General features: G+C 40.3%; 4 protein-coding genes across 6 annotated transcripts in view; 1 reads left to right on the top strand and 3 right to left on the bottom strand.

Moving 5' to 3' along the window:
• Nucleotides 1-31,879, bottom strand: part of Tie (Tie-like receptor tyrosine kinase) — a 242,164-nt gene extending 210,285 nt beyond the window's left edge. The window contains exons 1-2 of one of the 2 annotated variants that reach the window (XM_065226511.1): nt 31,858-31,879; nt 3,771-4,923 (exon numbers count right to left, since the gene is read on the bottom strand). The gene's annotated coding sequence lies outside the window, so the exon portion shown is untranslated. Of the gene's footprint in view, nt 1-3,770; nt 4,924-20,889; nt 21,225-31,857 lie in introns of those variants that run through there. The other variant, XM_065226509.1, reaches the window with a different exon arrangement.
• LOC135704977 (uncharacterized) lies at nt 10,128-16,544 on the bottom strand. Its single transcript, XM_065226518.1, has one exon. It carries the CDS (start codon nt 16,542-16,544, stop codon nt 10,128-10,130), a length of 6,417 nt encoding a protein of 2,138 aa, XP_065082590.1.
• Nucleotides 21,451-23,633, top strand: LOC135704963 (protein Cep78 homolog). The gene is made up of 4 exons (XM_065226500.1): nt 21,451-21,833; nt 21,895-22,076; nt 22,137-22,882; nt 22,947-23,633. Exons 1-4 carry the CDS (start codon nt 21,512-21,514, stop codon nt 23,623-23,625), a joined length of 1,929 nt encoding a protein of 642 aa, XP_065082572.1. The 5' UTR covers nt 21,451-21,511; the 3' UTR covers nt 23,626-23,633.
• Nucleotides 31,880-52,293: 20,414 nt separating the features above from the next.
• On the bottom strand, nt 52,294-69,106 carry Dp1 (satellite-binding protein 1 Dp1). Of its 2 annotated transcripts, none has more exons than XM_065226507.1 (5): nt 69,082-69,106; nt 66,049-66,131; nt 57,016-57,096; nt 54,713-56,935; nt 52,294-54,308 (listed from the first exon to the last, which is right to left on the bottom strand). In XM_065226507.1, the coding sequence occupies exons 3-5, from the start codon at nt 57,029-57,031 to the stop codon at nt 52,807-52,809; spliced, it is 3,741 nt and encodes a 1,246-aa protein (XP_065082579.1). In that variant the 5' UTR covers nt 57,032-57,096; nt 66,049-66,131; nt 69,082-69,106; the 3' UTR covers nt 52,294-52,806. The 2 variants fall into 2 exon arrangements, with proteins under 2 accessions (XP_065082579.1, XP_065082580.1); XM_065226508.1 differs by having other exon boundaries at nt 54,713-56,932.
• Nucleotides 69,107-72,089: the final 2,983 nt, after the last annotated feature.

The following is a 72,089-nucleotide window of genomic DNA, read 5'->3' as shown; positions in this document are numbered from 1 at the left end:
TTCATTAAACCTACAAATTTGACTTTGATGCTTTCGAAAGATACTTGTTCACCACAGACTGTAAGAACTATACCATTACACTGAAAATAAAATTTCGTTTATACAACGAAATCGCTCGTTTGTTTTACGAATTTATTCGTTGTTTTCTGCAACGAAATGGATTTGTACATTGTATGAAGCTAGTTTCGTTAGTACTGCCACATTCGCTATCGCTACACCCAACCGGCGGGCCACAAGTGTTGGTTTTGAAGACCGAAAAATGTGGAGTGTGTTAGTGAGGATGCGTAAAAATAACTTCATTATTGTAAGGGATAAACATGACAAAAATATAAAAATAGCCTTCAGACCGGACTCGAATCATGAACCTTGCGAAAGCCACATCTGTGACTTATCCATCACCCTATCTGTGCTACGATATAAGGAAAGGCTAAAGGCAAATAACAAGTACTCATGGAGCGGTAATTCCTTTTCGTTTGCTTTTTCTGCTGCTTGCATGTATTTAGTTTTCCTCTGACATAAAACCACCGTGACCAGTATTTTGATTTATAATGGTAGCTTGCATGTATTGGTCAAACCGACAATATTAAAAAAAAGTATCCCATCTCCAACACACAATCAGAACTTAAGGAGTCAATAAGCGCAGTTGTTGGTTTGATTGTACGAAGATGAATTTGTGTATTATACGAATAAGGCGTAATATTGATATTGCGCCAGATGACAGGGAAAACGAATGTTTCGTACCATTTATGAAAGATGTGTTGTATGTACGATATTCATTTTTACGAAACGGTTTTCAGAGAAATAACGAAAATACATTTTCAGTGTACTGTTTTCATAAGAAATACATCCGGAGGATGTAAGTCATTTCCACTCAAGTGTACACACCAACTCAGATCGATGGCATCGATTTCAACCAAACTGTGCCCAAATGCTTATTTTAGCATTCTGTGAACTCACCTTTATGGATTTTGCTCCATTTTGCTTGATTCTTTCTGGGCTACAACCCTGAGTTTTAAAGATTCTCTCATCTAGAGATAACTCATAACTATTTTCAAATCATTTCCATTTGGAATACATCCATTAAGTAGGTTTTCCAATATAAGGAGGTAATTCCAGGTCAAAATCTTAGAAAGCATAACAGCCCGAGTGAACTAATCAGATTATATATTAAAAACCCTTCGAAATGATGGAACACGAAGAACTTATTTGGTTACGAAATAATTTCTTTTCGAAAAATATATATTTCAATCTAAGCAAAAACCAGGGTTGTAGCCTATCGAGAACCAAGCACTTCAGGGTAAGATTAAAAGCGTTTTCGCATAATGTCAAAGTGATATATAAAATATTAAAAGCATCCAAGGAGCTTATTCAGGCAATAATTAACTTATTCAGCTCTTAATCAGCACAAACTGTTGTTTTGGGATACCCGAAAAATTAAAAAAAAAATAACTTCTGTGCAGGGCTCTACATTTTCGAAGCTCTAAAATGAACTCGAGTTTTGTTTCTCTCATACAAACGAGTTCAACGCTTCATTTCTATAACGCCTAGCTAGACTATCAGTAAGTAACGTCGATATTCTAGTTAAACGAAACCTCATTATGGCTTTCAATCCCCTTTCACGAACACTCTATCACCGCTCTTTCAATTTGTTTAAAATGCAAATGAAAGATAAATTAAACATATTACGTGTAATCTTCAAGTGTTTTCACGTGAGAAATGCTTTAAATATGTATTTTCATTTTCCTTCATATACGTCATGAAACCTCTGTTGATGTGTTTCATGAAAGAGAAAACTATCAAAGTCGAGCGCTCTTTCGCTCAACCGTTTCATCGAAGCTTGAAAGGAAGACCAATGGAGCGACGGGAGAAAGAGAGACAAGCGATTGAACATTTGTTTGTGCACGCCGACTGAGGTTCTAGAATGCTGCGAAGCTGTTCGACTTTAATAGAAAAAGAAAGCCAGCAGTCTCTTCGTCGCATCGATTTGGTCGATTGAAGCTGATATTGTGACGCCCTGCTTCTGTATACAGTAAATCTCAGCTGCGATGAACCATATGCTATATTTTTTTAGCGTAGAATTCTCTGCATCCCTCTTTATTAAATGTTCAACCAACCTTCCTTCCTATCGCCACGGCAAGAGAAAATCTCGATTATCAGAGATTGTATCACTTCTGTGTAAGAGAATGATTAATCTTAAATTTCTGTCTATGCTGTATAAGACGGACGTCAACATCACTTGTACAATAAGCTAGGAATCAACCCACTTACGAGTTTGTGCAAATTGAGGTAACAACAATATTCAGAGGGTAAAGTAAAACAAATAAAATTACTGTGCACTCTCTATACCTATCAAATTTTTACGAGTAAATATACTCATGAACTGTACCAAATTTTCATCGACTTTGCTAATATTCGAGCCAATGTTTGAGAATTGTCGAGGAAAATTTTACTCGCTCACTGAGCAAGACCACTTTTCGCAATTTGGAGTCTGATTCGACTTAATTTTGAGTTACTCTCATTGGCCGTGTATAAAAGTAATGCACTTTTATTTGTTGACCATGCAAGTGGCGGATATTCAATGGAGTATATCATTCGAGCAGTTTAAAATGACGTTTCCAGACACTCGAACTTTGTGATGCAACAATAGTAAAATATTTTTGCTTGTAGAACTTTGAGAAAATAGAGACTTGTTTATGCTCTCAATAAAATATTAGCAATTTTATGCTTGTATAGAAGGTCATTCCAAAAACAGCTCGATTATATGAATAATCCCCGTTTCTAGTAACGATTTTTTGTGGATAAAAGTAAATGCCAAAATGATTATATCTACCATTCAGAATCATAAGGGCCAAACTGTGTGCTTTGCTTTTGCTAGCCAATGCAACTTTGGTTTGATTTTGTAAAATATCTGAAAATTGGTTCACTTAACATCGATCGACTTTATGATTATGAACGCTAAATATCATTAGAAAACCCTTAACATGCAACTGAAAAAGAACAGAAAGCTGAGAGCACACACTACGATTGATTCATGTAACATTTGGTACACAATTTTTAATTTTGTATTTTTTAACTCATAGTTATTTGAAGTATGATTGATTTATCATTCAATATATAATAGCCAAAAATGTCAAGTTAATGTAAAATAAATTGGAATTGAACTTGGCTCAAAGTTAATGTAAAATTAATGCAACTGTATAAAATTTAAAATACATTTATTCAAAAGTTAATGAAGAGCTCTGAGTGTGTTGGTTTATTTCCTTTAAATTCTGTTGAAAATTGCTTATCTTTTGACAGATACGCGTATTTCGTCTACAACTTGCAGATTTCCTCAGTACCAAGTACTCAACACCACTGTTGTCAAAAGATAGTGCTGCATTAGATTTAGACCGGGAAGTATATCGATATGGTATACATGTAAATCTACAAAGCATTTGTGGAATTTTTCTGAAAGTGGCAAAATTATCCAAATGGCTTTATTAAAGCAATAGCTTCACGTAACTTCTAATGCATCCAAAAATATCTCAGTGTGATTGAACCCTCCAACCACTCAAGCCATTTTTATTTTTTTCTTCTATCTAAAACACCATTAATTAAATCCACTTTCAAGTCATTATCAAATTCCCATTAAGGCACCCTTAATCAATCCAATCAATTCTAGTTGTTTCACACCTACACGAATCATATTTTCAAAGTTGCTTTTGGCAACATAACTATCAATTCATTAGCGAAAAAAAAATTATGAAAAACAAACAAGTAGCAGTAATTACATTGCCATTCCTCCTCCGCAGGTCCTCCGTCTCTGGTCGCTCCAAAACTGGTCACTTATTGTGTGCAAAAAAACGCAAACAGCACCACGATTCACACGAAATCCAAATCGATGCTCTGCAACCGGGCTTTTACATTCCACAGTCGTTGCATTCCCACGCAGACTTCAGGTACGCACTGATGTACATTTGTACGTAAAACGATCGCATGGGCATGGGTTCATCGCTTGTTCGGGCACCCAAATCACTGCACCGTTTGCCTACAATCGTAAATCACCACTTTTTTTTTTATATCGCACTGTCGACTTTTATTTTATTAACCCTTCTAATTCGATTTGATTCGAACCAGCAATACAAGGGCAACTCACGCAACTCCCTGCTTCACAAAACACCTTGTTACTTGTATGAACGAACAATCAAACAAACTATTACTAATAGGCTATAGCAAACGGTGTGCAGATCGGATTTTAATTAAATTCCATTTTTTCGCTTCGATACGTCGGAACAATTTTTCCTTTTCGATTTCACTCGCTCGGCAAAAGCAATTTTTTTTTATTGAACAACAATTCGAGATGCCCTCTTGTTATCGTGTGTTGGGGGGTTTTTTGTCGATCGATCGATCGATCATTCGTGCACTCACTTATTTTTTTCTCGCTCGCTCGGTTTCAACTACACACGGACTCTTTGACAAAGTTTCACTGCTCTTCACACTGAATGGGTGGCTTCAAGGATTCCAAACACGTGTTATCACAACCAATCTGGTACTCTTCTTTTTGTTGTTGTTTGCAACTTTTCCACAACATGCATTGCTATTTCGCTTGGTCAAGATCCTCACATAGGAGATAGATGGATATGGCAAACAATCACATCTTCGTTGTTGCAAAAAAAAAAAACATAAAACTCGCGCAGTTGGAAAAACAGTTGTAAAATCCCCCAACAACAACCGGAGGGTGAAAGAAACCAACCATTCATTAATTTATTTTCACCAGTATGTGTATTTTTTCTGCTGTTTTTTTTTTTGCGCAACAGAGAAGCAGTTGATGAGTGGTGTATGGTTGTTGGCAGTAATCAAATTTCACCCGGGCACTGCGTCGTCTACAGCTTGGATACACTTTTAGTTTGGTGCACCAGAGCTTGCGTTGTCTTGTTGATAGGTCTGAAAGAAAAACGAACAAGAAATAGTAAAATAAGACATTGTTAGGTGAAAATTGTGAAAATAAAAAAAACACAACTGAGCACAAGAAGCGATGCAAAACACCAAACCAGGCGGTGGAGACTGTTTTTATGAGACTTATTAAGCGAACATGAAGCACTGATTGCGACGGGGAGTGTTATTTTTTTTTTGGATGTTGTTTTTTTTTCCTTCCTCGATTTTATTTACACAAGCAAATGCGACTTCGAGTGACTGTCGGATTGATATTGGTTTCACTTTCGAGCTATTAAGGTGGTATTTCATTTTGGTAGCGCCAGGTTTTTGGGAAAATTTTCGGTGAAAAGTTAAGAAACTTTCAAATCTGCACTGCAGGTTGTATGAATATATCTTTTTCCAGTCAAAATCAGGCTTATTCAGTAGTTAAAAAGCATATCGACTAGATGCTTACGTCAGATGACGACTTGAGTGCGAAACAATCGATAGAATTGTTTCCGCACATCGAAGGCGAGGGAGATAACCCTCACCATCCCTCCCAAACGGGGGAGTTTGATAAAGGAGATGATCAACCCAATGCGTACCTTCCTCAAAATTGTCCTTTGCTCGCTTTTTACACTCTATGTACAATTTTCACACTGCCGTACTCTAACGGAACTATCAACTCTATAAAAGGACCACTTTAAGTTTGATATTTAGCGTTAAGCATCTCCAGCTAAAAAAAATATCTTGCGTTGTGATCTTTGGTGGACTTCGTTGTCATGCGATGAGCGGCGTCACTCGTCGATCAGGCGTATTGTGAGTGCCACGAAGTGAGGTTACGATTCCCGCTGCAGCCGGTGGAGCTTTTCGCAACCCGAAAATTTCCCTACTGGTCTACTGGTCCGTAGTCTAGTGTTAAATGTTCAGTTTGTGCAACCTGTGATTGAAATAGTGATTTTGGAACTTTGAAAAATAATATAATTTGTGGGATAACAGAAGAAGAAAGCTTCTCGAATGATTATGATAGATAAAAAAAAATCCCAACCAGCGTCTTCCTATTTAACTTAATTTTAGGATCTATGAAAGTGATTTTAAAAATTAACTGCCAACTGATTATTTTGAAAAAAAAAACAAAATCGGGATCCGAAAGTCTGGAATCTCACAACCTCTTTAAAATTCAAAACTTAATTAAGACGAGTAAATGGCGGATTGAGACATATCTTTACCTATATTCTTAGGGGGTATGTGAATTTATTGAGCACTCATGGTTTGTATGAGAATGCATCATCATTTTGTGCATCGATTGGCCAATTTTGAGCGCTCAAGAACTTTGTTTACTCCACCTGACGATAACAGGTTAAAATATAAACGAAGCCGGCATTTCTCCTCTATGATTTGGATTTGTATTGTCCTTGGAATGTGTTCTAGGCCAAGACTTCAAAACTTGGTTATAAATCTTCAAGAAAATTAAAATTCCCAGTGTATTTACTATTTTCTCAATATTGTACCCAGGCATGGAAAATCATTTACTTTCATTTTCCTCTAACTTTCTTTTGTCAACAGCATTCCGCAAAACGGTGTATAGAGCTTTTGTAGGTTTAGTTATTAGCTACAACTTTTGTAAAGAAAACAAATCCGTATTTCTTATGCATGTCGAAGCAGAGCGAACAGAAGCCACCACTGTTTTTCAGTGAATGTATTTTACATTCACTGAAAATCAGTAACAAGTTCTGCCCACTCTAGTTCGTGATGCATAAGAGATACAGATTTGAGTTATGAGCAAAACTAGTTAGTTAATAGTTAATAACAAAACGTACAAAAGCTCTATACATCATTTTGCGGAATGCTGTTGAAGAAAAAAGTTAGAGGCAAATGAATGTAAATTAATGCACAAAATGAATGCAAATGATTTTCCATGCCTGATTGTACCTTTGTTTTTCAGAATCAATTATATATATATGATCTAATTCCATGGCAAAATAGCGAACAAAATTTATTTTTTGCTAAAATTCGGCCATTTTGTATCATGTAAAATTTTCAAAATGACATCTTAAAACCTCTTTGAAGTTCAAAACTTATAATCAAGAAAAAAAATAAGACTAGTAAATGGGGGATTCTTCGTCTATTCTGTTAGGGGGTAGGTGAAGTCATTTTGAGCCTATATTGGCCTAGAAATTTATCAAAAAAAATATAGCACGGAAACGGCAATTCTGATCAAAATGACGTCTGAGACAAAATGGCAGGGAATAATATTTTAAAACAATTTTAAGTAAAAATTAAAAAAAAACCCAAATATCTCAAAATGTCATATTTAGGATTTTTTGTTGGTGTGATTTTGTATGTGTTCTATACAGAAAATGTTTTAAAATGTCTCAAAAATTGTTTTCTGAGCATGAATAACATGAAAAAATGCGTCAAAAAAAAGTTCCAAAGTTTGATCAAAAGTTCTTGTTCTACAATTTTTGTCAACTATTAAGAGTCCTTTTTTTTTTGAACATTCCAAAAATTTGCATTTTTTTGTAATTCACACATTGGACAAGGACATTTTGAGATATATAGGTCTCAAATTAAAATTTAATTTACTGTCTTTACAATTTTGTCTCAGATTATAGTATCGATCAGAAGTTATTTTTTTTTTTAATTTCAAAAACAACTATAAGCGGAAATTTTACATGATCTAAAAAAGCCGAATTTTAGCAAAATTTTGAATAATTGCCCATAACAAGCAATTATGCTTAGTTTAATACATATTGGAGAAGGTCGTATTTTTCGATTCATCATTTGGTGTGGAACTGTTCTATGATAGTGAAATATTTTCCATGTCACATAATCTTAAATAGGTATTCATTAAAGTTTCAAAACTCTCAGTACTCAAAAGTCCCAGATTTTCTTTAATCTTTGTTTTTAATTTAATGGTAGTCAGCGAAGGCATAATCATTAGAGAAAATTTATGTTTCCAATCTCATACACTCTCAATATCACGTGTGATATTGGAGCAAAATATCGTGCTTGATACTGATTTTACAAGCTCCTTTGATATAGACTATTCAAAACGTGCAAAATTGAAGCTGAGAGTTGAATCAACGCCACAATGATTCCAAAGAACCTCATTTTCTTAAGCTGGGTTTAGACAGGGCAAGTCAATTGATCAAGTCAGTTGAATTCAACTGACTGCCATTCAACTGACTTGATCAACTCACTTGAATTGAAAAAAATGTTGAACCAGGCTCAACATTTCAAGCCAATTGAATTCAACTGAGTTGATCATTTGACTTGCCTAGTCTAAACCCAGCTTTAGAAAGAGACGGTTGCTATCTCGTTTTCCTCTTTACCGATGGCAGACAAGATGCGACTGATGGCAGACACAATGCCGACTGCTGGAAGTTTCAGTTCCGGTCGGGTGTAAAGCTGGGTTTAGACTATTCAAGTCAAATGATCAACTCAGTTGAATTCAATTGGCTTGAAAAGTTGAGTCTGTTTCAACTTTTTTCAATTCAAGTGAGTTGATCAAGTCAGTTGAATGGCATGGTTTAAACGTTCAATTCGCGTTCAAGTCAGTTGAATTCAACTGACTTGATCAATTGACTTGCCCCGTCTAAACCCAGCTTAAAACAAAAATCATGGAATCGCAGATGGTGAGTTTGATTCTTAATATTACGAGCTGCGATATCACAGCTTTCAATATCAACCGCAGTAGTTTGCTTGTTGATTTTTGTCTACGAAAATCAAGCGTGATCCTGTTCGTTGGTGAGATTTGATTTTTTTTTATATTTTCCCAATATTGATGATAGCTCGGAATTTTGGAAACCTCTAGTCATAAAAAAATCATTTCAAATCTAAGACTCAGACATTTTCAGGATTTTGGGCTAGAAAAATAAAATCCAAATTCAGGTACACATACCTAATAGAAAAGAAAACTTATTATCTGAGATTAGGAAAAACTTAAAAAATTTCGCAACATCGAACAAATTTCTAAAATTTTAACTTATTCAAAAAACTATTTTTTTATAGTCGAAGAATACTTCATTTCAAAATCTATTCCATTCGAAATGTTTGTGTTGTTTCTTTAAAAGAGACACCATTTTAAAACATGATCGTTGAAGCAAATCCGCACCTCCGACCTTGAAAGTTAGTTAAACTCTCATCTTAAAAATTCTCTGAATCCCAAAATCTGCCCTTAATTTATGAAGTTATGACCACATCATGGGTAATTTTCAAAGTTCGCAAGGGTGAAACTGTTATATGCCCTAGAATTGGTTATAAACAGGATTAGACACAAAATTTACTTTCAAAAAAATTGAAATCTCAGAGTATTGCCTTAGGCTTAGACCTTCGTTTTTCAAACCCGATATTAAAAGTCTGTTGGAAAATTGCCAACTTTTCGGGAAATTCCGCAATAATAATCCCGGGAATAAAACGACCGGTACTGGGGTTGATTTACTGTCCGGAAGATTATTATTATCCTAAAAAGAATATGCTTCATTTTAACAGTTATCTAGCAGTTAAACCAAGAACTAAATTATTTGCTTCTGTGTGTTATGCTGTTTTTTTGTTTTAAACATATTTTCATGCATAAACTTACGTTTAGTCCCGTACTATGTGTTTCGTTTGCCTGATGGTATGTCTATACCTCTTCTTTGCCGTACTAATTCACCGTACTATAATAAATTTAGTTGTAAATAGTTGTATAAGTTCAGCGGTACAATATAGTTTTAAGAATATTAGTTTTAGGTTGGAAATATACAATTCATTTATCATATGCTCTCCTGTCCAAAAACATATTAGATTAAGTAAATTTCACTTGATTTTATCATTAAGCCAATTACCTGATAATTTTAGAAATAAGCACTAAGGAATTTAGATATTTAGGATAATGTTTCAGTAGTAAATTTAGTAATTACTTTCTGCAATCTGTGTTCTTTCACTTGCCTTCTAATTTTTTGTCTAGATTATTTGTTTACTCATTCTCCTATCAATCCTGTTATCAGTCCAATTCCTCTCCCACTCTCCCATGTTTGTGCTGAATCATCTCTTCTGCCAAATCATTCCTCTATTCTACTCACCAATACCTGAGTACCAAACCTGTCATCGCTGCGAATATCTGTCACGCCTATTGCGCATCGCGACGTCATGCGCAATAGTCGAAACTGAGCTGCTGTCTGATCACAGTAGCGGCGCGCTGGCGTTGACACGCCAACACTCCCCCCAGGTACGTTGACCACCTGGTCAGCTTACTCCGCTTCGCGTCGCACGTCTAGAACAGCTAGTTTGGCAACCGGACGCTCGTAGATCCCGGTCGATGTCCTCACCGTTGCTGATCTGGGTTGGCCGTCTCGTCCAGGTTGAGTGCAGATTATTTTGCCTTTCGGCCAGCAGTTCCGTGGCATCTTCGGGTCCGCTATCACCACAACGTCGTTGACCTCAATCGGCTTCGTTTGTACGAACCACTTGGTACGCCGGGTTATCTCGGGCAAGTAGTCGCTTACCGAACGCTTCCAAAACCGGTTAGTTTGGGCTTGGGACAATCGCCAACTTTGTCGTGTAACTGCTCCGCTGTCATCAATGGTGCTGAGCGGCTTGACTCCATTGGAAGAGCCCAGAAGGAAGTGGTTGGGCGTCAAGGCTGGAGCTGAATCGTCATCGACAGGAACGTGCGTCAGTGGGCGGGAATTCACCGTGTTCTCGATTTCAGTCAGCAGGTTCCGTAAGACCTCGTCCGACAGCTTCCGTGCTGGTAGGATCGCCATTAGGTTCTTTTTGACGGAACCGATCAAGCGCTCCCAGCTACCGCCCATGTGTGGAGAAGAGGGAGGCAGGAACTCCCAGGTTGTTCCAGCATCCACGAACTCCCTCATCAGTTCATTTTGGTTGACTGATTCTTCAGCTTCCGTCATCTCCCGCTTTGCACCAATGAAATTGGTACCTCGATCGCTGTAGATCACCCGTGGTTTTCCTCGGCGGGAAATGAAGTTTCGCATCGCCATGATGCAAGAATCGGTGTTGAGGGAGTGAACGACCTCGATGTGAATTGCGCGAATTGTGAGGCAGGTAGCGAGCATTCCCCAGCGTTTCTCGACTCGTCGGCCTATGACGACCTCGTACGGACCGAAGTAATCAACGCCAACGTGGGTGAATGGGCGTTCGAAAGCTGCAAGTCGTGCAGCAGGCAGGTCAGCCATGATTGGTGGGCGCGGGATCACTCGGTCATTCTTACAGCGTTGGCAGTCACTTCGCACTTTTGTGTAGGTCATGCGTAGCTTCGGTATGCTGTATTTTTGTCGTATCTCATTTATCACGGTCTCGTGATTCTGATGGTGGTATTTTTGGTGGTAGTGTGCAACGATTAACTTGGTGGTGTGGTGGTCACGGGGGAGTATTTTGGGGTGTTTAGCATCTTCGGTTGCGTAGAAACAAGCGGCGATGCGGCCGCGCATCCTCAGGATTCCATTCTGATCCAGCCATGGCGTCTTCTGGTGTAGCGGACTTGATTTGGGGATCGGGGTTGATAGTTGATCCGAGCACTGTAGCGACTTCTGAAGCACTGCTATTTCTTCCGGATAGGCTTCCTGTTGTGCTACGCGAATGAGATAGGATTCGGCAGTGAGTATTTCGTGGTTGGTGAGAGGTCCGCTTACGATCGGTTGCTGGAGGCGCTTCAGTTTGCAGTTGGCAGGAAAACGATGAGCTAGAGCAACCACTTTCACAATCCGATTCCAGTCTGAGAAATCGCTTGAACAGACTATCGGTTCCGGGGCGATGAAGTGAGTTAATACGCTACGGCGAAGTTCGAGAACGGCTTCATTCGAGCTAGTATATGAGTCTGGCCAACCAGTTTCCGGGTGCTGCAGGAACTCGGGCCCGGTGAACCATCTCGTCTCTGAAGCCAAACTAGGAAGTCCTTTCCATTTCGTCCCATCATCTGCTACGTTTAAATCTGTAGGAACGTATCTCCATTCGTTCATCTCCGTGGTGTCCAGGATTTCGCTAACTCGGAACGCGACAAACTGGGAGTATCTTCGGTGGTCAGATTTGATCCAGCAAAGTACGTCCTGGGAATCCGACCAGTAGTGGCGACGAGAGATTCGGAATGACAGTGCATCTGATACGGATTGTGCTAGCCTGGCCCCAACCAATGCTGCTTGAAGTTCTAGTCTAGGTGTTGAGAGAAACTTCAACGGAGCGACTCTGGTCTTAGCTGCTACTAATCTGCATTCTACGACATCATCTTGAGCGAAGCGCAGGTAACAGGCCGCAGCAATTCCGTTATCTCCAGCGTCAACAAACGTATGTAGCTGGATGTCTTTACAATTGGGAGAGGTTCGTGCACGGTAGCATCGAGGAATGCTGACTCGTTCAACCTGCGGGAGCACTTGCAGCCATGTTTGCCACTTGTCGAACAGCGCATCGTCGATTGCATCATCCCAGTCTATACCGGAACGCCAGACGTCTTGAAGTAGCACCTTAAGGTACATGAGGAAATGTGCGATCAGTCCGAGCGGATCAAACATAGACATAAGAACGCGTAACATTTCTCTCTTGGTTGGATGTCGTTGACCTTTCAATAGCGCTTCTCCATAGCGAGTCCATCCGACCTTGTAGGTAAAGGTATCTGAATCAGTACACCACCACATTCCGAGCACTTTCTCGGTGGCTAGCTCCAGCGACAGATCGAGGTTCTTCTCATCTGTATGTTCTTCTTGCAGATCCCGCACAACGCGTTTCGAGTTGCTTATCCAGTTGCGCATCTCGAATCCAGCTTTCGAGTGCACCTTTTTCACCTGTTGCGCAAGTTGAAATGCCTCATCTTCCGTCTCAACGCTTACCAGCATATCGTCGACGTAATGCCGCTTCTGGATGACTTCAACTGCTGCTGGGTATGCTGCTTTGAATCGTTCCGCGTTTATATTCTTGACGAACTGAGCGCTGCTAGGGGAACAACAGGCTCCGAAGGTCATCACCTGCAAGATGTAGACCACGATGTTACCTTCCTCGTCATACCAGAAGAATCGCTGGCAATGCTGGTCTTCCGAGCGCATGAGGACTTGTAAAAACATCTCACGCACATCTCCAGTGAGCGCAATTTTGCCTTCCCGGAACTGGATGAGGATAGCGAGCAGTGCGCAAAGCTGATCAGGACCTTTTAATAGAGCCGAATTTAACGATACTCCATACGCAGAGGCAGCAGCGTCCCATACAATTCGGATTTTTCCCGGTTTATTGATGTTGACAACCGGAAAAGTCGGCAAATACCAGACCCGATGGAATGGTTGCTTCAGCTCCTCATTGGTGAGTCTTCTAGCGTATCCTTTCATGACGAAATCGGCGATTTTCAAATTGAGCGCTTCAGCGAGCTTTGGATCTTTGTCCATCCGTTTCTTGAGACACTGGAGCCGGCGCAGAGCCATAGGGCGACTATCCGGCAGTCGAATATTGTCATATCGCCATAGCAAGCCGGTTTCGTAGCGGTCACCCTTGATAACGGTGCGAGATTCAAGCAGGGTTTGGGCTCGTTCATCTTCTGCGGACATGAGTGCTATCTTCGGTTGCGCAATTCCCAAGCTATCGATTGTGAAGTATTCTTTGATCGCCTTGTGTAGATCCTCATCCATTTGTGATTCGCATGGGCACATATGGAACACTGAGTGCACTAGGTTTGGAACATCGTCTTGGTTTCCTCCTCCACAAATCGTCCAACCTAGTCGGGTCTTCACAGCGATCGGCTGCTCACGTGTTCCCTCTCGGCTCTTTAGGACCAGGCTTAGGTGTTGATCCTTCATACCGATCAGAATTCTCGGGCGAACATTTTCATACGAGGTGATCGGCAAATCCTTGAGATGAGGATACAGTTTGCCGAGTTCCTCTACATTGAGCGTTTGTGATGGAAGCAGAAGCTCATCTACTGTGCGCACGCCGTTCAAGGTATACCTCTTGGTGGGGCAATGTGTTGCTGCCACGTCCAGACTTACGGCCTTTGAGTTGATTTCTCGTCGTTGCGCTCCACCCGTCCAGTGCAAACACAGTGGTTTTTTCTCCCCATCAAGCTGCAACTCCTTGGCTAAATCTTTATCTAGAAGTGTGAGCGCTGATCCGTCATCCAGAAAGGCGAACGTCTTGATCGAACCGTATTTTCCTTGAAGTACTACCGGCAGGTAGCGGAATAGAACCTGACTGGATGTAACCTGATGAGTATGGCATCCGTGTCCCGACGTACTTGTTCCTGGTTGAGCAGGATCACTGCGCTGTGTTGTAGGTTTGTTCGTGGTATTGGGTGCTGTATCCTTGAACGGTGACGTGTTCTTCTGATCGTTGTGTAGCAACTCGTGGTGTTTTAGCTCGCACCCGTTCTTCCCACACAGCTTGGCTTGACATCCTCCATTGTGTCGACGCAAACATCTCCGACAGAGGCCGAGGTCTCGCACTGTAGCCCAGCGTGAGTCACGAGAGAACTCTATGAAGTTCTTGCATTTGGCGATCCACTTGCAGGTTCCCTTGCATACTGGGCAGCTATCGTGAACTACTTTCAATCTGGATGACGATGTGGTGCGGGGATCCGATACAGGTTCTTCTGAGTGTGCGTTGACAAAGGAATTCCCTTTCTTATTTCCACGAACATCGCTTCGAACTGGTTTGGGGTCGAAGCTGGTGTTTGGAACAATCACTGCGCTGGCGGCTTCCGCTAGAGAATAGAGCCAGGTGCTGAACCACGGAAGATTGACCGTTGGAAGCGTTTGCCTATATTGAGCCCAATTCAACTTGATAGAAGGCGGCAGCTTGTTGACGAGTTGATGAAGAAATGTTACGTTGTAAAGATGCTCCTCCAGACCACACGCGTCTACTGTCGCACAGAAGTTTTCTACGTTGACTGCAAAGTCCACGAGCGTTTCCAATTTATCCTCCTTCAGCGCTGGGAGCGAGTTGATCTTGGTAATCATCGAGTTGACAATAACTTCAGGCTGCCCGAACAGCATCTTTAGCGTCGACATAACTCCGTTAACATTGGCAGGATGCATCAGCCGACATCTCACCGCTTCGTACGCTCGACCTTTCAAGCTTCGCTGCAACCTAGCTATATTTTCCTCGTCGGTAAACCCACACATCGCTGTCGTGCTGTCGAAGGTAGAGCGGAAAAGCGGCCATTCCTCAGGATTTCCAGAGAACACCGGCAGATCCTTCGATATAGCTTGTCGAGCTGCTAATTGCTTTCGAGTAAGCATACATGGATCCAATGCATCCTCGTCACGATCGTGAAGACGGCTCGATCGCCTTGGAGGAAAACTTTGATAGTTCTGTGGTGTATCCTGTACCAGAATTGGGGCTGGCACCCGTGAATCCGGATTAGGAACAAATCTTGAATACGAAGGAATCGGATCTGGTTGTGAATATCGTGGAACGGGTTCTGGCCGTAGATTTATTGGCGTCGGGGCTGGAACTGATCGTGATGGTTCTGGATGTCGACGATAACGAGTAGGTTCTGAATGCAAACGCTCTGGGTTCGGCGCCAAACCTGAAGACCTATGATCCGATATTCTTTGTGAAATAGCAGGAATCGGAACTGACGGTGGGCAATTCTGAACCGGAGCAGGCCTTGACGATCCCTCTGGTGAGATCCAACGTGGAGATCTAAGATTCGAAGCCGGCCTTGGACGATCTGGAACCAGAAATGATTTTGCTGGATTCTGAACCGGCCGTTGGTTTTTCGGAGTTGGGTCTGGATGCTTTACGGAAAGCGATTTCAAAGACTCCGTCCATGGGAATGGTTCCGGAGGACCAGGCTCTGAACTTCCAGAAAGCGTACCGTGACTGCTGCTTTGGTTGCTTCCGAGTTGGGAAACCGTAGGATATCTCAATTGCTTCCTGCTTGAATGGCTATCAGGATCAAACTGACTCTCCAAATCCGGATCCTGCTCTGGATCTAAAAGCTCTTCCTGTTGATTGCTGGAAGATGCCACCCAGTCCTTCATCCGATTTAAAGCTACGCTGCTGACTGAGCTAGTTTCACTTATAGCCTCCTCCATCAGCTGATATTTTTGCTCCAAATAGGCCCTCTCCTTTCTCGCTTCTTCCGCTGCAATCGCTCGTTGAAGTTCTGCTTCACGCAGCTCAATTATCCTCAAGTCCTCGAGCTTCTGGAGCTTTAGCTTCGCAAGGGCTTGCGAGGAGCGACTCGATGCTATAGAGGTTGTTTTCGACGGTTTGATCGATGGGTTTATCTTCTTACTCCTCGTATCCCACTGTAGAGTTGTGATGGACGGAACTGGATCGACAGCGACTTCTGCTTGACTCGAGTTGGTAGCATCGACGGGATCGGACGACTGCTTTTTATGACCACCACCTTCATGAGGACGAACTGCTTCAGAAGTTGAACTTGTTGCCTGGACACCTTTCGCTGTTTCGCATTTGGTACATCTCCAGGTATAATTCTCAACCTCCTGCGTGACTCCGACACATCCGAAGTGATGCCATTTCAGGCAATCGTCGCATCTCACCATCTCGTCCGTATCTTCTCCTCGGCACACCTGACATGTATGACCGGGATGGGACTCCTCCGGATCCTCCATGACCACCGTTTGCACACCACCATTTGCACTACTTTTTACCACATCACTTGACTTGCCCGACCGTTTTGATCGCAAAGACCGATTCGACATAACCGCGGTTTATTCGTAAATAAACGATAATAATAATATGTTGGAAAATTGCCAACTTTTCGGGAAATTCCGCAATAATAATCCCGGGAATAAAACGACCGGTACTGGGGTTGATTTACTGTCCGGAAGATTATTATTATCCTAAAAAGAATATGCTTCATTTTAACAGTTATCTAGCAGTTAAACCAAGAACTAAATTATTTGCTTCTGTGTGTTATGCTGTTTTTTTGTTTTAAACATATTTTCATGCATAAACTTACGTTTAGTCCCGTACTATGTGTTTCGTTTGCCTGATGGTATGTCTATACCTCTTCTTTGCCGTACTAATTCACCGTACTATAATAAATTTAGTTGTAAATAGTTGTATAAGTTCAGCGGTACAATATAGTTTTAAGAATATTAGTTTTAGGTTGGAAATATACAATTCATTTATCATATGCTCTCCTGTCCAAAAACATATTAGATTAAGTAAATTTCACTTGATTTTATCATTAAGCCAATTACCTGATAATTTTAGAAATAAGCACTAAGGAATTTAGATATTTAGGATAATGTTTCAGTAGTAAATTTAGTAATTACTTTCTGCAATCTGTGTTCTTTCACTTGCCTTCTAATTTTTTGTCTAGATTATTTGTTTACTCATTCTCCTATCAATCCTGTTATCAGTCCAATTCCTCTCCCACTCTCCCATGTTTGTGCTGAATCATCTCTTCTGCCAAATCATTCCTCTATTCTACTCACCAATACCTGAGTACCAAACCTGTCATCGCTGCGAATATCTGTCACGCCTATTGCGCATCGCGACGTCATGCGCAATAGTCGAAACTGAGCTGCTGTCTGATCACAGTAGCGGCGCGCTGGCGTTGACACGCCAACAAAGTCTATGATCATAAAGACATGTCCAACCCACAGAATATAGAATATATTTGAATATTCGAGGTATTGAATTTAATATCAGGACATTTTGAAAACAATTTAAATCCGATGAATTAATTAAATTTCTTTTAAGTATTTCCACACAAAAATTTTTCATTGTCAAAAATCTTTAAAAATTACCGAGATCAAAGAATTTCATAAAGTTTTTCGAGCTTCAGAATGTGCGTTTTTTATGAGATAAATTGTGTTTTTTTTTTTCCTTGAATATGGTGTTTTCCACATAAAAGATTTATTAATTTAACTTCTTAGTTCAATATTTCACCTTTCAATGGATGTAGAACTAATGGCGATTCGTCTAGTGGCCCATGTTTAAGTCAAAAGAGAACAAATTACCCAATTTTGGGCTCATGTCGGGTTTGATTCGAGTTGGTGTCTTGTTGGTATCAGATTGGATCACGTTTGGCATTCTTAAACTGCCCATAAACGAAGGCAAAATCCAAATTCTAAGAAAAATAGGGTTTCATGTTTTTTCTGTGATTGAATTTTAAAATTAATTTAATCACCAAAATATCCTGTGTAAGCCCACATGGAAATGCCATGTGATTGATATTTAAATTTCGAGAAATTTGCTTCAAAAAAGTTTGATATTGAACATTGTTTTATTTATATTGATTAACCATATTGGTTTTCTATCCGCAGCCCTCTAAATTCCGTTTTTTTTTTTCTAAAATCTTTTACCATAGCGCTATAGATATCCGAGCAGGAAAAAAATAACTTATTAATACCAAATTCAGGTATGAAAATAGCATAACTGGCAACCTAAATATGGTATTAGTGAGGCTGACATAAGAGGTAAAATACTAAAAATAATACCTCAAAAATATTCTACGAAATAACGAACTAATAAATAATTTAGCTATTACAATAACAAACGGATAACAGACGCTTTTTTAGATGCCAGAATACCATAGTTTGTTATTTTGAAGGTCTCCTAATACCAATTCAATAACTCTTTTAGGTGTTATTGTCTAAAAACTGAAAGATCACATTTTGTTATTTTGGTATTCATTTGATATTTTTGCAAAATATTTCGATAACTGAATAATATCAAAACAAGGTTTTATACCACAAGCATACCGAAATCTGGTTTCATACCACATTAAGATATTCATTTGTTATCGATTAGCTATCGGTTCCTGCTCGGGTAGAGATCATTTTTACAATGTGAAGATTTTTTTTAGAATTTGACGTGGGTTGAAAATTAGAAGTTTCTTCGATTATCGTTTTTTTTTTTTATTATTACGTTGCCTAATTTTACATAAAATAGGGGAAATGGATGTAATATCGGCCTAAATGCCCCTAATTTGGGCCCATACATAAATTCAGCAATCGACTAAATTTTCAATAGCGACCAAAAATATCCATTAGTACCGTCCTAATGACGCGTTCATTTAGATACTATTGATATATAGAAGATTTTTAGCGATGGGTCCAATCTTAGATCCATAGGCCAGTATTAGAGCCATTTCCGATTTCTCCTATGGATCATATTTATATTTTGATGGATCATTCAAACTTCTTTCGGTGATTTTTGTTCTTATGTTATGGATTAATTGGGTGATATTTAAGAGTCGTCTATCAGTTTTACTGATGTTCAAGAATTAAGGTCCAATAATACTTACTAAAAACAGTTTTAAAAGAGATCATAGAGCTTTAGGGTCATTTTCATAGATTAGCCTTTTTACGTATGTTTTAGATCTTTCATAGGACCGTCCGGTGGCTTTCTGAGAGTCTAAACTTAGGTCATAATCCCACCGTCATTTTTGCATCAAAACTACATGAGTTTCCTGATAAAATATCACGACTCTTCATTTAATTGTTGACAGGATCTTCGTTAATTAACATTTTAGTATAAACACCTATCAGAATTCCATAAAATATCGCATAATTGTTCGCTAAGGGTAATGAACCATGTTTGTCCTGCAAATACGCCAATTTCACTTGCACCTAATCTTTCAAAATGGCTTATTCGATATTTTCAATATATCATAGCACGAAAACGGCTTATCTAATCGAAATGGCGTCAGAGTCAAAGTTTTAGGATACTACAGGACACTTGAGGCTACTCAGTAACTGGTTAGATTGTACTCATTTTTGCATGCTGTATGGAGTTGTCAAAGAAAATAAGTAAACTGGTTTTGCTCCGAAGAGTGGAATCCACTCAGATTCTGGATAAATAGTTCTGATATCAATTTTTACTAAGTTCAAAATGACGGACTTTGAAGTTGTGAATAGGCGATTGTTACGCAGTGGATCTAAAACCAGTGTTTAAAGTGAAGCAGTGAAAACGGAGTAGCTACGTAATAGCCTGGATGGCGAAAGCTTATTATCTGATCTCGTTCAAAGGTGCGCAATTATCCCGGATTTGTATGAAAAATATCAAATAGAATATAAGATTTTAAAGTGCAGATAATTAAAATTAAAGATGTTTGAAACATTTTGCCATAATCGGACCCACACTGTACTCTCTAATGGTATTTAATTTTGAAAGGAAAATTAACAACTATTTCAAATGCGGCACCAGGGAAGATTAAAATAAATTCTATATGCACATATACTGCCGCTCATCGCAAGTCGGTTCCAATTGCTTTTTGTTTAATAAAAATGAGATTTTGAATGGAAATAGTAGCTAACCACCCATATTTTCTTAATACTCAATAAACCCAAAGTTCTAGAACAAATATGGAAAACAGCCAATCAGGTTGTCCGGTTAGATTAGACGCAATGGAACGAAGCAACAACGTGTTTTCATGGCTTACTGATTTCTGCTATGGGACCCTGTATGGGACGCAATTACCATCAGATTAGAACTAGACACCAGGCCACAAAATCTACTCCTAGATAGGTTTACTCCAAATTTTAAAATTCATTGACTGTTTCCTGTAGTTAATTCACTATTACCCTCCAATATCAAACACTTTCAAAATTTGTCTCCATTCGCCCATTCAAACCGTGCATCCATGATTAGTTCAATCGAGATGTTACTGTTCCACTGAAAAATCCAAATGAGGATTTAATAACATTGATCTAGAACTGATTTCTTCTATCGTACTACAAGTCACAGTTCACTTGTTGCATTATGTTCCAGAAGATATTGTTTGTTTTTTTATTCTGTATAAATCACAGTCACAATTCTTCAACTCTTCTTACAAAAATCACAACCACCTATGAAACCTCTAAAATCAAACAGATTTTTTTTTAACTCAGGTACTTCATCAATTTTAGCTTGGTAATCACTGTAAAGAAATTGTATTTGCAAACAGGATCCAATGCTAACGGTCACAGTTTTCGTTCTTCGTCTCACAGTTCTTCAAAAACTCCATTCTGATTTACTCATTGAGCAAATATGTCAAAAATCGCATCTATATACCAAACATAAAACGAATCACTCTCGACAAGCGGAACTTACATCAATAAAATTCTTCGTTTTCACTTCCGAATTTTCGTAATCTTTTTGCCAAACAAAAATTATCAACACAAAGTGCACCTCCACTTTCACGTGCGTTCGGAAACCGCGCGCGCTCACGTTTCTAGCAGCTTTCCTTTAGTTCTTCGCTCTGCTTGCGCTACCCACAGTTTATTGCTACTATGCTGCTGTTATTGTTATTGTTCGTTATTGCACCTCTTTGTTTTTGTTCGCGAGAGAAAATTTCAGTTCCGCGACGACGGGAACCGCGCGAACGAGCGACAGCGATTCTACCTTACTTCTCAACACACGATCGGTTGTTCCTCCCGTGAACAGACTTCGACGGCAACTGACTGCTGGTGCTCGCTAGCGATGTTCCATGCACGACGATCTGACGATCACCACCCCCTTGCCAGTGGTGCCAGATCTACCGAATGTTGTCACGATGGCCCATAGAAAATGTTTTAACAATCCCATCGTAGTAACCTAAGTAATGATTTTTTTTCTACCATTATTCCTGTAGGTCGGTCATCGTTCTGTCACGTCTCCAATTGTTTCATTTTTCAATTTTAAACTTTCTTGATTCGGTTCGTATAAATCGTTTCCATTTCAAGTTCCCTAAAACATGAAACCTGAACATATGACCCCTCAAATGTCGTCTTCAAGCCTCAACCGTCTTAATGGCACCAATCGCTGTATGAAGAACTTCCACCGGAGGTATTTGACCTTATGTCGGGCGAAAAATTATCAGCCATTGGCTGAACTCGTTGGCAACAGCGGAGGGGGAGCTGGAGTTTGTAAATCGAAGACGGACCATGGTTGGCAAACGGTAAATTTTTTCGGTGATCGGCTCAAGGAAACCGACTGGCAACTTATTACCGATGCTCTGCGTGAAGATTCGTCACTGGAATTACTTGCCATTCGACTGAGAAAGGTCCTGAATGATGGTGAGTTGCAGCGCCACATTTGCACCTAGATGTTTTTTTTTAAATATTTTTCGATTTCAAGTTCTGGATAATGGGTGCCACCGAATGGATGCTGTGATTGACCGTCCGGTTATATTGGTCAAACGATTGTTCACAAAGCTAATGGACTGCTTGGAGAGTTTCCTGGTCAACAATCAAACCGTCAAAACTCTCGTACTGGAAGCCTTACCCATTCAGGGTATCTACATGGGAACATTTATTAATGTATGATTCCATGGGGTTTTTTTTTCGCTTTGATCTTCATTTAAACTTCATTTTTAAAAGGGCCTCCAGCAAAACTGTTCCATCACCGAGCTAAGTTTGGCGCGTAGTGCCATTCGGGACGAAGGGTGTGAAGCCATTTGCAGTGCCGTAATGCATTTGCCAAAAATTGAATCGTTGAACATGTCCGGATGCCAACTAACGGCCCGAGGTTGCCAATCAGTGGCCGAGCTGGTCAAGTATCAGAAAATCAAGAGATTCGCTCAAAGTTGGCAATATTCGCTCCGTTACGGTGACGTTCATACGGAAAAGATGCAAGGTTTACGAGTTCTGTCGCTTAGTTCAAATCCGCACATTGGTGACGAAGGTATGTCAGAGCTGACTGAAGTGCTCAAAGATGACGAATGGATACGGCAAATTCACTTCAGAAATTGTGGTTTAACAGACAATGGAGCCAAATTGTTAGTGGACTGTTTGAACTTCAACAAAACCATCAAAAATTTTGACATTCGAAGTAATTCGGGTATTTCGAGCGAAGCTCTCCATGGAATTCTGGTAAAACTGGGAGGTGAAGTGGTGCCATCTGACGGTAGACAATCCGTACAGGAAACAAGAATAGTTGGGCATAGGAAGATGAAAGCTGGCGAGCAAAATAAATACCTACAGCAACAATTGGCAGCTGAGCGCCATAGGAGCACCGAATTGCAAGCGCTTGTCGAACAACTGCACCAGCAACAGGAAGAATACGCAATGCAATCCAAAATGCAATTTAATAAGTTAAAGCAGGACTATGGCTTGCTTTTGAACCAGTAAGTAGAACGAAAGGTTTTTATTCTAGGCATATTCATTTTAATAACCAACGTTTCTCCATAGGCGAGATGAATTACTCAACAAAGTGCAATGTTTGCAGAAGACGCGACCACAGAGCAAGAAAATCAATCTACGCAAGAGTAAAAGCGTTGCACTACCATCGGATTTCTTTAGCCACCCTGCAAACGTTGTTGATCAGTGCAAAGGACGGGCTAATCCTGGAGCTAAATCGGAGATGACACTTCGCTGGGTAGACGATGCTGGTGCCTCAGGACATACCAAACGGACCCAGGTGATGGATCGAATGATTGGCGATAGCGAACTAAACACACGCAGGAATCAGTTCGCCTTGGAACCAGTGTTAGAAGTGGAGCAAGATGGTATTTGTGAAGATGGTTTCGGGGACATCGGACTTGGCTGTTCGAAAGTCACGATCAGGAAAACAGAGCTTGATAATCAACACAAGGGACGTCCCCAGTCAAAAGCATTCAGCGTATTTAGCGAAGATGAATACTTTGACGACGTTGAAGAAGCTGCTGACCAGCAATTTGGTAATGATTTAACGGATCGAAACCCAAAAAAGGAAGATGAGAAAGAGGAGGATGATGACGAAGACGACGAGATCGGCTATGATATATCTGGGGTCGATTTACTGAAAATAGTGGCTAGGAAAATGTCCATGGAGGCCATAAACGATACGCAGTCGCTTTTTATGAGTGCTTACAGTGGCGACGAGAACTAGAGATTTTATTTTGAGGATTATATTGATATCTAGTTTATTTTGTAAGAATGTATAGCTTTTGATAACATCTGTGGAATTAAATCTAACGTCAATTGCATGTAACAGTTTTAGATAACATCTTAGTTATCGTCTTGACTTTTTTGTACACCATCTTTTTTTTTTATCTAGTTCGTTTATTTGGAAGGCTCAATCGCGTTAGCTTTACGGAGCCGATAATTCATTGTTCACTGTGTGTAACAAAATTCACTTAGTTCTATGTCTAGTAGGAGTTGGGCCGATTACTCGCGGCTTACTCGAGGTTAGAAGGGTACATTTTCGAAGGATAGGATCAGGGGAGGAGCTTGGGGTAGGGTAACGTTGTCTCATCAGAGCGTTGTCGCCAGTATGAACGGTAGTGCTGTTCTAGCTTCGTCCGAAGTTCGACCGGCTATGGTGGGTGACCAGTGGGCGACGATGAGACTCATCGAGACGGGGGGACAAGACAAACAAAAACTAATAAAGAGAGACAAAAGACAGAAGGAATTAAATTCTTATACTAGACATTTGAAGAAAAACATAAACGGACTGCATATAGCAGAGATCACGGGTTGCCAACACGTCTCTGATAGGAACATAGGGTTGTCTTCCTTGGGCCTTGAGGGTATTCAAAAGTCGCTCTCTGGCGGCGTCATTATCCGTACATTGCCAAACTGCGTGTTCGATGTCATCGTAACCGTTTCCACACCGACAGATGTTGCTGTCCACGAGGTTTATTCTATTGAGATGAGCATCTAGCGAGTAGTGGTTGGACATAAGTCTACTCATCACGCGAATGAAGTCACGACTTAAGCCCAAGCCTTTAAACCACGCTCTCGAAGAAACATTAGGAATAATTGAATGTAACCACCGTCCAAGATTTCCAGTGTCCCAATCGGTTTGCCAACTCGAAAGGGTACTCTGACGCACTAAATGGTAAAATTCATCGTGTGAAATTTGCCTGTCATACAATTCGCCTTCCTGCGCGCCCACCTTTGCGAGAGAGTCCGCCTTCTCATTGCCTGGGATTGAGCAATGTGAGGGGACCCATACAAAGGTAATCATATATGATCTTTCGACCAGCACACACATCTGCTCCCTTACCTTTGAAAGGAAATAAGATGAGTGCCTACCTTGTTTCATCGACCGAATAGCCTCAATCGAACTGAGACTATCCGTGAAGATGAAGTAATGGTCTGCGGGCATGTTGGAAATCATCCCCAATGCGAAGTTGATTGCTGCCAGCTCAGCAACATAAACGGAACAAGGTTCCTGAAGTTTGCGGAAGGCGCTAGAGTTTTCATTGAAGACACCGAAGCCAGTGGATCCATTGAGACGGGACCCGTCTGTAAAATATCTTTTCATGCAATTGACTTGTTGGTACTTTTCAGTAAAAATACGCGGAATAATAATAGGTCGAAGTTGATCGGGAATCCCATGAGTTGCTTGTTTCATGGTCAGATCATATTCAATTGAGGAACTGCGATTGGTGAAGTGAACACGGTCTGGAGTATAACAAGGAAGACACATATCTGATGATATGTAGTGGTGGTAGATTCTCATAAATCGAGATTGTGTGTTCAGCCCAAGAATTTCTTCAAAATTAGCAATTATAAGTGTGTTCGTCACTCCGCATTTGATTAGTATTCTGAGAGAGAGCTCCCAGAAACGGTTCTGGAGGGGTGTTACTCCTGCCAGAACCTCGAGACTCATGTTATGCGTTGAGTGCATACAGCCTAGAGCAATACGCAGACAACGATATTGAATTCGTTCCAATTTTATTAGGTGACTTTTTCTTGCCGAGAGAAAGCAGGAAGAGCCAGGAAGAGAGAATAGTTGTTTTATAAAGCATTATGAAGTCTCCCGGATGAGCACCCCACCATGTGCCGCAAATTGAACGGAGAAAGTTGATCCTCTGCTGACATTTTTGCTTCAAATACGTAATATGGGTATTCCAAGTGCACTTTGAATCAAACCAGACCCCAAGGTACATGAAAGACAATGATTGAGTAATGTTTCTGCCCAAAAGATTAAGTTGCATTTGGGCTGGGTACCGCTTTCGAGTAAACACTACCAGTTCAGTTTTCTGCGGCAAGAATTCGATCCCTAGATTCCTAGCCCAAGAAGACAAGTTATCTAAAGAACTTTGCAATGGTCCTTGCAAGTCCACGGCATGTGGACCTCTTACGGAAACCACACCGTCATCTGCAAGTTGTCTAAGCGTGCATTGTTCTGCCAAACAGTTGTCGATATCTTTGACATAAAAGTTATAAAGAAGAGGGCTGAGACATGAGCCTTGGGGCAGGCCCATGTAACTAATTCTGGAAGTTGTCAGTTTTCCAAGAGAAAAGTTCATTTGCTTTTCTGACAACAAATTGTACAAGAAATTATTTAAAATTCCAGAAAGTCCACATCTGTGCAGATTGTCTGACAGAATTTCAATGGAAACTGAATCAAAAGCCCCCTGTCCAAGAATACTGAAGCCAATTGCTCCTTGTGCGCAAAGGCCAGTTGAATATCTGTGGAAAGCAGCGCTAGACAATCGTTTGTTCCTTTGCTCTTGCGGAACCCAAACTGTGTATTTGATAGCAAGTTATTTGATTCGACCCAATGATCGAGTCTCCGAAGGATCATTTTCTCCAACAATTTCCTAATGCACGAAAGCATAGCAATCGGACGGTATGAGTTATGGTCAGACGCTGATTTGCCAGGTTTTTTAATGGCACACAGATAACCGGCAAATCACTTACCAAAATCCCCAAATTACATATTGCACACTCAGCCATATATATCACCTATACACATAAACTTTACATGCAACACTACAGAGACACAAGTAAAAACGAACGAAAGCAAAAATTTACAATGCCGTAGCTTACTAAAAGGGTACCAAATAGCTTGCCGGGCGAAGGGAAAACACAAAAATTGAACGAGAACCAGCGGCAACAGTAACCGTTCTCCTACTTAAGCAATAAATTATCACTACGGGGCACGCGTAGGATCAATTCTACCGCGGCACAAGCACAATTTCACACTTAATTAATTGAATATTTATCACAGCACTGCGAAATAAACTATAACGTTCGCCATTACCAATACTTTATCTTCAACCTCGTTCGACGAATTATCCATCGAAAGATATGATTGATGCAAGGAGGGGCCATGAAACAGTCAATTGCTTAAGATATGATTCTAATGTTGGAAGCAAGGCAGAAACTAAGCTTTTTAGAGGGTCTTGTATGTTGAACATGTTTAATATGAATTCCACAATGTCCGAAAAAGCTAGCAAACCTCGTTCGGACTTGGATTTCTTTTGAGAAGTTTGAGGAGCAGCTTTTTTATTTTTTTTATCTTTGTTGGGCAATGGCGGAAAATTCTTGCTGCATCCAGGGATTGGATCAACAGGAGCCTTCGGTTTTGTTTTTTCATCCCCATTACCCTGGGAATTTGGCAATCGTCTGGAGGTGTCTTTAGTTTTCTTACGGCGCACTTTCGGGGAGGGGCATTTTCTTTTTGAGGAACCGTCTATTTTTGAAGGTGCGTGTACCACCGTAGAATCACCTTCATCGGATGAGTCAGAGTCCGATTCTTCAACTGACAAAACCGAAAATTGGTTTGCATCTTGGACGGCTGATGCAGCCTTCAACATTTGAGCATATGTCTGCTTGGAGCGTCCAGAGATTGAACGCTGCACTTTATCGGAGTGCTGCTTGTACATCGGGCACTCCTGCAAGGGGTGAGGATTCTCGCCACAGTAAGCGCATTTTACTGATTCTTTGTGGCAAGAATCCTCTTTGTGGTTTTCACCACATTTGCCACAACGAGTTTTGTTGCCGCAATGGCTGGCCGAGTGTCCCAGCCTTTTGCAGTTGGTACAATTATATACCCTCTGTACAAACAGTCGCACCGGAAAACAAGCACTATCAATTTTAACAAAGTTTGGGAGAACTGAACCTGCGAAAGTCACCCGGAACGAGTCTGAATGTTTATAAACTTTTTTACCGTCTAGCAAAGATGCTGAATGCAGTTGCCTTACATCCAGTATCTTCACTAGCGCGGTAGCGAATGTCGAGTTTTTAAAAGTTCCCGAGGCATGTTTCAAGCCCTCGACAGTCAGACTCGCGTCGGAGACCACGCCTTCTATCTCCACATCTCGAGAAGGGATGTAGATGTTATACTCAACACTAAAAAGCTCGTGGTCAGCAATTTTATTTGCCACATCATAAGTCGGTGCTTCTACACGCAGTTTGTTGAATCTTTCTTTGTGTACCAAGATTCCCGGATACTTACGCAGCAAATCTCTCGTTATGTCGAGAGTTTTCAAAGGTTTATTTTTGGGCCGAAAAAAGACAACCCATGGTCCTTTCGAAGACGGTTCATAGTATCTGGTTTGCGTAACGTAGGCATCGGAAGATGTCATAAGTGTTGCGCAAAAGCGGTGCGCAACCACTTAAGAAGGAAAAAAAAATTAAAACCTTCACTAATTAATTAATTTTAATTACTAGTAATTAATTTTTTTGCCCGACGTACGAACAAATCAAAAAGAAGAAAAAAATCGAAAAAAAAAAAAAAGAAACTTATATCTACTTGCAAAAAGTTGTCTCACTATACCCCATACTCCCCTACCAGGGGTGAGAGACAGAGTCACGCGCCACGAGGCAAAATTAAACTACAATAGGGAGGCAATGGACTTGCAAAATGTATTGTCTAATACTTATGCCGGTTGTAAACAACCTATCAGCCGTTGCAGCTAGATGGTCCGTTTGCTGCTGCTGGTGGTGATGATTGGTGTTGGTGGGTCGGCACGATGATGAAAAAATGGCTTGACGACCGGATGGATTACCGGGGTGAACTAAAGCTGGATGGCAACTCCAAGGGGCTCGGCCCATGGAATTCCACTTCCTCTGTTGCACACTGGTCACTTGGGGCACCCAATGGGGGGGGTGAAAAAACCGCTCGGGCGGAAAAAACACCGAAAAAAGCTAGATGCCGCGCGACTGAGACCGGGACGTTGTTAACCGACTGAGTGTTCAACTAGGAATGTGTACACCATCTTGTCACGTTAAACCTATTACAATGTGCACTATGTGATCAGGCCACCTTCTCTTACGTTACGTTATTTTGGAGAGAACTAGAACATGTTTTACGAAGCTAAATTTGAAATTAAATTAAATGGTCAAAAATAGAAATAATTTTAGTTTTCTGAACACTTCTTTTGTTGAACTTTGTAGATTTTGCTATACTTAGTCCAAACAAGCATCATCCCTATTCCCGTTTTCGATCAACATGGATTTTCCAAACAATTTTACCAACAATCCGATACGATTGATCGGTTGATGAACTCAAATTTCACTTAGCACGTAGGGGAAATGGCTCTAATGTTGGCCTATGGATCTAAGATTGCGCCCATCGCCAAAAATCTGCTATTTATCGATTTTATCTAGTTGAACGCGTCATTGGGACGGTACTAATGGATATTTTTGGTCGTTTTTGAAAATTTAGTCAATTGCATTTAGGCCAACATTACTTCCATTTCCCTTATGTAACATTTATTGATAAAAGCTCGGATAAAAATGTTTTCAAAATCACACAAATACGTATTTTTATGGAAAACAACACTGTGCTGCCTTTCCAAGATTGATTTTTACTGCACTTAAATTAACTCAACGAATGTACGTGATTCCATGGAAAATTGCATTGGTTTGCCTTGTCATAATGCGATCATAAAAATTCTTGAGTTCAAATTGCTTTTCATCTAGATCAGTATTCGGAAAACCATTCTCCAATCTCATTCATTCATTCGCGTGCAAAAAAACAAACCTCATAAAAACTACCCAAATGTCAATTGATAGCATGCTCATTAGAGTGGTTCAAAATATCGATTTTGCACCACCAATCTCAATCCATTTCAAATCAAGTTTAATTCTCCCAAAATGTCAGCTCATTAGGATACGAACTCACACTGCACTGGTCCTTCGGAGTTTATATAGGAATTACTTTGGGAAAAGTGAACATGTTGTTCTCATGGTTGTAGAACTTCGCTGTAAATGATCTATCGAAAAGTTTGCTATCTTTAGTAATGTGAAATGCTCTTCGCTGCCACTTTGCCCAAGACTGCATTGGAATTGAACGTCAGGATAATTAGTTATTAATTAATAAGGAAGATGATATTCTTGTGTCATGCTCCATAAACAGCTCAGCAGGCAACATTGGTGTGCTTGGGGCGAAGAATAAGGCACAAAATCCAGATTACTGTGTCATAAGTGCTAGATGCAGTGTTGCCATGAAAACAATCGATTAATCATTTCAGAAAGTTATCAGCTTTGAAATCAATAAATACCTAATCACCTTGAAGTCTAATCAAAACGTGGTCTTTAGAATAGTTGTAGCTGATAAAATTTCACATAAGAGCAGTCAGATTTTCAAGAAGCTATGCGTTGCATCTAAATAAACTCTAACTTTGGAAGAATGATTGATTTAGAATTAGAACCAATTGAGCCTGGTGGAGCCAAATCAATATTCTGAACCACCCTAATGCTCACGCATGTTTTTAAGTAGAGAGCAGGCGAAAGCTGATGTAAGAGTGTTAAAGCCACGAAGAAGAAGTAATGTATGTTTTGTTAGTTTTTCGTACAACAATGCAATTACATGACTATAACAATGAATAACGTCAAAATTTAAAGCAATGATTTTTTATACCGAAATCTCAAAGGTAATTTTTGCGGAGTTGAATTTCACAATACAATACTCTCAAGCATTTTCAAGTTCTATACACGATTTTATCAATTCTGTTCTTTCATCAATTTCTCTAGCATTAATTTTCGACTTATTCTGTACTATAACGTTCAGACTACAGAGTTATAACATGTTTTAGCGATATCTTGATGGTGATTTATGTGTTTCAATCATTTGACAACCGTTATAACTTGTTATAACTGCTCAGTCTAGACAGCGCTTTACATTAATTATGTATCTCCTTCAAGTACTGTGAGGAATCTTTACTCCCATATTATTTTTTCCCGGATACTTGGACGCCGTTAGTTCGCTAAAAAGCATAGCATCCGGTCAAAAATCTATCTGCCGAAGCTCAAGCATAAAGGAATACGGGCAAAAAAACATGAGTTTTTTTTTAAGTTTTTCGCAAAACTGATCTTGATTAATTAACTAAACTATGTTCAGCAGTGAACGTCAGCAATTATAGGTGAAAATACGAAAAGGTTGAGATAACACTTAATGACGACTAAGACCACCCCCCACCCCTCCCTGACTCAGCAACATTAAAGCGTTCGGAAATCATAAAATTTTCTTAAGTACTTTTAAAATTCTTAAGTGGATCTACTAAATTGACCTCACACAAATCTGCCATCACTGCCCCAGTGCCCTACCGAAGTGGAGCTACCGAGAGCCAACGAGACAGCTTTCATTGCAATCGGAGCTTTCGACGATCGTTGGGCGATGGCTGCCGCTGCTGCACGAAGTAAACCTGATCGGCAGGCATGTTGACGATCGGGCGGTTGTTTTCGGTTTGTTTACATATAAATTTGCGTTCGGGTACGCGTCCGGGTCGTATTGTAATGGGAAGCTTTTTCATTAATGTTGTATCGGTTGAAAACAATCACTGAAGCTTCTTATGTTGGGGTGATCGCATAAGACTAAAATGTGATCAACTACCGACAAGCAGAAATTGCCCTGAAGAGCACCGTAGGTGGTTCAATCTACACACCACCATTATCCGGCTATTCGAAAGTTATTCAGCTAGGCTGATTTTTTTAAGGTGGCTAGTTTGGGAATGACTCTAATCACATACTAACAAAATCAGCTCGGAAGGCTATTGGAATTCACGAAAAATCACATAATTTGACACTTAACCCACAAAGACACTTCGATTGTCTTGTTCCCTCGATTTCCGGAGCAATCAACCACTACCTAGCATATGCAAAGTGCAATTTTACGACTTAGAGAGGTAAACGACCACCGCTCGTTCAACACGACGGAAATTCTGCCACCCATGGCTCTTTTCTCACCTGCCTTGAACTTGAAAACTAGATCGAATCCATTCAACCCCAACGCGCGATCGACCGTCGATCACCACACGTTCGATCGACATACCCAACCCACATTTCATTCGCGTTTCCCTTTTCTCTTATCGTTCGGTACTTACGTAGCGGCACCACGGAGCTCGTTGTATGTCATGTAGGTAGGCGTTTAGGTACTTACCTTTGAAGATCATGTTCAAGCGCAAGTTCAAAAAATAAAACAAAACAAAAAATTTGTTCCCCTCACATATTGTAAGGTATTGAATCGAAATTCTCGAAGCCACTTTCGCTTTCCGTTCCTTTAAGAGTTAGTGACAAACCTTCGTTTTTTTTTTGCATCAAAGCGGAACAAAAATTTGCTTTCATTTCATTATCGTAGTCGTTGCCGTTGGGACGGCGTTGTTGTTTTTTGTTACTGTTGAAAGCATCGAGTACACGGGTTTTATTTAGTAGGAGTAGAGGTGTATGATTAAATGGAACTTTGTGAAAGGTAAAAGTTGGTTGCACCCACTTTACTTATTGGCGACTTGGGGGTTGTGAACACTTGAGTAAATTTTATTTAGCATGACTGCTTTCGGCATCGAATTTCCTTTGAGGCAGTTTCGAACAGTAGCTATCTTTTTATCATTTCAAATGAAAGTTAAATGAGGTTGCAGGAAAGATGTTGTCACAAGTGGATTACAGATAAAATTGTGACGACAATGGGCTTTCATGGTCATCCAGTATTTGTTTGAACTGTGGTGTTGCAAATGTTTGTCTAGATCTAGCAATTGAAATTAAAATTGATTTGAATATGTAAATTTTATGAAAATTAAAGAGCTATCACTAGGGGAGAATACTTTTATCCCTTTGTTTATTTATCGTCGGTTTATGTTCCACAATCAAGTGCCAATCACCGACAAGTGTCATTTATCACCAACGGCGATCGTTTGCCAGAGAGGACAATTTCACACCTATCGAACCCATCACATTGGCTGGGACTAGCGGCTTTACTTCCCTCTACGTTCCCAGGGTGTCGACTCGAAGAAGAAAACAAAACTCCCTGAAATTCCCTGATTTTCCAGTAATTTTCAAACAAATTCTAGTTGCAGTGTCTACATGGTTTTGGGCCTTATTACGGGTGTCACTACACGTTGATAAGCAAGTGATACTCAGAATAAGAGCCGTGATTACCGTACAAATCAAATGGGAATCACTTCACCGTGACGACAAGTGACAACTTTTCACCGTGAAGTGACATCCGTAATAAGCCCCTTTGTCAACACGATCTCATCAGCTACTACTTTCCTAAGATATGTATTACCAAACAAACAGCTCTAGCTGCAGACCTGCCTATACAGGCACAAATTAGATGCATAATTTTTCGGTTGTATCAGCTAGTCTGCATTGTTAGAAGGGTAGTGCTTTCTGAACATTTTTTCATGAAATGCCACATGGACCTCTAACCCATGAAGAGTGATCCAATACAATTTCAAATTGAATAAAGCGTTCTATACTTTTAATATAGAACCGGCTTAGAAGTTCTTTTCTGACTGTTTCTGAACTCAATACTAGGGGCAGAAATTCAACCAGTTCTCCTACATCTTACAAATGAAACGCTTGTCTTTAATCCCTTGAGCACAATTTGAGACCCAGCTCCGCAAGAAAATTATTCCGGTTAATACGCTTAACCAAACGCTTATTTGTGACCAGATTCCTATGGTGGGAAATCGTAAAAACAGCGCTTACACCTTTCACTGAGAAGCTAATTTTCCGAGCTAATCTGATTTATAATGAAGACCTAGAATACTCAATAAAACCACTCTATGCTGTCTAGGCAATGCTTGTGTACGTATCTTTAAATCATATTTAAATCATAAAAGTGCTACTCAAAGCATCAAAGACAAAAATCCATCCAAACAAGACCATTATCCTAAATTTTCATTAAATTTATTCTCTGAGCTAATTAGGCTGTTTAGAACACAATAAGGAACAGGAACTACAAGTTTTCAGAAAAAAATCATCCTCTTCTCTAAACTCTTCACCATTCTTGAATTTACTCAAAAGCGCTCCAATGCGCCCAAAGGATCTAAGTGAGACGCAATTAGGTGTAACATCTACTAAGAGACCAAGACATACAAATTTAGAGGTTACATTTTGCAACAACTAACAATGTCTAGTGTCTACGGAAATGGATTTTTATCAACCCTCAGGATCTCAGTTCAATTCTGGAATGTGTCAACACCCAGCTGAATTTATATTAGGCGGAAAATCATCAAAATATTCTATTATTTGAGTAATTCTTGCTCAACTTGCAAAAATGCAACATCAAGCATTAAGCAAACTCAAATTCACAACTCTATTTAAAATTTGAAATAAACAACCATCTTCAAACTACACCGAGTAATCAAGTTGTTTGAAACTAGCAAAGTTTGTCATACTTCTGTGATTAAGAAATATTTCCCTGAATTTGAATGACATTCCCTGAGATTCCCTGATTTTCCAGGTCCAAAAATGTATCCCTGGTATTCCCTGATTTTCCAGGTTTTTCCAGGTAGTCGACACCCTGGTTCCCCAGGACGCAGCTCAGAGAAGGAGACCTTTTTAACGTTCCGCGGTGGCCATAGAAATTATCTGAAATCAAAAAAATAAAATGGGTTGCATTAACAATCAGTTAATACAGGCGGCGATCGAAGGATTAAAAAAAAAATTACATTATGGCTTGAACTTTAAAAACACAGTTAAAAAAACTATCTTTAATCGGCTCTAAATTTTGATAATATGGGAAATCCCAACGATCAAGGCTTTAAATAAAAAGTTCAAAACAGTATATAAAAACAACTGAACAAATCGGATGTATTGAATATGAGTTATTATGGACACCTTCTTTGAAAATGAGTTTTCGAGATAATAGCGTATAAAGTTTTAATGTTACATTCCCTGTATCATGGACATGGTACTCTGGAAAGTCGCATAACTTCGTCAATTTTTAAAACTGTTAAATCTAAAAACTAGATTTATTTGGAATTTTTCCCCGATCCTCAAATCCTCGTCAAAGTAAACATAGAATTTTCCACACTGCTTCTTACAATCTTGATTATGATGATGGTCCCACCGCCTACCCCTACAAAGGTTTGAGCGGGACGATTTATCTTTAAGAAAGTATACCATTTGAATAATAAACGAATTCGCTATAAAAAGTGACTTTATCCCTTGCTTTATCCGGAAAATATAGGCCAGTACAAGGGGGAGGGGGGGGAGTAGGCTGTGCGTTTGAACGAACATAACGTTCGTTTTCTCTTTGGATTGTTTTTCACATATATTTTCGGTTGCTGATCCGGTCAAAATGAATGAAAGCTAAAAATGAAATTCTTACTGCATCCCGTCCCCGAACGTATACTGGTTCTACGTTTAGTCGCTACATATTCATAGTCTGGCGGATAGAATTTCTATCGATCTAAAAGCGGAACCAATTCAATATATTTAAACCAACAATTGAAAATAAATAGTACCTGATCGCAGTAGGCCGCGCTTGAAAGCTGACGTGTTTTGCTTTTGCTGCGTATATTTTGTAAGCGAATTAAACACAAATTTGTGTGCTGAAATTTAGTTTCAAGTGTTCATAAAGTTATCATGTAGTGATATATCGTGTTTTGCCTGTGTTGCCTTGAGTGGCTCGGTTGATTTTGAATCTAACCTCCCAAATATACAACGCAGCTTCAGTTCCATTGTTCGGTGTCGATTTTCATTGCCTCCCGGGAGCCTGGTTCTCCGAGTTCGGATGCTACCTTTTCGGCTCTGGTCTCTCGCCGGTGTCGGAGATTGCGACACCGGGTGGTTTGTAGTTGGTGGTCGCGAACTGTTCCTGGGGAAAGCACTAGACGCGAACCTCCTCCCAGATGACCATGGCAATGCAAAAAAAAATTATGTTCGTTGAAGGAAGTATTACGACAAAGGTGCATCACGAAATGAGATGCAAAGCTTAGAGAAAATCAAAATTACGGAACCCATGGATTGGAGGATCAAATTAACATGGTGAGACCAGTCCAAATACATTTTAAAATTTTAAAAAAATACATAAACTAAATACGTGCCAGGATTGAAAAGAATATTTTCGAACCTGGAAGTGTGTATGTAATACCAATGTCCATTTGATAACGGTGATGCATACATGCGGGGCTTATGTAAGTAAAAGTAACCTCGGAATGGGCGTGACTCTCCAGACATTCTGAAATGGGTTGCTGGATCTGCAATAGAGCTAGCACCTTCTAACTCCCTAACCAAAGCTGTCTACAATGACCATAAATGCGACATTGTAGAGATAGCTCTTCCATAATAACACTGCCGGCCATTGGGGGTTAGAGGGAATACACACATACACACACAATTGAAAATAGTACCTTTTCAATTTATAAATTTATAAACAAAACGTTGATTATTCTATAGTTCTACGTCCCTATGGGTGTCGTTGACATGCAGTTTCAAAAGTGAGGAAGAATCTTCATCATCGTGACGTCTCATCGTTCTTCGTGTTCACGTCAAGGAGATACAAGCTGCAGAGCTGAACCTAATTGATCCCTGTGATCGGAACTGCTACACGAACCGTGAGAGGGCTGCTTGCTACGGGTTCACTTGGACTGATTTGATGAGATTGTTCTTTTGACGTAGGATTACGTCTTTTGGCAACATATACGCAATTTCAAAAATACCCAAATCGACCGCATTACGAAAAGTGGTCAGATTTTGATCACTTATAACTCTATCAATAGCGGATGGATTTTAATTCTAAACAAGCTAAACGATTAGAAATTGGTCTACGAATCTGCTGAAATGAACACTTTGCCAGTTTTAAAAAGGTTGCTATTGAAAATTACACACATGTCCAACTGATGCAATGGTGATCAAAATTATCACCGATTGCCTGCAAAAACCGCATTCCCTAACACAGATTTCAAAATTGGATTCCATCCCAGCCACCGAATAATGATACCGAGCACGTAATCCTACGTCAAATCTACGGTCGTGTCTTGGATACATCCTCTTATTTTTCTACTATTATCTACTTAAACTTCATTTCCATGAATCCGTATGTAACATCTTTGATTCGGGTGAGACTCTTCCTTTTTATTTATTTACTTGATATTTCAATCAATATTCTTATAAACTTTTGTAACCGTTTAGTTACAATGTCCTAGGTTTTAATTTGTGCATGTTGTTTTAGGAAACTGTAGTGTTTGTTTAGTGTCAGTGTTGGGTTAGTAGGATTAGTAGGATTGTAGGTAAAATTGCTGTTATTGAAAAATGTATAAATTTGTCTTAGTAGGTAGTTTGAAAATGATATTTGTTTATAAGCTTAATTGGATGTGACAGGATCGAAAGGGTGTTATAATCAACTGTGGTAGAAAAACTCAATAGGCGAAGGAGATGATATGGATGGGTGGTGATAAGCTACAAGGAAGGAAAATGGAGGAAATAATAAGGAACGAATTGAAAACTGGATGGGAAAAGGAGGGCTTTTGATAGCTGGGATGGTCAACCATTGCCCAGAAGTAAACCGGCGTTTGTGCCTAGAAGACGTGAGTGGAATGAAAAAGTGAACCAAAGTGCAGAGAACGACCTTTTTATGTTCCTGGTGTTCATTCAGGTAACTGAATTTGACCAAAAATGATTTTGGCTTGGTTTAAAACAACCATTTGTCCTTTAGGACCTTTTCTTTGGTATTCCACGGAGATCCTCACGATCGGCACTTTTCGACCAAGTCAGTCTCGACTGTCTTGGTATAAATGTCAAGGACCTTCAACTCTCCGGCTTAATAATTGCCACAAAGGAGAGCATCCTCGGACTCGGTAGTCCTAATTGTTAAGGGGGAAGACCCTTCTCGGCTCGACCAAGGTGGCCTTGTCACGGTCAGCTGATGTTCACCAACGAAGGGAGACGCCGTTGACACCGAAAAGGCTACTTCAGTAGCTGCACAGGGTTTGCTATATTCCCTGGTTGCGAACCGCCATCGCAACGCGCAAACCCAAGCCTCAAACCCGCCATTGTAGTGACCACAGCTCCAGTCACCAAGCGCCATCTTCCAGACCAGTGTAAGACACCGATCCGCCATTGTCGACGGAGTGATTAAGCCACCGATCGCCATCGCGGTCAAACAACAGCTGCCCAACATAATCACCGCCATCGTCCAGCAAACACCACCGGTACGTACCAAGGAAGCAGAAACACGAAGAACACACCCCATAATAGCCCAATAAAACCATCCGCACCATAGTTCCATTTTAATAAACTTTTAGACTTTTTCCACCCACACTTTAACTTCCAATTAATTTCATAATCACGTAAGAAATCCCACAGTTTCTGCACAGTTTGTTCCGCGTACCCCTCCAAATTACCAAGTAGCATGCCGGCCCTGTGACACAGTTCAGGGGTCTCATGCTACTAAGCTAGATATCCGGGAGTCTTGGTTGAGCCACATAGGGTGAGTCTCATCTAGTCTCACTTTACCAAATAAGGTTCCAACATAAGAATTAAGGACCTCGGCTAACGGGGTGGCTGCCGCTTTTGCTTACTGAGTAGAAAATCGTGGGTTTACTCCCAGGCCTGCTTAAGCGAAACCTGACCCATCTCCTACCCAACTATCCAACTCCGTAGCATCTATGGGGGCGTCAGTGAGTCGCTGGCCTCCCGTTAAGTAGATGTTACATCAACAATATCCTTCCTTTCCCCGTACCGGAGAAGATGAGCGCGGCCGGCAATGGTAATTGTCATGCTTTTCCTTTTCTGAAGTCTGGTTGGAGAGCTATTCACTTCCAAATAGTTTTCCTTAAGCAATTAGAATAAGAACGTTAAAGTACACCGAAAATAGTTTTCAAGTAGCTTCCATTCGAAACGCAAATGATTTTCATCCATAAACAAAATTAATGGAATTCATCTGAATTTCACATGCGATCACGTTAATTCTATATGATTTTTCATATGAATTTCATCGGCCTCATAATATTCATGTGATTTTGTGGTGGGATTTTCAGCTATGTGATCACATGAAAGCTATGTGAAATTCACATGGTTTTCATCCATTAGATATGTGATAAATTTTTTGAGTGTAGATACGTGACAGTTGCCCGAATGCAATCTACGAATTACTCCGTTACAAATGTAACGCAACGCAAAAAATATAGGCTAGTCTTGAAATGTTCGAAATTTGTATTCAGTTTATTTAATTATAGGGGTAATGGCTCTAATGTTGGCCTATGGATCTAAGATTGGGCACATCGCTAAAAATCTGCTATTTATAAATTTTATCTAGATGAACGCGTCATTGGGACGGTACTAATGGATATTTTTGGGCACTATTGCAAATTAAGACGATTGCTGAATTTATGTGTGGGCCCAAATTAGAGGCATTTAGGCCGACATGACATCCTTCTTCTTCTTCTTAGCATTTCTCGATGAACATTTCAAATGGTCCTATCTGCTTTGATCGATTCTCTTCATCGACTTTCTCTTTCGTTAATAACTCAGCTGCAAAACCTTTCCCTGTTGCATTTGACGTTTTGGACGCTAGATAAGAACCTCCTTTATCAAACTATGTGGTAGAATTAGCGCGAAATCCGTTTGCATAGCAGTGGTTATGAAAAGAGAAAGTCGATGAAGAAAATCGATCAAAGCAGATAGGACCATTTGAAATGTTCATCGAGATATCAATCTTATTGCATATCGCATATTCCCCCCTATTCTGCGAGTCACGTGACTCCCTCTCACCGGTGAGGTGACTCTCCATTTGATTTGCATGAAGAGTCACCTCACACAAGGTGACAATTGTCACCTCACCGGTGAGAGAGAGTCACGTGACTCGCAGAATAAGGGGGATTAGCTTATTGCGTGCTCTCAACTTAGTGTTCTAGATGCACTTCCACAGTTATTAATTGAGAGCTTTCGATGCCTGTACCATTTTTGCATTGGTATTGGCAAGTCCAATCATTTTTCTATGCCAGCCCAGGGAAGTCGAGAAATTTTCCAACCCGAAAAATTCCTATAACGGACCGGGAATCGAACCCAGCCACCTCCAGCATGGTCTTGTTTTGTAGCTGCGCCTTTACCGACTGAGCTAAGGGAGACCCCGACATTACATCAATATCCCCTATACATCAAAGTTTAATGGTTGATTGTTGGCTTCAAGCTCTTATTAGCATGGTTATTGAGAAAATGTAAATGATACGTTCATCCTGATCTAGAATTTAGTTTCCATCCTACCAGCAAGAGCACCATTATCCAGCCATTCAGTTTATTTGCTCTTTTCACTTTATCCTGCTATTATTATTTTTTATTTATAACTTGTTCCGTATTGTGTTACTGTCACTTTGGTTAACTTTTACCAACAACAAGCAGAACACAACGACGACTCCAACTCAAAGTCAAGATTTGATAATTTAATTATGGCTAACTATCAAACGTCCAGCAGTTTTAAGTCTACCGAGTCTAAAAGTATATTTACATTACATTTATCTTAAAGGAAATTGAACTCAATTCTAGAGGGCCATCGAGAAACGGTTACGTTGTGTTAGAAATTTAAAATTTACTATTTCTCAAAGAACTTCAAGAAACGTTTGACTAACGATCGGTGGAAAAGTGGTCCGATGTAAGCCAAGACTTGCAGAAAAGGGGTGAAAGATACTAATCACACTGAACCAAATCACCCTCCATTTATAGAATGAAACATCATTCAGTTGCATCCAATTTCAATGTTTCTGAAAACCTTATGACAAAATCTGTCGGATGAATTTCTATTCGAAAACGTGTGATGCTCTTTTTATTGGTGAACGAATATTGACATGTTTTTGTATCTATTTCGTTAGCAATACATATGTTAGATATAATAAAAAAACATTCAGTATGGAAACGAAAAAATATCTTTTGAGATAGTCCCATAGCTAAAATCATTTGATTTCAATTATAAAATATTTTATAACCGAATAAAAATGGAAACACCCGTTATGTGAAAGCTTGAGTGCACAATTGTTATATGTATCCTCTTATAAACAGAGAATTAGAATGCTCAGATGTAAGTATACGTTTCATTTTGCTAACCCACATGTATTTAATGTTCAAGAATGTCAGCATTCGGAACGGTCAGCGCTACTGGCACGTCCAGAACGTTGTGGTTGATCAATTTTACAAACGGGGTCAGAAGATAAGCTTCCTTCCACATGCACGATGAGGTTGTTGAAGTTTTCCCATTCTTTCCCAGGCCCCATAGCAACTACGGATACTTTTCCCAAGAGCCGGAGCAATCGCTCCTGTAATGACATCGTTGACAACTCCAACATCAATCTGCTGTATAACAACATTTTTGTGGTTGGCTTTACCTCGCCGTCATCATTTGTCTCTCAAGGATCCAGCTCAGTTTAAATCACAACTTGTAAATAATATAATCATAAATAAATTGTAAAGTATGACTTGATGTTTTGCATCAGATTTTCATCCGGAATTTCAGCATTTAATTTCATTTTATAATTAGTAGAAAATAATACGATTTTCCTATGGTTTTATGTTTGATATATTACTACTTTGGGTTTTGAAAATCGATCTAAAATCATTCATTTATTCATTTGATTTATTCATATTCCAACAGATGATAAATCGAATGACGATCATTTCAAAATCATCTTGAGTGTGCCAATAATCATTCGATGCCAGTATGATGTTTTGGTTCAGTGCAAGAGAAAAAAAACATTATATTTTAATGACTACACTAAACGTTCGATAACTGAAAGGGACTTTTTGATTTCATAAAAATCACATCTTTCTGCAGACCTTTTTTGAAAACTATAAAACATATATTGCACGCTGATACGATAAGCTGGTATTTTGAAAATATTCAAAAAGTTCCTTTCATTTAGGAAACGTTTAGTGTACTTACCATGATTTAAATAAAGGCGATATATTGGGGTCCTCTGGATTTGATACCATTGCAGATCAATTTGCATGAATACGCGTATTTTGTCTGCAATGTGAGACGGCATCAGTGTCAGTCCCACTGAAAAGACATTTCTAAAATGCTTCAGGAGAACTTTCCCAAATCACCAAACAACTATTTCCAAAAAATGTTGACATGAACCGGAGACGACGAATTTTAAGAAGAAAACGGCCATGGTTTTGAAACTGACGAAACATTAAGTCAAATGACGAACCAGGTGAAAATAAAGAGTGAGTCGTGGAAAATGGCATACACATAAACAGCGAATGTAATGGTCATGAGAACAATATGCTGTCTAATAAATGTTGTACAGTCCCAAATTTTAAATCAGTGGCCATGCAATGAAATTTCTCCGTCATTGTTGGCGATGCATCTTGGAACTAAACCAATGTTTTTACACAATATTATAATTCAAAATATTGTGCAGTTAGTCCGAAATTTCATTCCGAACATTTAGCTCATTCCAAACAAATCCATCCTTTAGCGCCAAAAAAAAACATTTTTTTTCTGTAACACTTTAAAGTTTCATAATCAGTGAATGAATTGAACTTAGAGTGGAATAATAAGTGAAAATAGACTAACTGCATTTTTTGTCATAGTTCAAAATTTTTATAACAACATTTTATTTTATTGATCTAAGCTCAAATCAAAGCTCATATTTGAATCTCTAAACTATCATCCTTGAAAATTTATCTGTGTGTGCCATTTTCCACGAATACACCCTTTACCTAGTTCCAACCGTGTCCGAGTTAGGAAAATGTATCTTTTTTAAAAATATCAATACGATCAGCGCAAAAACAGAAGTGGCTCGAAAACCATCTATGAGTTCCGATAGCCAGTTTCGATAAAAAAAAACCCGTTCAGACGGCGGTTGTGAAACGCTACCTCAATTTCCACCGATAATTACTTTTCGCCGGTAGATAGCTGAGATGTAATGAGGAACAGATTTCGCTCTCGTACGAGTGTGGAGCGTATAGATAGTTATTCAGAACGCATATCGATCATGTGGATGAATCATATCCGGTCCGGCCCGGCTGGTACGGAAAACGCTGCTGGAAATAAATAGCGAGTGAAATGCGAAAAAGGAGAAAAAAGACCTGGTTTAGATTTCACGAAGGTATACGGAGAAAGGAGAACGACCCGCGATCTAAAGTCGATCTTCTGCGCTTGGACCGGTATACCGGTGAACATATGGATCGATTACGAGCTATGTAGACACCAACACACAACGCAGGGAAGATGAAGCAGCCAGTGCTGACGCCGAGAGAGAAGAAAATACCGTATATCTATGCAATGCACGCATTATTTTCCTCACAACGATGATCAATGATCGACTGGGGAAATAGAAAATTTCTTGTTTGTCCAAAATTGCTCAATACCGGCGAGGAAGCAGACTGTAACGATATGACTTTGCAGCATAAATAGGTAGATAGCTATAGATAAAGATGATGAACTAGGTGTAGGTAGTTACAAAAAAAAGAGACCGATGCTGCCAATTGACGATAAACAATTCCGGCGATTTATTGCTAACGGTTATTGCACTCCGATTTGGTCGAACGAGGAAGAGCATGATGATCAGGTAATTGTTTTCGATTGTGTATGTGTAGATTGGGCACTTTAAGGACTTAAGGATGTTGGAATTTTATGTTTCTAATTAAGTAAACTGCGAGTCCCATCAGTTGCAAGGACGTGGCCAAGACAGTTCTTGACTGTTGGTAAATATAATCCAATCAACCCGACTCCAGTTTTCGATTTAAAAAAACTGAATTTATCCACCAATTCTATTTGTCCACCAATGAACTTGTTGTTGAATTCTCCTGTGATTTGAGCATGAAGAATATGGCACGTTTTAGTTAACATCCACTCTCGTAACCCATACTCACCACAATATGTTCCGCCCATATCTCCGGAACCATATTCAAATTCCATATATTATAATTGCGATAGTATTTTTCAAATACCTAGTACAATTCATCGGAAACAATGATTTCCTCTATTATAGGAATCAAATAGGGTGAACGCTCCGATAGTTGCGCTAAGTTAGAAGCGTTAGGTTCCTATAGTTGTGTATTGTGTCTCCATGCACAACTATAGGAACCTAACGCTTCTAACTTAACGCAACTATAGGAGCGTTTCCCCTAATAGGTGTAAGGGAGCAAAATCTTAATAAAAATGTATTCGTTTCCGAGCAAATAGGGTTAACTACCCCATTTCCGGCCTAATAAGCACAACCCGCACTTAGTCTTTCTTAATCTAGCGCAGTTTAGCACCAAACGAAATGTTATTATTACTGATGGCTTCCAAATTGATTTACCTTTCCAGACGTACCGTAAGATTTGATAAAGAGAAACAAATTGTTGAGATATTATTAAAAGTCTAACACTGCTTCTTGATGCCAAACTCGGTCTACGCATTCTAAACTCGGCCTAACGCATTGAAACGCCAATGAATTCACTTCGGCCTATCGGATGAAGATAAAAATTGATTCGGTCGGAGGGTTTCTTTTGTTTTTGGGAATAATGGGTGCAAACCTTCATATCACGCGTTCTCATTGACTTCGTTCGGTAGCTTATTAACTAAAGTATCGTACCAAACGCATAATTGACTCGTTAACTCTGAAATCATGGATTTATTAGAAGTTTTCTGCTCGATAGCCCCAAAATGGGCGATTAGGCCAAACTAGTTCTCTACCCTATTAAACCTGTAATTGAATTCGCAAATCCACCCTTATTCGAGCAAAAACCCCATACCACAGCTAAAGTAACTCCACTAGCTCACCTACCCTGCAGAAACCCATGCACATATACTAGTTTAAAGTTTTAAATGCAAGCTGAAAGGTTTTGAGACCATGCTGCACGGAGCATTTTGTTCGTTTTTTTTTTTATTTTATTCGTTTATTTACTAGGCTCAGTCGTGTGTAACACTTTGTGGAGCCAAAAATCAGTTATGTTTGAATTTACTTTTTAAATAGCAGTAGTTCTAGGTTAGTATTGGATACCAATTACTCGTGGCGGGCTCGAGGTTAGTGCGTAACAATTTCGATTGGAAGGAGCTAGGTAGATACTACTCTCGGACGGTTGACCAAATCCTGGCTGAGCAGGGGCAAGTAGCACAGAAACAGGAGGATAATAAGACTGGGACACAATGGCTGGAAGTTGTTTGGAAAGGAGGGGATGGTCACTTCAAACTCTAACACCAGACAAACAAAGGAATTCGTAGATCGCCTGCATATAGGGAAGATCACGGGTTCCCAATACATCTCTTACTTTACGGAAGGGTTGTCTACCTCGGGCCACTAGGGTATCCAACAGTAGTGCTCTGGAGGCGTCATTACCCGGGCAATGCCAAACTGCGTGATCGATGTCATCATAACCGGTTCTGCACCTACATATATTGCTGTCAACGAGGTTTATTCTGTAGAGATGTGCGTCTAGCAAGTAGTGATTGGACATAAGTCTTGACATCACGCGAATGAAGCCTCGAGTTACATCCAGACCTTTGAACCACGCTCTCGAAGAAACATTTGGAATCATGGAATGTAACCACCGCCCAAGAGAATTACCTGTCCAATCGTTTTGCCAACGTACTAATGGGAAAAATTCATCATGTGAAATTCTTCTATCATAGATCTCGCCTTGCCGGGGATTGAGTAATGTGAGGGGACCCATACAAAGGTAATCATATATGAGCTTTCAACCACCAAACTCATCTGCTCCCTTGCCTTTGAAAGAAAATAAGACGAGTGCCTACCTGGTTTCATCGACCGAATAGCCTCAATCGAACTGAGACTATCCGAAAAGATGAAGTAATGGTCTGTGGGCATGTCGGAAATCATCCCCAATGCGAAGTTGATTGCTGCTAGCTCAGCAGCATAAACGGAACAAGGTTCCCGTAGTTTCCGAAAGGCGGTTGAGTATTCATTGAAGACGCCGAAGTCAGTGGATCCATCAGTGAAAAATCTTCTATTGCAATTGGCTTGTTGGTACTTTTCAGCAAAAATACGGGGAATTGAGATAGGTTGAAGTTGATCTGGAACTCCTTGAATAACCTATTTCATGGAGAGATCATAGTCAATGGGGGAACTGTAGTTAGTAAAGTATACACGAGGGGGGCTATAGCACGGAAGGCTAATATCCGATGACATATATTTAAGATAGATTTGCATGAATCTAGACTGGATGCTCAATTGGAGCATTTCTTCGAAGTTTTCAATCACAAGGTTGTTACTGACTCTACATTTAATCAATATTATTAATGAGAGCTCCCAGAAACGGTTCTGACCATGTTGTTCGTAAGAATCTTTAGAATTAGATATTTGGTATGGAGCATAAATATTACAACCAATAAGGTGAATTTAAATAATATATTTGATAATAATTTAAAAAGACTCGAATATTTCTGGGCAACATGGACGATATCCTTTTGGATCCTAAATCAAGTTTAGATTTGAAAGAAAATGTTATAAGTGATTTGAGATAAATTCAAATTCGAATATTTAAAATGTGAACAAATTCTGGACCTTCCCATTTTTTCAAGTCTTACAACTCAAAACTTTGTTTGGGTTTTGGAACTGATCATTTTTCAATACCCGGATATTCATTTATTCAAATCCGAGGTCTTGATTTATTATATTTTAAGCATTTTTTCAAACCCCAGGATATCAAAAGTTTCTCCTAGAACCTCTGGCATCATGATAATTTGTCGAGTCCAGGATCATGGCAAATTCAGGATATTGAACATTCTTCTTAATTTTACAATTTCGAAAATCTTTAAAAATACTCCAAGCTCGAGATTCTGCTATGTCTGGGATCTTTTTAATATTTCGATTTAAATAAAAATTTAAGTTCGCAAACTTCAAAATTTTCCTAAGTACAAACCTTGAAACAGAAGTACGTCCCAGAACCTTGAAGGAATTGTTCATGTCTTGGATCATTAAAATACATTTCTAGTCGAAGTCCTTTTCCCTTGATTTAAATTGTTTTAAAAACATTTTCAAATAAACAAGAAATAGACCATGTGCCAATAAATCAAATGAAAACTATTGTTGATGACATTTTATGTAATTTGTTATGTCAAATTTAGTGGAATCAAAGCACATTGAAGCAATTTCATTGGAATCTTTGCATAATTCTATTCAGGGTTGACATGCTCCTTTTTCACACAAATTGCTCTTTTTTCAATAACTTTTTCACTCACTTCATACAACTTGGGTTTAGTTTTAGCAAATGATAAAATAAGATCAGAGCAGCCTTACTTGGAGGAAATCATTAAATCAGGACTTTGATAGATATGAAGAACTTGATATAGAATAATGGAAAAAAACTAGCTAAGGACAAAGAAAAATTAAAAAAAGAAAGCGGAAGAAATTTATAAGAATGAGAATAGCGAAATTTCAGATGGAAGAAAAAAGGATAAGACAGAGAATGTGTAACAAGGACTATTGCCAATAAAAAACTAATCCTGGTTGTATCTCTTTTTCGTTTGCATGCATTCCGGGTGTTGAGCGAACATGATGAAGAAGAAGAAGATGGCTTTATCACAGAGCCCCGTCTCGGAACGAGTGTATTGTTGAACGACATGGTCTACGATTCAAGATTGGATTCTGTAATGATAAGTATCACGATCTTCATCGAAATGTAAGTATTATTGACAATAATCATAACAATCAACTCTTATATACATTGTAATACATAAATAAAAGGGAAAGGACGGTCCAACAGGGCACCCGATTGAAGCTATTTGGACGGGGAGAGTGGGAATGGCAACTCCCTGTTGATAAAATTTCGTGGATAAAGGGCGGGCTCTTCTCCCCACTCATTGGGGCATCTTCCTGTTTGGGGGCTTGTCTTTTTGACCAATTGGTTGATCAAGTTGCTGGAAGGCGATTCTTTATTGTTCCGTAGATGCGTATAGGCGACTTTGCCTATCGATTTACCCAATCCGTTTTTGGCCCTTCATACGGCGACATGTTGAGGACAATCAGAGGTTATTAAGCTTGATCAAGATAAACAGAGAAGAGAGCCCACTGCTGTCGGACTTAGTTTCCGTGCTAAAATGGGTGGTAAACCACTATCATCATATCATCATGATAAAATAAGATCAGAGCTCATTGTAGACTTGCACAGTAGTAGATAAATTTCAACATTTGAATTCACGATAATGAATTGTTCAATAATAGTCCTTTGCAAACATGAGAACAGATTTTCTCTAAATGCATATCTATTAGGGTTACTCAAATTCTTCACCAAACTCAATCGATTCCAAATCATTATCATTTTTAGCTTATTTAGATGCGAACTCATACTACACTGGTCCTTTGAAATTTATATGGAATTTACTATAAGAAAAGTGAACTTTTTGTTCTCATTGTCCTAGCCCTTTGTCATAATGATATAGGTACTGGTAAGCTTGCTATCGTTTTTTTTTTTTTTTTGAAATTTTTACAGCTACAACTTTGATAAAGACAACTTTTTGATTAGACTTTGTTATTAATTGATTTCGAAGCCGATATTGCCAGTTCACAGAAATCTTAGCATTCATTGATTTTTCAGAAACAAGAAGAAGACGCACCCGCAGCTGTTAACATTCCAACACTGACACAAAAACATATTATTAAATTGATTGTAGACTCCGAACTTTTATAGAATGTGATTTACGTTCCGTTATGAACCTCAAACTCTTTTTTATCGGTAGCTTCAAGAAAAACCATCAAGTCAGTGCAAAGCTATTTGCAAATGAGCAATTTGTGCAGAATATTGTGCAAGCCAACTCTGATTTTATACATAAATGTCGGAGTGGCACTCTTGCCCCGTATGAGGTTTATTTTTAAGAAGATGATTTTTGATTAATTAAAGAAGCTCACCCCAGCAGGCCTGGGTTTAATCCCAGTCGGCACCACCGGGATGTTCTGAGGCATAACATCTCTGATCACGCCTTCATTCGGAAGGGAAGTAAAGCCGTTTGTCCCCGGTTCATGAGTTGATAGGTCGATAGGTAGGGTCCAGGTGTGGGAACTGGCTCCCTGGCGTCGATGGCATTGGTACTCAGCATGGAAAACAAGATCGACGGAAAACAAACCAAAGGAAAAAAAACAGTTAAAGAAAATGTTTGATCATTATTTGCTATCATTATTATTATTAAATGCTTGACCATTATTTGTATAATAAATTATGAGCACATCCATGGTCACACTTGAATACTTGTTGTCGCCCAACAGCTAAATGTAAAATTTAAGACTTATACATTTTTAGTAACTTGACAATGCTTTCCTAGTTATTTTCGTTTGTTACTGTAGTATATGGAGTCTGTATATATATAATCTGTACTTTTTTTACAACACAACATTGGGACTATTTCTAGTCTGTTGATGCAAACATAACAAATAAACAAATAAACAAATAGTGCTCATAATTATTATAATTGTAATTGTAATTGTTCAGTGTATAGGCTGTGGCAACCGCAAGGGGCTGTTCATAAACTACGTAGACTCTTTAGGGGGGTGACAAGTATCTACGGTCTATACAAATTGAAAAAAAAATGTATGGACGATTGTCTACGCGGGAAGGGGGGGGGGCTAAAACCTCTAAAAAATCGGTCTACGTAGTTTATGAACAGCCCCTAAGTTGGCTTATCTAGGGTCTAACCCCCTATACACCTACTGTCCTTCCCGTTGTACTCGTCAGTTCGTGCAATACTCTTGTTCACGCTTTCTTGCTTTTTTTCCTTTCTATTTAACATCTGGCCGTGTTCTCAAATATTGGTACATAAGAGGAAGAAATAAATAGAACAAGTGAATAGTTAGCCGCATGCGTTAATTAATCGTTTGGGTCATGGTGTTGTGATCCCTCTTTTATTTGCCTCTATTTCGCTCTTAGATCGCAACGTTTCACTTTCTAACTCTCCCCAAATTATTATGGATGAAAAAGAGAACCCATATTTGGTAACATCTCGCGAGCGCAATTCAAAAGATATTAATAACAAACTAATCTAGAACTGGGCGCAAACATATAACATTGTCTAAGACTGGTTATTATATGAATAATGAGAATTGTGTGAAGAAAAGACAATCCCAAAAAAAAGTTCCCTAGCAATAAATCTATTACTCTGTGCTAATCTGAGTTATTTCAAAATGAGAATCCACAAACAACATACTCAGAAACTATACCCGATCTCAACAAACTGTACAGAAATCGGAAATCAGAACAGCTAAACTACTCGCTAAGATTTTGGCATTTCTAATTGAATGCATTACTTTATATCGAGCTCTTTTCAATAATTGTGAATAACGCAGAACAAGTTTAAAATTGTGCTAGAGCCAAATTGGGTTTGAAAGGAAGGTAAAACTACCACCGAACAGCTCAGCCGCTCTGAACCCTTAAAGTATGAACATTATGCTTTCCCTAAGCGGTCCCTCCGCGCTCTGCCTCTGTTAACCCAAAACCCTAAAACTGATTCAAAGATTATAATATAGAGAGTATAAAATAAAATATCCACCTGCACTGTATTGTCCATTCAGAAATCATTAGACCCTAACCCATTTACTTGGCCAGACTTCAGAATCAACCGGTGGGCAGTGCACTCTACAATCCAAGTTCCCTTTGTTTCAAATTCATCTCAAATTTCATACTTGAGACCGCGGACTTGAGGTTATTAGACTATTAAATAATCTAGGTCCCTTTTAGGATTATATATAAAAAAAATCCAATTTTGGCCAATGTCTACCGAAAATAAATAAAACTAATTTATGACTTACAGTGCAATAAATTTGCATTTGTTTCGGGATCATTTTAGTGTTAGAGTTATGTTAGTTTTGATCCGTAATATTAGTTACAGGCAGTGGTTGTTAGATCATGCAACACTGAAACTACTACTATGTTAGATGTATGATTTGTCAAGTTTATACAACTCATTGTTTCAATTGAGGTAAACTATTTATCTTATAATTACAAAAGCAAACTTAAAATTACAATTATATGCAAATGCAAAATGAAACTTGACAAATCATCGTCAATCCCCTTATTCTTGGACAGGGCCTGACGATGTTAATCTGATTTTGATCAGTGATGGTACATTCTCTCACTATGAACCTGTCATTTCTAGCCTATCTGAACTAGTTAATAAATGGAAACCATAACATGGGTTACGCTCCCCCCGTATCGGGCCTTCCGCATCCTATTTCGGTCTTATCTCAAATACCAAATGCCAATGGTTTGAATGTATCAATTTATAAATTGGAAGTGACGTTAAATCAAATAAATCCATGCCCCACTTACTTGTCTAGGCTTCAGAATCGTCCAGTGGGCAGTGCGCTCTACACTCCAAGTTCCCTTTCTTTCTAATTCGCCCCAAATTTGAGTGTTGATTAATCACAATGAAACATTGTGACAGAGCACGGACTTGAGGTTACTAGAGTATTAAATAATCTGGGTCCTATTTAGAATTATATCTGAAAAATCCAAATCTGGCCAACGCCCACCCTCAAGCTCATAGTTTGTCATCCAAGTGTATCCGCGACATAATAGTGATGTCTCAATACAGGAATTCGCATTAAGTTAGTTGCACAAATTCGTAGGTGGTACAATGGCCAGAACATTGTATGAGAGTAGTGCCACCTTCGTCCATTACCCCAAAGACTGAAATTCGGAGTTGATCTCGGCCGCTTAAACGGAGGTATTACCCTCTCCAACAATCGAGAACTGTCCTGGTCACATCCTTGCAACTTCTGGGGATGTGACAGGATTGTTAGTTGAACACTTTCAAAAAAAGAGATGCAAAGAACTCTAAGTGTTAAAGGAGTTTGGGGGCTTGCTAGTGTGTAAGCTAAAGTCACAGGATAGGCTTGGTAAACGTCGATCAAGCCAAATTCAAATGTAGTACCGTGTGATGTCGCATTTCAGAAGTTTTGAACCAAATACATTTTTTTATGTTAAAAAAAAACAATTAATAGGTAAAATCAAAATTCTAAATAAAACTATTTTGGCTAGTAGTTAAATTCCAACAAACTTTTGGTCCACTACATCACAACTGTCATCACTAGAGTGCATCTTTCAACAGAACAGAGGACTTTGTAAATTGTTCCATAACTGAAATTGAGCTACTGGAGACGAATATCGAAGCTGGCTAAAGGATCGATGTAATCATCAAATTACTCTATATACATTCTACTTTACCGCAGTTAGCATTAAAGTACCATGTAGATAGGAAATGCTCAAGACATGGGACTGGTATGCGAATAGCGGCAGAACTCAGAGTTCGAATCAAGTTCAATCTAATTTTTCTACGTAAATAGGACTGAATGAGTGGCAAAACCTCGTCCTAAATTAAATCCCGTTTCCCCCTCAAAACACTAAGCAACAGCACAGCGAAGAACAGCCAATTTTCCATTCATGTACGAAGAAGAAGAAAGGTTCGCCGACACAAAAGAAACAAGGCCGAACAAAATAGCGCAAAACCTTTACCCAATTTTCCCGTTTACGGCTTTCTGAACTCAATCCACAACACGTTGTTTGTTTTTTTGTCTAAATACAAAACTTTTAAATATATTATTTTGTTATAATAATGTTTCATACACAATTAAATGGTGAGGTTTCTACCGTGTGAAATTTAATATAAATTTTCCCTCGTCTCTTCTAGTCCTGCAAGTAGTAGTGTAGAGTTTTGCATTTTGCGTTCTTTTCGTTTCTCTAGAATCAAAATTCCTCTTGGCTTCCTTGTTTCTTTTTTTTTTTGTTTCTTCATCTTCTTCATCAGCTTTATGTACAACTTGCACTAGTCTTGTATTCCCGCAATATTGGTATTAGCGAAAAAATAACGTAGAACCAGAAAAAAAAATTAAAAAAAAACGAACAATGATATTTGTCTTAGTTGTGTATAAAGTTGCTTCACTCAATGTTAATATTTTCTCTTTTTCATCAGACTGCTTGATAAAGGGTCTTCCTCACAAAAAAGCGTATGAGAGAGCGAGAGATCAAAATAACGAGTCCCATAATAGATGCATTAGGTTGAGAAGTTTTTCATTCTTTTTCTTTTTTAGACAGACACGAAACCGGTCGCTGCTATTACATTGTTGATTATTGTTGTTATTGAAGGAGGAAAATTGACTTCTCTCTTGTTGTCTCTCTCTCTCCGTTATAGATTGCTGTATGTGTTTATGTGAGTCTGCTAACGCTTTTCTGCTTAGTGGCGCGCGTTCCAGGCCGAAGCGATCGGAGCCTGGGGAGCCTGCTCGGCCGGAGCCGGTCCAAGGCCGAAATCAGGGAAGTCCTCCTGCGACTGAGTGTTGGGAGTTTTACGCTCCCATGGGGCACCCTGAACTACGAAGCCCTGCCGGGTGGTCTCCCGGTTGTTACTCATCGAGTCCTCCAGGAACTGGGTGAAAGTGGTCTGCTGTGGCGGTGCAGCGGTAACTACATCCTGAAGGAATTCCTCTTCCAAGTTGAGCAGATGGTCGCGGCAAGCTTCAACATCGTCCTGTTTATTACCAGCGATGGTGATGAGCGATTGATCCCGGTCCTCCGGGCGTGGGAAACTGATTTCCACATTAAACATTTCCTTGATCTCACGGACCCGACGTCCCTTGAATCCAATGAAGCGACGGTGGACACGCTCGTCAATGGAGACCTCCTCGCGGTACATCGAGTTCAGCTCATTGACGATTCCCAAGATCTCATCCTTGGCGGCATTAGCGTTGGTCTCGTACCCTGAGATGGAGATAATATTGTTCTGAGGATCATCTTGCTTCGGGAACGAGATTTGCACTCCGTGCGTAGCTCGGATCTTGTTCACTACGGCACCGCGACGTCCAATAATTTTCGGGTGGTATTCCGGATCGATTTCGACCTTAATCTCAAATGAACGCAGTTCACGGTCCTTGCGATCTGCTTCCAACTCTTCGATTCGCTTGGCAATTGCAATCTTGGCTTCCTCAATGTTAGCTCTGGCACCGGTCACCTTGATGATGTCCAGTTTCATGTCCTGCGGCGACAACTCAATGTGCACATCGTACGTATTCATCAGTTCCTTTACGTCACGGCCCTTTTGACCAATCAATGACCTATGCAAATCGAACGCAACAGTAATCTCCTCGGTAATTGGGACCAGTGCCAACAGGGCCTCCTTTGCTTTGTCGCATTTCTCCTTGCGACCACTGATTTTGATAATATCCGTCGTCTTGATTAGCTCGCCTCCGTTCACATCGCCATTCTGCTGTCCCTCGACGAACGCTTCCTGCGCGTCTCGTTCCGGGAACTTGATGTTCACCTCGAACTCCGACGTAATTCCTTGAACCTTGGAACCGCCCTTGCCCATAACAATGCGATGGTTACGGGCCGGGATGATGCACTCGATCGTTACCATCTGCTCCAGGTCCTCGACAATCTCCAGGATTCGAGCCTTGGCCGCCTCGATGCATTCCTTGGCACCCTTCAGCGTGACCCGATCGCTGTCTACACCCGAGCGAGGGAAGGAAATCATCACACCTCCGTACTCTTCCGAGATACGGTGCAGCACCTCGCCACGACGGGCCACAAAGTGCTTGTGATGCCTGGGCTCCACATTGATCTCGTCCTCGACGATGTTGTCGATGTTCTTGATGATCGATTCCAGCTGGATCTTGGCCTCCTCCACGCCTTCCTTCTTGCCGATGATGATGATGGCCTCCTTGTCCTCGTCGTTTATACCTGCAGCATTTGAGAGGGGGAGAATAAAAAAAGGTAGATTAGAAAACTTGGCTCTCCTAGAATTCTGGTGTAAATTATGAGGTTTTACGACGAAATCCACTTTGCACATAACTTCTGTTAGAAAATTACCTAACCTCCCATATTTATCGGTCTAGTCTAGAAGTGCTAATATTATTCTTTGATGAACCAAGCTTAATTCAGGCTTGCTGAAACTCCTCAAACTCACTTTAGGTTTTAAAACACTCTTGTCCAGCGAGTTTAGCCAGCACTCACCTGGAGTGAGTGGCGGCAGGAATATGGAAGAAGTAACGGATAAGTTTCTCCTCTATTTAGCGTGACATAATTAATGCATGGGCCCTAAGAAGTGATATGTCAACATAAAAATAACTAAGTTCGCCACTCACCCGGGAAGATAATCCTAGCACCAGTTTGGTCCCGGATCTTCTTGATGGAAGCCCCGTTCTTGCCAATCAGGAACTTGTGGTGCTGCGGTTTGGCACGAACCTCGGCAGTGAAGGACGAGAGCTCCTTCTCGTTCGTCAGCTCCACCAGCTGTTGCTTGGCACGCTCGACGTCCTCCTTGGGACCGCGGATGGCCACCATGTCGCTCTTCGATTCCGGACTAGGGAATTTGATCGAAACTCCACCGCATTCCTCCATGATCGATGAAATCAGCTTACCGCCGGATCCGATCAGCGAGTTGTAGTACTTGGGAGGGATCTGAATCTCCTCGGTGATGATGTTGGCCAACTCTTCCTGAATCTTTTGGATACGATCGCGTGCTTCCTTCACATTTTCCTTCTTGCCAGTAATGACAATTACTTCGTTCTTGTCACCCTCTGCCGGAAGATCGATTTTGGTCTGGGTCTCATCACGAATCTTCTTGATGTTGGCTCCACCCTTACCGATGATATACTTGTGGAACTGCTTGAAGATCGGGACCTCCATCACAAAGGAGTTCTTCTGCAGCTCCTTTACGTACTTGGTCAGATATTTGTGACACCTGTCCACGTCCTCGCGCGGTCCACGGATTTTCACAATATCCGACTTATCGGTAGGTCCCGGGAAGATAATCTGCACCTGGTTGTGCTTGTCGCGGATCTCCCGAATCGTTTCGCCTTTCGCGCCGATGATCGTTTTGAACAGACGATGATCAATCACGATCGACTCTTCCTTTTCGTTTTCCAGTTTCGCTATCTTTTCAAGCAGCTCCTGCTTGGCCTTCTCAACGCCGACGGCCGGTCCTTCAATGCGGATCGGTTTCACGTCCTTCTCGTCGATGTTGATCAGCACCTCGTACTCCTCCTTCATACGGTTGATGTTTGCTCCGTTCTTACCGATAATATGCTTACAGTAGATCGGATCAACCACCATCTCGGTGAAGGTAAGACGCTCAATGTAGTCCTTGACCATTTTCTCCAGCGCTTCCGAGGAAGCATCCACCTGCTCTGGCGGGCCTTCGATCTTGATCTTGTCTTCATTGAACTCCACATGTACATTTGGATATTGGGCGGTAAACTCTTTGATATGACCGCCTTCACGTCCGATGATGTACTTGTGGATCCACTGCGGACACTCGAGCGTAGTCGTGCGAACGGAGTTCGCCTTCTGGTACACGACGCTCAAAGCGTTTCCGAGCTTGTCTTGCGGGCCACGCAGAGTGATGGTATCGTTGTTAGAGTCACTGGACGGCATCTCAACCGAAACACCGGTCATTGCCAAGATTTCCTGAATGGTGGAACCCTTCGGACCAACGATGTACTTGTGCTGGGCACGGGGAACTTCAACGCCAACGCTGGTGCACTTTTTCTCCATATCCTTACTGATGGCTTCAATGCGTGCCTTAGCCTGGAGCACACCTTCCTTCTCGCCGGTGATGATTATCTCATCTTTCTGCACCGACGGTGGCGGAATGTTGATCTTCGCTCCGGTTTCCTCCATCATTTTGCTGACGTTTTCGTTATGCGGTCCCACGATGAACGGATGGTAGATTTTAGGGATGTTAACCCGCTCGAAGGCCTTACGCGATTGCTCATCGGACGTAGTACGGATCTCATGTTCGGCCTTCTCGATACCTTCCTTGGTACCGGAGATCGTGATGACATCCGATTCGTCGTTGATACGTGGCACGGCGATCTTCGTAGCGGTAATCTTTTCCAGCTCGCGCAACCTGTCGCCCTTCTTGCCGAGGATCCAGCGGTGGTGCTCCCGCGGGATGCTGATCGACTTGCTCGCTTGCGTTTGGAAGTGTACCAAAATCTTCCGGCGAGCTTCGATCACCTCGTTCGGCTTGCCAGTCACCAGGAAAGTCAACGATTGGTCCTTTCCACTCGAGATCTCGATGTGGGCGTTGGTTTCCTTCATGATGTTCTGACAGGTGCGCAACGATTCGCCCTCGCCAAACTTGTCCGAGTCGTACTTGCGCTCACCCGATGGCACAATGAAGACCTGCGTTACGACCGAGCTGCCGACGCGCATGTTTTGCGTGGCCGCCGACAGGGTCGCATTGTTGAAGCGCGGTGGGGCGCTCTCCGGCAGGGCCGGAAACAGATCATCGTAGCACGGGGTCGGGGCCGTCGAAGCAACGTTGTTCTCGTACGCGGAGTTGCTGGGCTGCTGGTCAACTACTGCAATGGATGAGGGGGGAAGCAAAAAATAGAGGAGGTTAGCAATCTTCAAAAAAAAACCTTAAATGCAAACAACCAACCTGTTGAATCCTCCATCACTGCTGCTTGTTTTACTGCTTGAAGAGAAAAGTCCTTTTTCGTAGCAAGTCTTTACAGTAACACTGTGTGGAAAGAGAAAGAAGAGAAAAACATTCCAAATTAAAATAGATCCAATACTACAAGGTCAATGAACCTGCTCTGCGCTAGCTGGTTCTAGTGCTTGAGTGGTCGTCATCATATCCTTCGCACCCATACCGCGATCCCTGCTCCCCAAACATACACGATATCATCTACATCCACCTATTTCTCACACAACCCCATCCGCGATCCCCGGCGCAAACACGTGGCACTCACTGACGATTAACAACAACAACTACTACTACTATTACTACTACTATTACAACAGCAGCAACAGTAGAAGGAAAGGTGAGAAGTGCTGCAATCCAATCGCACACTACATGTGTGAGCTGCCTGCGCAAACGGCATGAGAGTATAACATAACCATAGCGGATCGCTGGTACCACCTACCAATGTGTGCGCAGAAGATTACCAGAATAACTCGTTAAGATCGCGACGAACGAGGGCGAGGCATAGTGGTGGAAAGCTAGTGCAGCTACCAAAGAAAGTGTAGATTGAACTATTACAACTCTAGTTAACGCGAACAGGCTTTTAAATCTGGAGTATGTAATAGGAAGCAAGGAACGGATTGATATCGCTCACTGGTCAAGATCCAGCTACATATGTGGGTAGCAGGAATTTTCGATGCTCCACTAGAAGTGGAAGATAAATCAAAATGAGGGAAAGAAACGGCTCAGCACCGAAGGTACAAAGCTACCCGAGCAAAGTCGGTTAACAAAATGAAAGCAAATCGATTTTAAAGTTTGCATTTCACACAATGTTCATGGCCATCTTCATACGAAATAAGGCTGATATAATATTAAGCTTTCATTATGCAGTCAAAATATGTTTAAATGAATGAACCTTAAAGTCAAGTTTTACTGTTAACGACTTATTGAAAATTTAATTTAATATCATCTGTCGATTATTGTTTGTTACTTTTGTTTAGCCCATTTTAGGTCATCCGTAAGATGTCCGGGATTCCAGCGTGAGAAGCATATGCAGGATTTGTATGATTCAACAAAGTCAAATTATGCTCTTTGCTGTGTTGTAAAGATGTAAAAAATGTTACATCTCAACAGCAAATTTTGATTTCAATTTGATCTCCAGCTTTGATCGGGTTACGAGTATAGAAAGAGACAGAGAGATGGATAGGTGTAAGAGGAACCGTTCGTTAGCAGAGATTGTTTGCATTGCACAGCGGTTATCGATATTTGGATACGCTCTGTGAGGCGATACACTTACAGGAGAGATATGGCACGACTCAACGGTCGTCGCTGCTCTATGGGAAGTTCTGCGTGCCTAAGAGAGCATGGTGCGTAGCTTATAATCACAACTACGCATGCGCCATACTCGTCAAAATGGATCATACGGAATTACAAGGGCCATGTTCACGACAGTAGGTATAATAAAAACGACTCACATTTATAAAGAAAGAAGATTAAGGATTAGTAATTTCCACTATGTACTTTGCTTATCCTTTCCAATTAAGAAACCCCCGATCCCAGCTCTTGTGTGAGCTTTTCAATCCTGAAGGAGAAATCAAACCATTGGTGGAGGTTTGTCGACGATATCTTCAGCGTAGTTAAATGGGATATCTTTCCACAAATGTTAGATTTGATCAACAGCATTCACAAGGATATAAAGTTCACTTACGAGGTAGCCTCATTTGTTTACCTGTGCACCAAACTTTGTTCGTATAGTTGACCACCACATATTAGTTTTTATTTTATTTTTCAATGCTCCATGCATTCGAGGGACATATTCTCAATTACTATATTAATCACTACCTAACGTAACATTTAAAGGTCATATCATCTTGTGTAAACCAAACTTGTATGGCCCTTTTCGCGCTAAACACAGGACGAAGAATTGCAAAACTTAACTAAATCTCGTTTTTATCACAAGGCTAACTCTTTCGACTGAAGTGTAATGAAGAACATCCGTCAAACACTTCCGTAAACATTTTTTGATACAAAACAGTGTCAAAATCTAAGAGAAAATTCATGAATTCCCCTGGGTTACTTACTTATCCTGGTCCGACATCCCTCAGGATTGCACCTGCATCACAATGTTACGCCAATTCATTCGGTCCGTGGCTGCTTGTCTTCAATTTCTTGACCATCACTCACTTCCAAGATCCTGCTCCACTTGGTCTAACCATCTTGCTCGCTGTGCTCCTCTTCGTCTTGTACCGGCCGGATTCGAGGCAAACACCATTTTTGCGGGATTGTTGTCCGGCATTCTTAAAATGTGTCCCGCTTATCGTACCCGTCCAGCTTTCGCAAATTTTTGGATACAGGGTTCGCCATAGAGTTGCGGTAGCTCGTGGTTCATCCTTCGCCTCCACATACACCGTTCTCACATACCCCGCCAAAGATGTTCCTAAGCACTTGTCGTTCGAAAACACCCAGTGCTTGCAGGTCCTCCTCAAGCATCGTCTACGTCTCGTGCCCGTAGAGAACTACCGGCCTTATTAGCGTATTCTATATGGCAAATTTAGTAGGTGAAGTTTACCCGACCTCAGGGTCTTGTGGAGTCCGTAGTAAGCACGACTTCCGGCAATAATACGCCGACGAATTTCTCTGCTGCAGTTGTTCCGAGGTACACAAACTCATCCACCACCTCGAACTCGTCCCCGTCGATTGTCACGCTTCTGCCTATGCGAGTCCTATCACGCTCGGTTCCTTCAGCTAACAGATACTTTGTCTTCGACGTATGCACCTTTAATCCAACCTTCTCTGCTTCACGTTTCAGCCTGGTGTACTGCTCCGCCACGGCCTGAAACGTTCTTCCGACAAAGTCCACGTCGTCAGCGAAGCAGATGAACTGGCTGGACTTATTGAAGATCGTGCCCCGCATGTTAAAGCCCGCATGTTAAAGCCCGCACGTTTCATAACACCTTCTAGCGCAATGTTGAACAGGAGGCAGGAAAAACCATCGCCTTGTCGAAGTCCTTTGCGAGTTTCAAACGAGTCCGATAACGCACCCGATATCTTCACGCATTACTGTACACCATCCATCGTAGTCCTGATCAGTCTGGTCAGCTTCCCGGGAAAACCTTTCTCGTCCATAATCTTCCATAGCTCTTCACGGTCAATAGTATCATAAGCGGCCTTGAAATCGATGATTAGGTTGTGCGTAGGGACTTGATATTCACGACACTTTTGTCGATCGCCCGTCCACAAAACCGGCTTGATAACTTCCCACAAATTTGCTTGCTAGCGGCGAAAGATGATCTGGGAAAGCACTTTGTAGGCCGCGTTAAGAATAGTGATCGCTCGATAGTCCTCACATTCTAGTTTGTCGCCTTTTTATATACTAGGCATATTACTCCCTCATTCCACTCCTCCGATAGCTGTTCTGAATCCCAGATCCTGACTATCAGTCGGTGCAGACAACTGGCCAACTTATCCGGGCCCATTTCGATAAGTTCGGTTCCGATACCATCTTTCCCAGCTGCTTTGTTGTTCTTAAGCAGTCGGATAGCATCCTCAACTTCACCTATCGTGGGAGCTGGCATGTCCCCCTCATCCGCTGTACCGACGAAGCCATTCCTCCTGCCGCCTTGGTCCTCCGCCTCTACGCCATTCAGATGTTCATCGTAGTGCTGCTTCCACCTTTCAATCACCTCACGTTCGTCCGTTAAGATACCCCCTTCCGACACATTTCGGCTCGCGGCACAAAACCTTGGCGGGATACGTTGAGTTTCTTGTAGAACTTGCGTGTTTCTTGAGAACGGTACAGCTGCTCCATTTCTTCGCACTCCAGCTCTTCCAGGCTGCGCTTCTTATCCCGGAAAAGATGGGTTTGCTGTCTTCGCTTCTGTTTATATCGCTCCACATTATGACGGGTTCCTTGCTGCAGCATCGCCGCTCCACGAACCCAACGGGTTAGCAAACTTGAATTAATCAACTCTTTATTCATCAGAACAACACTATCAGAATGAACCAGGGGAAGCGCACCGGCGCAACCATTGCTAATTGAGAGATTTACAACTGACAAGAGAGTCAGAGACTGCTGTCTCCGTGTTGCTCCCGTTTGACGCGTGACTGCTGAAAGTTTCAATTACAACTAGTGGTGAAGCCGGCGCCAGTGGTGTAGTGGAAGCGTGACTGCTTTCTAACACCCCGATGGGTCTGGGTTCAATCCCAGCCGAGGTCGGTGGGATTTTTCTGAGGCATAAAAATCTCTGGTCACGTCTTCCTTCGGAAGGGAAGTACAGCCGTTGGTCCCGGCCCATGTGTGTTGAATGGGTGCGATATTCTACGCAGATGTGGAAGCTGCCTTCCTGCACATTCGATTGCAATCAATGGATGGCAATCGATGTCCGTCGATGATTGGCACTAGATTGCGGAACAGAGATCGACGTTAAATAAAGGAAAGAAGAAGAACTAGTGGTGAAAACCGGCATGTATTGTGGAAAATTTGTGTTATGTTTCAAGAGGTGATAGAACGTCTGCTTGGTTTACATCAGGCATTTGACCATTCACAAACTTGCCGTGCAATATTTAACGAGTTTTGTCATGGTAGTGATATCGACATGCTTTTAACTGAATTTAATATTTTTTGAAGCAAACCAAGGTCGAAGATTTAATTGAGTCACACTATAAAATAGTGTATTCATGGTCACTTGTGGTCTGGAGTAAAGAAATGCAGCTATAATGTGACCATAAAATCTATAAAAATCTACATGCCCTTTTTTTAAATTATTTACCCCTGTGTCGTGCACAGGTTGCACATGTTGACGCGACGCCACTGAACAAGCACCAAAAGAGTTGTCTCCTATACTTGCAAGCCAGGGTTGCTTCCACTCACTTGCTATAAAAAAATGATTTCCTGAATTTCGAAATCATTAGATGTGATAATGATGTTTTGTACTTGTTAGATACAAGAAGAGGTTGAAAGGCAAGTGATTGACTCATAAAATCTGTCAATTTCGCTACCAGGGTGCTGCAATCAGCGATCTTATGATTCGTGAGCGTTCACTCAGAGTGAGCGCTCGCGAGTCGTAAAATCGCTGATTGTGACTATCTGAAAGCAAATTTGACAGGTTTCATGTGTCAAACACTTGCCTTTCAACCTCTTCTTGTATCTAACAATACAAAATATGATTATAACATCTAATGATTACAAAATTCAGAAAATCATGTTTTTATAGCAAGTGAGTGGAAGCAAGCCTGCTTGCAACCATTCGTTCAACGGATGCAGATTTTTACACTCAGCGAAACGGGAAAGGTTAAGCGATTAGAGTACATATTCTAAACAGCGGCTCAAAAAATCAACACAAATTTTAGAAGTACAGTAAACGTTGTAGTATTACTAACGAACTTAGTAGCAGTTCGAGAAACTGCATAATTGAAGTCTTGCAGTGCAGGAAATATCGTAAAAGTTCGTCATACTGATCAGATGCTCAGTAAACCTTATAGAAGCTCAGGATTTTTTGGAATAGTTGAGATAACTTCTTAGGACTAGGCTTAATGCTTGAAGCCTACTTCAACTATCCATTTCATTTAAGTTCAACCAAATTCTTTCCTCTAGAGCAAATATTCGAAAAATGTTAGACTAGCTCCAAATGTCAAAACTGTTATAAGATTTCTGAATCAGAAAATAAGATCTATCAGTAGTGTCTTATAACTTATCACTGATATTCCTTCAGCAGCTCATTGGCTTCTCATATGAAACTACATTTTAATAAACATTAAAGATTTTCTTAACAAAATATTACTTAAGTCCATTCGGGGCAATATGAGCACCACTGATATTTCAACTTAAATTCTTCAAGTTTGCATTATTCCCTTTATAAATATCACTGTTTTATATGAAATCACGTTTTGAAGCAGCTGTTTTGGTTACAAATCAGTCATTCACAAGACTGAACAAATATAGCTTTAAATAGGCAGTATTTCTGAAATTTAATTTATTCTACAGAAAAAATTGTTTCTGTCAAATCTTTTCATGCAAAAACTGTTCATTATTGACCCTTCATAGAGCATCAAGAGAACATAATATTCTAACCCGTTGTTTACAAGGTCGTTCATCTTACCGGTTTAATTTCGGTTACAAAACGATTTTTTGAAAATCTTCTTGCATAAGATTCAAAAGTTTAATTTTAATGTTCAATAGGAATTGAAACCATCGGATTAAACATCATTCGAATTTTCCACTGAATTTTGTATGATTAGTAATGATTTTTAAGGTGGCCAAACTGCCCCACTCTCCCCTAATTATATTACTTCATTTCTATTCCGATGCTGTTCTACGAAATCTATTGGTAGCTCTCTGCTACAAAGGTGTCTCCATCGTTAACTGGTAATGTGGTCCAGATCGACGAAAATACAATTGCAGCCAACGTTCCCCGACAACTATGCCAGAGCCCATGTGCTATGCATGAATCCACCTTCTACCCACCGGTAGCCCCAAATGCCTTAATCAATATTAATTTATATGATTCGCCATTAAAACCCACCACGTCGCCACATATTGAAGCGTTTTACTGCTACAACACATGTTACCGGCCCGCAATTTACCGCTTTCTGTTCAACTCATGCACAGACCACACTCCTATTTGTCAACCAATCATTTCCATTAGCAGTGAATGGTCGTCGTATGTAGCCCAAATACACATTTGCGCCTTACTCTAACGGCCATCCACGCTGGATGAACTCGTCGCCATCGTCGTAGCAGCATCGCAAACAGATAATGAGCTGCCAACTTACATTGTATAATGGAGCACCCGAGCACCCGAATGGCTGTGCTAACTGCTATTTGTTGCTACCAAATCAAACTGATACCGCACCGATAATATGTGTTTCATGACTGATAAGCTCACACTTTTAACCGCAACCACCGATCATTCAAAACCCGTCCGACACGTCGAAACACCGAAATGGTTTAGGGGATGATGGAATTATGCCTGCCAAGCTTACAGGTCCTGGGTCGCGGTTGGTTAACATAACGGTTCCTGTGTGTTCTGTTTTGATTTTTCATTCCATGTCGCTAACCTGATTCCTTCGCCCGATTGCGTTTCAGAACGCATACATTCTTCCGATTTCGTACCACATTCGTAGGTAAGTCAAAAGGAATGTGTTTGAGTGAGTGTGTACGTCGGGAAAATGATACAAGTGTACACTGAACGAAAACATCCGCAATACTTTGAATGATTATTGCATTGCTCGAGCGCTTTAACAATGCTTTAGAATTCGTTGTCAGCTGATGAACATCCATATGACTGTTATCCAGATAAAGGATGATGTTAAATTGGCTGTAAATTTAGTTGTCTAGAAAATTTATCGAATGATTTATTCCATTGATGATATGCCAATAAAGAATTAAAGATGTCATTTAGGGAATTAAAGATGCGAGGTATTTAATGAAATATTGTACAAAATGCACTAGCACAAATTTGAGGGAATAATTAGCTTGTTGTTGCGAAAAACGGTATGGCACTGTAGTATGCAAAAACTAGATATTTATTTAGATTTCGATTGTTTACGCTAGTATACATTTCCATAATGAATAGCCATTCCATCATGGATACAAAAAAGCTTCCGTTGGTACAGGAAACTTTAACAATCACGTCATTCGGTTTCTACATTTTACTCTGTTTTAAGCTCGTATCAGCAAATGACGTACGAATGAATTATTTGCATCATCGTTTTGAATGATTTATGTTAAGGGACTGAACCAATTTGGGATGACAATCATTATGTAGAGACCATTACGTATTTCAACTGAAGATCCGTTCGCTTGTTGTATCAATGTTCATCCTGTATTCAAGAGCAACTTCATCTGATTTCAAAACAAGCGTCATCCGGTTGCAGCAAAAATTCGCAAAAGCGATACGAATGGTCGGAGGATTCATATGAACAGAGGATGATGTTTTGGTACAGTGTAGCTCGGGCTGCTAGGCGCAGGAAAAAGGAAAAAAAAACAAAAACATCACGTAATCACTTTCGACGTGTCACTATCGGTTCGTTTTCCTTTGCTGAATGGCAAGAGGTTAATGAGGACCTCGCTTAATGAAAAACGTCTCCGGTTAATGATGGTTCAATTACACTGCCGTTGCGGGGTTCAAGATCGAACCTGTTAGGACACTGTTACGTTGAAGTTCTTGCCTGTATCTATATTTTACTGCGCGACTAGTTTTTGTGGGTGTATGCGTTTCCGTGGAGGTCTTTTACCTCGGCTGGATCCAGAATGAAGTAAGCGCAAGGCAACGAGCGTGATCTCCCCCCTTTCCGACCGTATATTGCTGTTCTGGATACAAAACAGACAAACTTCCAAGTGAAGTTTGACTGAGACATATTCGAATGTGTAATTGATAAACACCTATGTACAACACTATGTCACTGCAATTGAAACAGACGAAGGAAACCGGTCATTTGCGGTTATAAATATATACAGCTCGCAAGTCCGGTAGTTGTAAAAGCACACACTGCGGTAGAAGCCACAAGATCCCACGTCGACAAGTTTTACTTTATTTTTTGCCGATGCGATGTGACTTTTGATTTGCAGCTACTTTTTCCAGCGTTGCCATCTTGGATTCCGTCCATTTTTCATTGATATACTATCGCGAACTTGCATGACGACAGCACTGCGCCTCAATGATAATTTAATCACTACATTCACTTTCTACTGTGATATCTAGATATCTCGGATATCGAATGACTATATCGAAGTGTTAGTTTGAAACTAGGCGACCAAATGCATGTTTTCACCAGATATCACACTGTCATTGATCGAACATATTTTCGAAAACACGAGCAAACCGCAGCACATTTAACCTTGACCTGATGTTAAGTGCAACACACAGGCCTACGTATAATTAATAAATAACTATTACTTTTGCCGAAGGCCGACATCTTTGTTGAAGGTATTGAAAACCATTTCCCAGTAGCAGCACCACAAATTCATGTATGATTTTGTAAGAATTCCTTACTCGCAAATATACTTACTGTACTGTATATGCCAAAGATCCGGTTCTAGAGATTTGTCCTCGTTTGAGACTCCAGCTTGAATGCACTTGGCTTGCCGTTTGCTGTCGGTAGAAGTTGCCACATAAATTGCGCGTCAGCACAGGTCCAGAAGTGCCAAAAATAAGTGCCATACAAAGTGCAGTGACCGGAAAGGAAACGAAAAAAAAAACAAAATATTGAACTTCTTCTGCTTGATCCCTTTTTTCTCGCTTTCTCTCGCTTAAATGGTGAAAGGTGCTCCGACCAAGGAGGTCACAAAAATATCATCAGAAGGGTCACTTCACTACCAATCAGTTCGAAGATGGTAGCGAGTCACTTTCCCGATGACAAATACCGATTTTTCTCCGTTTACCCAAGAATCGTTCAAGTCCGCAAAGCACGTTTTTCTTCAAGATTACTCGCGATTATATTTGGCTGTCAAAATACTAATCACAGTAACTGCAGAGAATTTCAGTGTATTATTTTCCTATCCACTGTCTCTTCATGACAATCCGAATCACGAACCGCGTGTATGACACCAACACCGACGTCGGTGATGGGGGATACTAACGAACCGACACACTCATACAGAAACCCATTCATTGGCTGGTGTGGTGAATACGGCAAAGAAACGAAAGGAATCGCGATGTGGCGACTACTTTTCTTCTCCGTTCGGTCATTCCTTCGTCGCAATGGTAAACGCATTCCCCAGCCCCAGAAGTGCTGCCAGACGAGGTTTACAGATGTCGTATTTGGAAAACAAGAATTAAATCAGTGCCAACATTTCAAAGGGGCGTAATTGCTTTTGTAAACAATGGCTTAAGCCGTCGATTTCTCGCAAATAAAAGCTTACTCCTCCAAATTAACAATGCCTGCTGATAGAGGAACCATTCCTCTATCTGCTGGTGTAATTAATTTTCATGAGTGAGCTTTTTATTTTAAATTATTTTCATTTCACACTTGAAAGCGTTAACCCTATCTCGCGATTTGAATGCTGTGAAAATAACAATAACAAACTTTACACTGTTTCCAGCCCAGTTAGCGAATGAATTCTGTACTAAATACACTCAACTCACTGTACACTGAAACAAAGATAATAGTTAGGAATACTATTTTGCAGAAAACACTTATTTTCAGTATAACTACGCTTAATACCGTTAAATCTACCATGATTTCAGTATAGTTGACTATAAATATAATCAAATTTACTACCATTCTGTCAAAACTACTATGCTGACTCAAACGGTGTAGTAGTTTTGATAGAAAAATTAGTCAAATTAAATGAATTTCGTTTCTGCACAAATCTATTGGTGGGAGTATTTAATTTAAACCATCAATATAGTATTTTTGCCAATGGATTTTGTTTCTGTGTACAAGGTGTAAGGTTGACAATTTTGACACGGAATAGTCCTTAGACATAAAATTTGTAGTGATGAGCAACCCTGTATTGATGATTTTCCGAAAATATTGATAAAACTTATATCAACATGTTTTTTTGCCATAGCTAACCATCTAGCCATAGTAAAATTTAAAATGGGCCTATGTTCAAAACGTAAACAAATTGGGTTTTGATACCATTCTATAACACCGCTTGGTAACAAAGAAATGTTTCGATTCATATAGGCACAACGGCTTAACAAAAAAGGCCTGTCCATTGAAAGATTCACAAAAAGGCTTATTAATTTAGGAAATTAAATTTTTATCGATTTGCGTATATTTTTGAAAACTTATCGCATATTTTGGATGTTGTATACTGAGATAAAGTTACTATTATTATTGTGAACAATATAAATGCCTAAAATATTTCAATTTAAGAGTAACTTTCTGGTTTGTTTACATTTTGGACATATGCCCTTTTAAAATGTTACGCGAGATTTGGTTCATTTTTTTCAATTCGACAAGTTGAAATCGGGCTTTTCCGCTGCCGCCTGGACCTTTAGTGTCAAAAATTATCTTGATTTAAAAAACGAGATGAATATGCGATCGTTAAAAAATATCGCTGTGCTCAGATACTGTAGCTCTTCGAGATGATGTATAAAAACCGGTTTTTCGAAATTAAACTCCCAATTTGTAGATTCCAGTCAAAAAGCGAAGTAATTATTTTGCTTCAAATCTTGAGCTTGGTCTGAGAGGCCCAATCTAAGTAAGTGGATGTATAGATGCATTTGTTACAAACAAATCGACTTAAATACGATACTGATTTTTTTTTATAAATTGTTCTTGCAGACACCGTTCCCTAGTCTCTACTGCGTTCGAAACGGATTCACCGTTTTTTAAATGTTTCGAACGGAATACATTAGGGTTGATAGTTTTCAAAATTAAAATACCTAATTCGACTCAAAATTCCCAAGAAAAAAAGTTGGATTAGTGAGTAATATCTTCCTCGATTTGCGTCAAAATCGGCATAAAATCAAAGCAGTCGTTTTTTTTTTTTCAAAATAAACAACATAACAAAGCAATTCACATTCCTAACTATCTGGCAGCACTTCCACTGGTTCCACCAGCAAAAATGACCAACATCGAACGAAAAGAACCGCTCTGATGCTGACGACGACCATCGAATGAGCAAGCAAGAGAGCACTGTCTTCTTATTCTACTTCTTCCACTCATTCCTTCGCCAGCCGTGCCATCCATGTTCAAGTCCGTCCGTGTCTGCCTGCCTGGCAAACGGGATCGACGACGACGACGACGGCGACGAGAACCGCCACCTCACTACCACACCGAACCATGTTCTCGTCTTGACGACCATTTATCACTGCAATATGGTTTTCCGGATTTATCCCACTTTCCCGGTGACAAAGAATCACTTTCCCGACACGAATCCGGAACTGACGCACCCGAAATGCACACCAACGAAAGCGCGCCGCGACATGGATCGTACTTCCGCTGGAACCAGCCACCGGCAACGGAGAAAAATCGGGATTTTCAATCACTTTCCAGAAAAGCACACCACACTCTTGATTGGAAAAAGTGCCACCTCGGCGGAGCAGAGAAGCAGAGAAAAAAAATGCACTAAAACACAACCGAACGTACCGACTCCCAAGTAGTGAATGAGCCGACCGTCACCGCGAAGAAGGCAGAAAACCGCACGGCTCTTTTTGCCATCGTGGAAGCAAGCGTGAGCGAGAGGGCGCGATGGTTGTGTGCGGTGCGCTCTTTCCAATATTGTGCCGAATTGTCACCTCGCAGGGGTGCTTGCGTATGCTTGGGATGAAAAAATTCGGGAAAGTGAAAGAATTTCAAGTGAGGATGATGACATGATTCCGATTGCTGTCGTGCACGGCCGATGAATTTAACTCAAATTTCAGCTCCGTCTAGCAGTTTTAATGGGATGATCGCATCGGTCAGAGATTTTCGAAGAATTGACCACTTTGTCAAGCAGTTTTGGCGTGACTTTCTACCAGCGATTTCACAAAACTGGACCAAATAATTTCTATTTTTTTACGAAACACACAAATTTTGACTACTTTTCTCGAGGTTCTAGAAGAAAAAATCTCAAAATAATGTTTTATTTCAAAGTTCGAGTGGTTTTTTTTCCTTTGGTTTGTTTTTTTTCCGTCGATCTTGTTTTCCGTGCTGAGCACCAATGCTACCGACGTGCCAGGGAGGCAGCTCCCACACCTGGACCCTACCTATCGACCCATCAACTCATGAACCGGGGACCAACGGCTTTACTTCCCATCCGAAGGAAGGCGTGATCAGAGATGTTATGCCTCAGAACATCCCGGCGGCGCCGACAGGGATTGAACCCAGGCCTGCTGGGGTGAGAGGTAATCACGCTTACCACTACACCACCGGCGCGGTTAAAGTTCGAGTGGTAGTAAACGTCATTTTAAGTGCTCGAATAAAGTGGTTAATTGGGCTCTTTAAGGGTATTGAGGTAAATGCATATTCGTAATCTGCGTTAAAAATGGAACCCAAACCCAAAATTTCATCAATTTTGGTACACTGGAACTATTTTAAATATGTACAATTAAATTTGCAAAAATCACCTTATTAGCGCCCCTCGGTGTCACTTTATATGGGAGCAAGCTGTCAGTTGGTCAGTTTAGTGTCAAACAGTGAAGTTATTATTTTGCTTTAAATCTTGATTTAAAAATCAAGATGAAAGTGTGTGGGTTCGAAAAAAATATCGCTGTGCTCAGAAAACGAAGCTCTTTCAGATGATATATAAAAACCGATATATTTTTCAAAATTAAAGAACCCAATTAAGTAAGCAGATTTGTTGAGCTTCACAGCAAAAAGTTAAGGGTTGTGTCCAAAGCACATCCGCATTGTTGACGTAGAACTACGAGCTGCTCCATTCAATAATATAAGTATATTATTAAATAATAACAAAATAAATGGTTTAGAAATGTAATTCCAAATGAAAAAAAAATAACATTTTTTTTTTGAAATTATGCGGTTGTTAAATAAATTCTAAAATTAAGATTCAAGTTTTTAAATTGGTAAATCAGTTCCTTATTCATTATTAGTTTCCATATACTAATCAATAGGTACTAAAAATCAGCAGGTATCCACTGCCATGTCAAAATTTACCTAACCAGGCTAAATTGACATGGCAGTGGATACCTGTTGATTTTTAGTACCTATTGATTAGTATATAACTCGTAGATAAAAGATGGATTCTTCAGTGGTGTTGAGTACTTGGCAGTGATGAAGTCTGCAAGTAGTAGATGAAATACGCATATCTGTCAAAGATAAGCAATTATAACGGAATTTAAAGGAAATAAACGAACCCACTCAACGCTCTTCATAAAGGGATTCCGTTAAGAGGTTCGACAAATTTAAAGGATATTTACAAATTGCTTATCAAAGCAATGTCTGAACAAAGCTTAGTAGTCTTAATGTCATCAATTTTAAAATCTAGTTTTGAAACGATCACCTCTAAGTGGAGATCGGAAATTCTTGTAACGAGGGGACGATCAAGGAACATCCTCAACACTGTATTCTGAGCGACCTGGATTTTGTTCCCATGAGTCTGTGCACATGATTCCCACACCGGAGGAGCATAGAGGATCGCAGGTGCTATGATTTGTTTACAGACAGCCAGTTCAAGACCAACAATTGAAATGGCCTTTACTCCATTTTGTAAGCTTGTAAGGCCATTTTCTCGCGAACCGAAACCTTCATTCGCAAACCTAAGTCACAATCGGGTAGAGGAAAATTTCCCCTACCTGTTAGGGCCCATGCATTAATTATGTCACGCTAAATCGAGCAGAAAGTTACTCCCTCCCCCCTATCGTGACGCTTTTCCTATACCTAATGCATTGCTTGTCACAAAATCTTAGACCCCCCTCCCCCCTTAGAGGGCGACATTATATATGCATCAACCCTTAATTATGTTGGTTTGCCTTTGTGGACTTCGGTTCGCGAGAAAATGGCCTTACAAGGTTTGTTTACAAAATAGAGTTAAGGCCATTTCAATTGAAGTAATGAAATTGGGTTGTTAGCGGAATGCTAAATAAAACAGCAAAAGGGTTTATCTTCCATTTAATTCCACTTAATTAATTTTGGTATCCATGACAGATACGTATTTCGACTACAATGTGCAGTCTTCATCAGTGTCATTCCCACTAAAGAATTTATCAAAATCTAACCCCCTTAAGTACTCATCCCCTAGGTAAAAAAGTCAAGATCATAGGTATAAAAATGAAACTACAATGTGTTGAATCGGAACCTACCTAACTAATAAAAACCAAAGATTTAAGTAAGCTAAAGGAGAAAAATCTATACAAATCTCTAATAAGGAAAATCCCCAAAGGCTTGGTAGCCATCATAATGAAGTAATGAAATTGGGTTGTTAGCGGAATGCTAAATAAAACAGCAAAAGGGTTTATCTTCCATTTAATTCCACTTAATTAATTTTGGTATCCATGACAGATACGTATTTCGACTACAATGTGCAGTCTTCATCAGTGTCATTCCCACTAAAGAATTTATCAAAATCTAACCCCCTTAAGTACTCATCCCCTAGGTAAAAAAGTCAAGATCATAGGTATAAAAATGAAACTACAATGTGTTGAATCGGAACCTACCTA

The sequence above is a fragment of the Ochlerotatus camptorhynchus genome, unplaced genomic scaffold (genome assembly GCF_037179485.1).
Source record: "Ochlerotatus camptorhynchus isolate MF236.1 unplaced genomic scaffold, CSIRO-AGI_Acam_v1.1 ptg000253l, whole genome shotgun sequence".
Classification (NCBI taxonomy): Eukaryota; Metazoa; Arthropoda; class Insecta; order Diptera; family Culicidae; genus Ochlerotatus; species Ochlerotatus camptorhynchus.
The sequence above is the reverse complement of the archived record's forward strand: the minus strand, read 5'-3'. Positions and strand labels throughout refer to the sequence as shown.

What these genes read in the sequence shown, in the direction of transcription:
- Dp1 (XM_065226507.1), bottom strand. An exon ending in TGCTAGGATTATCTTCCCGG is followed by an intron (nt 54,309 to 54,712) that starts GTGAGTGGCGAA and finishes CAAATGCTGCAG; the next exon opens with GTATAAACGACGAGGACAAG.
- LOC135704977 (XM_065226518.1), bottom strand. Translation starts at nt 16,544, where the DNA reads ATGTCGAATCGGTCTTTGCGATCAAAACGGTCGGGCAAGTCAAGTGAT.
- LOC135704963 (XM_065226500.1), top strand. Translation starts at nt 21,512, where the DNA reads ATGAAACCTGAACATATGACCCCTCAAATGTCGTCTTCAAGCCTCAAC. An exon ending in ACATGGGAACATTTATTAAT is followed by an intron (nt 22,077 to 22,136) that starts GTATGATTCCAT and finishes CATTTTTAAAAG; the next exon opens with GGCCTCCAGCAAAACTGTTC. An exon ending in TATGGCTTGCTTTTGAACCA is followed by an intron (nt 22,883 to 22,946) that starts GTAAGTAGAACG and finishes GTTTCTCCATAG; the next exon opens with GCGAGATGAATTACTCAACA.